Genomic DNA, 71,196 nt, shown 5'->3' on the forward strand with positions numbered 1-71,196 from the left:
GTGGATCAGACTGTTATGACCCACAGGGTTTTCAGTGGATAATTTGTGGAAGTAGATCACCAGGCCTTTCTTCCTAGTCTGTCTTAGTCTAGAAGCTCCTCTGAAACCTGTTCAGTAGCCTAGCAACTCCAAAGCCTCCACCGAGGGACAGGTGTCGGCTGTGCATGAGGTATCTTGGCTGAGGATAGAACCCAGGTCTCCTGCATGGAGGGAGAGAATTCTACCACTGCGCCACAACTGCCTCACGATCACAGCACATAGGATGAACTGAGGTTTTCATGACTATCAGGTGTGAAAAGCAGAGAGACAGGGCACTCTTCCAACAATCGCTTTTTTGTCATAGTGTGAGTTGGTTCCACACAAGATTCATTTTCCCAGAGTGGCGATGCCCTGTGAACCTTCGAATAAAATTGTACCCTCTCCGCTAACTCACATGGAGCAACAAAGTGAGCTGGCACCAGACTCAAGAAGATAAGGGCTCTCTTTGTGGTCGTGTTGCCGGAATTGATCTAAATCCAGGTTTTCTTTTTCTTTTCCAAGCATTTCAGAGTGATAGCCATGGACATTTCGTGTAACAGGCATGGATTGAAAATCCCCTAAGTCAGGGGCTCACAGAGGCAGGGCGACTGTAGGAAAAAGGCAGGGATTGGAGTCTGGGGTCTTGGCACTTCATTTTTTATCCAAAATACAAGGTCCCATCTAGGATTACAAACCTGGGTCTTTAGCCTCCAAAGTCTCAGTCCCTTCCCCATCCACTAATTTTGATATGTTTTTTTTTTTTTCTTTCGCAAGAAATGAGAAAGTACTTCAGAGTTCAGGAAAATAAATACAAGCCGCCCCCCTCCCCACCCTTAACCAGCTGTGTAACCTCCCGGGCTGAGCCTCAGCTTCTACCTCTGTGCAATGGGGCTAAAGCGGCCGCCTCACAGGGCTGTGAGAAAGATTTCCTGAGAAACCACGTAAACACAGTGTGAGGGCAGCGTTTTTACCGAACAGGTGCAGGGGTCAATGTTCTCTTTCTCCCTTCTCTCCCTCTCATTTTCCTTTCCCTTCCAACTGATTTTCCTTCTTTACACGTCTTCTCTCTTTGTCCCTCTCACCCCTGTCTGCCACATTTCACCCCAGGGGTGTCCATGAATCCCTTTGCAAGCAACCATCGAAAGGTCACAGTTCAGGCTCAGCTTGGGGAGTTCTGGGCATAGCCAGCTCCACTCCCTCTTCCTGGGGCTTCCCCAGGGCTGGGCTCCCGCTCTGGGAGGGGCTAAAGTCTCTGGGGGTGCGGAGGCTGGGCAGGTGGGACTTGGAGCCTGTGGAAGAGAAGGGCGGATCAGACGGTAGCTCCCGGGGTTTTGAGGTGGGTTCTGGGGCAGGGAGTGGCGGTTGAGGGGCACCATGTCCATGGAGGCAGCTGCAGTCACGTGGGGAGAGGGATAAAGGGGACATGGCCCTGGTGCACACGGCCTGTGGCAGGTCTGAGTCAAAACACCTAAGGCCGACCCCAGCCGGTCATGCGGAGGGCTGCCCAGTCATCGCCTTATGCTGGCCTGGGTCAGCCAGGCTGGGCGCGGCCAGTCAGCCGTGACTCAGGCCCCAACGGCACTGCCACGCAGAACGGGCAGGGGCACCAGGCACAGGGACGCCCCCTCCCCACCCTGGCCTCGCGTCTCCCTTGGCACACCAGAGACCCTGCCCTACTTGTGTCAGGCACAGGCTGCGCGGACACCCGGGGTTTCTGCACCTGCTGCCCCCAGCCCTTTAGTAGGGGGTGGGGTAGAAGTGGGGGGGCCTCAGGGCCACCCGGCCCTGGACGGGAAGTCAGGTGGGGGGGCGGGGTGAGGAGCCATCTCCAGAGGAGACGTGACAGGAGAGGGAAGCAGAGAGGCCTGGCCCCGAAGACGATGGTGTTCCATTGACGGCCAAGACCCCGTGAGACTCCAGAGGGTCCTGAGCGGCGCAGACCAAGGTAGGCTTCCCTGCAGGGGTGGGAGATGCCAGCCCCTTGGGTTATCCTCAGCAGGGCAAACAGCACTCCCTGTCTCCTGTGTATGGCTGGGTCAGGGGAGGTCTGGGTGGCCCACTCAGCTCTCCAGCCTTCAATATCCCTATCTCCCGGGGTGCCCACACATCTCACGGAGAATGTTGACACAAAATGGGAGAGACTGGCTGTGAAAGTGTTGGGTGGACTTATGAGAGGTTAAAGATCATCAAAGGGCTAAGGGCAGAGAAGAGAGCACAGGACTGGGAGGCCGGAAGAAGACCTGGATTTGAACCCCGGCTTTGTGGGATCTGAGAAGGATCATTCCTCTGGGATTCTTGATTCCTGGATTTCCAAGGGCTCAAATTCCCTTTTCCCAAAGTAGCGAAGGGTTCTTTCCCTCAGATGAAGGCGAGGCAGGCACAGGGTCCTTGTCCCTCAATGGTAGGGGGCTGTGGGGTGGTCCCCTGGCAACTTCTGCTTTGGGAAGAAGGGAGAGTCTTGGCCAGCTGACCTCCCTCCCTTGTGGGAGGCCCTGGGGTGTGTGGTTGGTCAAGGCCATGCCCTCTAAGCTTTTACCCTTGGGCAAGTGCAGGACTTGACCACTCTGCGCCTACTCTACTCTATGAAGTGAGGCTAATTATGAAAGCACCAGTTCACTGGGCCATGGTGGGGGGCTTGGTTCAAATAGCTGAGGGAGGAGCTCGGCTCCAAATTGCCATTAGCGGATCCTGAGGATTGGGGAGGTGTTTGGGGAGGGGGCAAGGAAATCTTTCCCAGGGTCAGTCCATGATCTGGACCCTGAGGCCACCTTGCATGCTGGCAGTGGGCAGGGGTTTTGGCTGCTCAGTGGGAGCTGATGTCCCTGAGTTTGCATGAGTTCCTGTTCTTCCAGCTTCTAACTATGTGACCTCAGGCAGTTTATTTCACCTTTCTGGGCCTCAGTTTATCCATCTGTAAAGTGGGGATCAGAATCCTCGTGTCAAAGGATTCCTGTGAGGACCCATAAATGGTGCTCCGGTGAGCCGGAGGGGGTTCCTGGGGGCCTGAGCTGGGTGGGAAAGGGCAGCGGGGCAAGAGAGGAGAGGTCTCCTTCTCCCAGAGCCAGGCCCCAGCTGGACAGAGGCACACCTCCCCCTGCCCACTTCGCGTCCTCTTGGGGCTCTGTTCTAAGGGCAGGACAGGGCCCCTGAAAGCCCTATTTAGCTGAGCATCCCCTCCCCTTTGGCCAATGCCTCTGCCCAACTCCCATCCAAGCCTCAGACTCCCCATAAACTTCCTCAAACCCCAAATCCCGCCCGCCTGCCTGGCCCTGTGGGAGGCACTGGTGAAGCAAGTCGGCTTGGGACTGACAGGCCGTGGCTGCGGTTCCTGGTGTCCACCGGACAGTGGGGGGCGCTGCTGCCCGCGGTTTGAAGTCACTCTGGGCGTGGGCGAGGCAGGCAGCAAGCCCTGAACACAGCCCGCACCCGCTTGTGCCCAGTTTTCATTTTTCAGGCCTTGGGAATCTGGCTCTTTCCCCACCCACAGTCTACACTTTCCGAGCCTGATAGTATTATCTAGGTCTTGTTTTACAGATGGGGAAACTGAGACTCAGAGAAACTTCTTTCTGGTTTTTTCACATGCAAGTTGGAACTGAAACCAGGGCTCGACTGGGACTGAAGTCCTGTCAAGGTGCACAGTTCACCTGCTACTGCGGTTGTGCCACAAATTTGCTGTGTGGTCTTGGAAAAGTGACTTCCCCTCTCTGGGCCCCATCTGTGTCATTTTAACAGCTAGGATAATAATCTCAATAACAATGGCTCATCTTCAGTGCCTGCCAGGACTTCCCATAGGGTGTTGTTAACCTCACAGATTGACATTGTTCCCCCATTTTACAGAAGTTGAAACTGAGGCCTGAGCAATGAAGTCACCTGCCAGAGGTCACACAGCTCATAAAAGGAAGAGCTCAGGCTGCACCCAAGGTCTGGCTGATTCTAGCCATCCCAAACCCTCACCCCATACTCCACCACACAGCTTCATCTGGTCCAACCTCTTCCCTTTACAAGTGGGGACACAGAGGCCAGATGAAGCCATGAAGGTCTCTAAATTCTGTCCCAAGCTAAACCTGCTCGGGAAGGCTGGTGGACACCCTCCTTTCGGGGGCCTCCCCTGCAGCCAGCCTGCTGGCTAGAGTGGACTCAGGGGAACCTCAGCAGGCGAGGGGCTCGAAGAGACACCAGCTCTCTGGACAGCCCACTGTGACGCCGGGGGCCAGGCGTGGTCCCACTCTGAAAGGGAGGAAGCGGAAATGGGGTCCAGGGGTGGGGCAGGGGTAGGGGCCAGCTGGGCAGGAGATCAGAGCAGGATTGTGTCATGGAGTCGCACAGCTGATAAGCAGCTGGGCGGCCTGGCTCAGTCGGAAGGAGGGTTCCACAGGCAAAGACTTGTCTGTGGGGATTCACACTGGGCCCCCTGCTGCTGGCAAATCCTCCCTAGCTGCCTGGAGCAGGCCTGGGACTCCTGTCTCCTGTTTTAAGGGGGCTGTGGAGAGGTGTAGGGTGGACAACTGGCTCCATCATCTATTATGTGACCTCAAATCATTCAAATCTCTGAGCCTCACTTTCCACATGTGCAAATAAGGATAGGAATGCCTCCCTTGGAGAACGGGCCTAGGATGGAAGGTAATGGGTGTCCCCTATAAGCACTTTGTAGAGGCTCGGGAAGGCTGGGAAGCTCCTGGGAGCTGCAGAGGCCCAAGGTGCAGGGCTAGGTGAGGCAGCTATCATACCTGGGTTGCCCCAAAATGCAGGAGGCCTAGCCCCCTCTGTTCCCATGACCCCCTGGGTTGCTCCCCCTTCCTTGGCCCACCCCTCCCCTAGCGTTAGAATTCACAGCCAGGTACCCCCTCCCTCGGAAGCTCATTCTGTCTTCTCTTCCAGTCCAACCCAAACTGAGTCTTACCCCCTCCATCCTCCCTACCATGCGGAGTGGGACCCTATGCTCTTTCCAACACCCCCACCCACCATCCTCCGTCCCCTCTGGGCACTGAGGGATAGTTTGGAGAGGGGGCCTGGCTATGTTCCTGGCATCATTGCTGGGGCTGAGATGGCCCAAGTGGGGCTTGCCTGGGGGAAGAGGGGAGGAGACGGCCCCAGTTTCAGGCTGAGTGGGTCCTTGCTGCTTCCTGTTCTGTTTATTGCCTCCCAGTTCAGGAAATCATTGAATGAAACATCCTCCCCCCTCCCCCTGGGATTGTTTAATAGGAGCCAAGCTGTGGTCTCTCTCTTTTGGAAAATCCAGTGGGAGAAGGAAGCTGTCAGCTCAGCTCTGACATCAGCTTTGACCCTGTGCCAAAAGTCAGGGTGGCCAGGGCTGGAAGGAGGGGTGTGGGGCGGGGTGGGGAGGAAACCAGCAGCTGTTGGCCCCTGTGACGTGAGCCCCACAGTTCCCAGGGGCGGGGCTGGAGGGTGAGGAGCAGGGTTGTTGGACACACAGGCGGGGACACACTCTTGCACAAACATGGAGCATCACTTGTCTCCATTCACCCCCACTCATGCCCAGAGACCCTCTGCCATGCACAGACACACAGACACAGTCAGACACACTCATGTATCATTCACGCACACGGTCACACACACTCAGTCACACGAAAGGAATCACGCAGCCAGCCAGAGACGTGCGTGCTTGAGTCCTCTCTCAATCTCAGAGACACATGCAGGCAGACAGACTCTCACACACACATGCACACACACGCGTGTGCACACACACACACACACACAGGGCCAGACACAGCAGAACATACCCATGTGCACAGAGATACACACAGGCGCTCAACATACATGCACACACCAGTGCCTGCCCAGACCCACTCATGCCTCCAGGCCCACAAACAGCCCCTCGGAGCTGCCAGACATAGGCCAGGTCCTCTGGGCCGCAGGCTGCGCCAGGTCGGGGTGGGGGCTCTGTGGCCACTTCCAGCTCCCACTCCCTCTGTGAGGGTGAAGGGCCCTGTGGCAATGTAAGGAAAGGCTGTGACTACCCGGGGCCCCACCCATGGGGTGGAGAGCCCAGGGGTCTGAGGCTGTGGGAGGGAGTGGACAACGGGAGGCAGGCTTTGGGAGGCCCTTTGTCACGGCACTGGGTGATGCCAGGCTTCCACCTCCCTCGCCTCCGCCCACTGTGAGCACCTGGCCCGCCCTGGCCCGCCCTGCAGCACCTCAGGCCATTACCCAGAGTGGAAGGAAGTGCGCTGGGTGGAAGTCAGGAGCCCCACACTGCTGACTGCTGAGCGAGCGACCTTGGGCATGCCCCTCTAGGCCTGCTTTCTTCATCAATACCAGTGGCTTACAAGTGCTCTGACCACGGCCAACAGTAAGAAACACATGGCACCTTGCAGCCAGACTGACACAGCCACACCACTGAAAAAAGGGCTTCATGGAACAGTGGGTGCCCTGGCTCTGGCCGATGACTCCCGAGTTTCCTATTCCATTTCCTTTTTTAAAGTGCCTGTGGCAACCCTCTAAATTGAATTCATGACCCATTAAGAGTCAGAGATCCGCAGTTGGAAAACATTGCTTTATACATCTGCCTGCGACTGTCTCAGGCTAGTTAGAGACTCCGAGAGCCTGCAAGAGGCAAAGTGCTCACGTTCATAAAGTGTTGATAGGGCGATGGCAGCTCATTCTACCGATGGAGAAACCGAGGGCAGAACCTGGAGTGGAGTCCAGCCCTACGTAACGTCATGGGCCTTAGAGCCAGGGTTCTGGCTCTGCTGAGGAGCAGGGCTCTGTGGGCTGCTGCTTCCCTTGCAATTTCTATCAGAATCGAAGGAAAAAATGCAACCTCTCTGATTCACCTCCAGGCTTGACTCCTGGCGCACAGCCAGTCGGGAAATGCCAGGGTGATGCTAGGGGCAGTTGACAGGAGGCCAGGGCGGTGTCTGGCTCCTCCTTGGCTCTGATGGGTATAGCGGTCCCTGCCAGAGATTTGACAGGTGAGGGTGGGAAGGGGCAGATGTTAACCCACAGCCTGGCCCCAAGGGGTCCAGGAGACAGCTGAGCTGTCCAGGGCCTCAGGTGGGAAGTACTGGTAGTTTCCCTGCTAAGGCTATGAGGGGCTGCCCACTCCCCCAGGACCTGCAGCCCCTCCTGTGGCCACACCAAGCTCTGGTGTGTTGGACACTTTATCTGTATTTCTCACTTAATGTTGCCACAATAGGCCAGCACTACAGTATCCCCGTTTCCAAAAGGGTTATCAAGGCACAGGAAGAGGGAGTCAGTTCCCCCAGTTGCACAGCTAGTCAGTGGCATGGGCAGGATTTGAACCCATGTTTGCCTGACCTCGGCCTCACTGTCAGCCTAGCTGAATTACAGCCTGGAGCCATGGGCCACAGGGGAAGTCCACAAGACAGCATGGATTGTTCAGTGGTGTGGCTCGTGGAGGTGGGAGGGGCACAGGTGTAGCTACACTCTCATTTCTTAAGTGCTAAATAATGAGATGATTTTGCCTTTTTGGACAAGACACTTAACTGCCAGGGCTGTGCCCAGGAATTTCTGAGCTCAGTGCCTGCCCTGCCTCTCTTGTCTCCTCTGGCCACCTCTCACCAGCCCTGGTCCTGGGCCATACCCAGCCCTCCAACTTCCTCCCCAGGGCCCGTTAGCCTCCTCATGCTCATTTCCCAGGTGGGAACATCCAGGCAAGGGGCTGGACGTGAACTGATGGTGGAGAGTGGATACTGGTTTGGTTTTCAGAGAACTGAGATCTCGGGGGAGGGGAGCTGGCCTGAGCAGTGTTGGGGGGGGCGCCTGGGGCCTGCTCAGTTTCTGGGTCACTGGGCTTGGGGAATTCCCCAGTGCCCAGAGAGCTGCTTACCTGGTGAGTAACTGCCATCTGCCCACACAGGATGCTGGACTGTGAGGGTACCTCCCGCCACCCCCTGTCCATGGCCACGCTGCCCTCTCCCCTGCCTGCCCCAGGGCCAGGAAAGAGACAGACAGACAAGCAGGGGGCCGGCTCCCACCCCCACATCTCCCCCCCGGGTCTGGTGATTCAAAGCCCCCCTTTGCTGAGTTGTGTCTCCTTCCTTCTCAGATGGGGCCTGGGGGTGAATCAGCTCCTGGGGGCGGCAGGCCAGGTCAGCTGCTGGCCTCAGTTCTGGCCTGGGGGTGGGGTGGTCAGGGACCAGGAGGGCAATGGGGAAAGTGCACACATCCCTCACATGACCCTCTTATCTTTCTGGGTGCCCCTGAAGCAGTAGGTGTCTCATTTTCTTCATCAACAAAGGGTTGAGAGGTCCCTCTCCTGCCCAGCTTCCCTCCTCAGCCCTGGGAGTAAACTGTGGGACAAGTTAAATTGTTCCTCTGAGTTGAAGTTTTCTCATCTGTAAAATGGGGAAAACAACCCCTACTCCTTAGAAAGGTCATGAACATCAGTGCTAACGCGGAGAGGGCTGGCTGGGTGTTCAGAACATAGCTGAGCCCTGAGCCCTCATAACAAAGCCAGTATGTAGATAATGTTATTCCCATTTCACAGATGAGGAAACTGAGGCTAGGAGGTGGTCACTTCCTCAAAGTCACCTAACTCTTACCTGGCAGATCCAAACCTCAAACGTAGCTGGCTCTAAGGCTGAAGTCCACTCCTCAAACTGTGAGATCACGCTGCCTCCTCTCCACAAGAGATTGGGGACAGATAGCTTTTGGAAATTGTAAAATGCCTTAAAAAATAGCATCTACTCTAGGTATATCTCTGAGCCAGTGTGTTAAGAGTAAAAATGAGTATCAGGCCCCATCTATGCTCTGGAGGATTGAGGGATAAGACGTTCCCATCAGACCGAGAGCAGGCAGGATGAGGCCACCTCAAGCCAGTCATGGGTGTGGGAGGCCAGGGAGGCTTCCTGGAAGAAGAGGGCCCTCACTCTCCTCCTTTGAAGTCACTGGTCTGCAGGCCAGAGACCTGGTTTCCAGACCTGGCTCTGCTACTAACTCTTCGTGTGCCCCTGGGCAAGTCCCTTCACCTCTCTGAGCCTCAGTTTCCCCACCTGAAAAACAAAACTGCTATGACATTCTAGGAGAGATTTGTGGATGGTAGGTGAGAATCAGCAGAGAAGAAAGGACCAGGTAGACGCATATGCCAAAGTGTATATGAGAGAGAGTTCTTAGGGGCCGAGAAGAGGCCCCAGGCCCAGCCATCATGCTCATTTCCTGGACTGGGGAGATGAGTCCCTGGACGACTCTGTCACCCAGGGGCATCACCCCTAGGCCTCCAACTGGACCTGAGGCAGGTCCAATCCTCACCAGGCCCAATCTGCAGGAGCTGGACAGGCTGGGGATGAAGTCACAGCTGGAAGGGGCCGGGCTGGGGCTGCCACTCCAGGGTGGGGCCTGGGGTCATGACCCCGGAACAGGCAGCCAAGAAGGGAGGATGCCTTCCGTGAGGGAGCTGGGGGAAACACACACAGCAGCATAGAGGGAGGGGAAGAAAACAAGCTCCAGGAGACCAAAGCAGGCTTGGAGCGGGGCCTGGGCGGCCGTTCCCGGGGGTGAAGCCACGTTGCAGGCGGCTCACGGACCCACGGCTCCAAGACCCTGCCTGGCCTTCCTCCAGAGGCCCAGCACAGGGGGCTCCTGGACATGACAGGACAGGGAGGCTGGGCCCGGGGCACCGAGGGGCCCAGAGCACTTGGGGAGCACGGACCAAGTCAGGTACCGTGAGGGGGAGACTGAGGCCCTTGGCGGGACCAGTCAGGGCCGGGTTAAGTGGCCCTAGTTCAGTGTCTTCTAGACGCTGCCCCCGCTTCCTGCTTCCTGTGGGGTGGGGCTGAGATGAAGTGGCTATTGGGGTGGGGGAGTGGATCATAGGGTTGGTGTGGGGTTGTAGGGTCTGGGAGCAGAGGGCAGAGCAAAAGGAACCTGCAGTCCACTAGGAAGAAGGGTGTAGGGAGAGACTGCGGCAAGAAAATCGTGGGATGGGGTGGGGCCTCCCAGAGTCAGAGCCCCTGGTGAAAGAATCAGATGGTGGGCAGGCTGGGGTTGGGGGAGAAGGAGGCTGATAGATGGGGCCACAGTGGGGCTCTGGTCCAATGGGCTTGGGGCCACATCAGGAAAAGTGGGGTGGGATTGGAGGCTGATCTCAAGTTCTGTGTTCCAAATGGTCAGGTCCTGGTGCAGAGAGGATGGGGTGGGGTGGGGTCTGGAAATAGAGGACAAACTGGGGTGTCCTGGGGTATGGGATTGCCTGAGCCAGTCTAGGGTTGGTAGGAGGAGGCCAGGCCTTGGGTGTGCTTCTTGGGGGTACATGCCCATCCCAGTGCAGGTGTGTGGGAGAGGGAGGTGCCAGGTGGGGCCCTCACAGTCCCCCAGGGAAGGATAAGATGGGGGCAGGAAAGAGGAAGGAAGGGGAGGGAGGGCCAGTGTGGGCTTGGCCAGCCTCCTCCTTGCTGGGAGGTGCCACCTGGGACAGGCAGTTTTATCGCCCCACATTGAGGCCCTCCTGTAGGGGGAGTGGGAGGCAGGTCAGGGCGGGTGAGTATGTGTGTGTGTGTGAAAGTCAGGGGAGGGAGCATGGCAGCAGCAGGAGGGCTTGTTCTGGCACAATGAGGGAGATGCAGGAGGAACACATGGCTAGCCCGGTCCAGGATGTGCTAAGAGGCAGGAGCTGGGGCATGGAGTACAGGGGTGGGCAGGCAGGGGGCTAGGGTCAAGAGAAGGGTCTTTCTTTCTGGTCAGGGTCAGGCTGGAAGGTAGCAGTGGGGTGGGGTGCCTGGGGAATGAGATATCTCCTGGGACAGGGGTGTCCCCGGCAGCTTTTGGGAAATCATGTCCCCAGATGTGTGTTGTATGCCCAGAACTGCCCCAAACATTTTATTATTATTGTTAGCATTTAACTGCCTTTAACTGGGGAGGAGGTTCCTGAGTTTTTTTTTACTAACCTAAGGAAACTCTGGTGGCATAGTGGTTAAGAGCTACGGCTGCTAACCAAAAGGTCAGCAGTTCGAATCTACCAGGTGCTCCCTGGAAACTGTATGGGGGGTTCTACTCTGTCCTATGGGGTTGCTATGAGTCGGAATCGACTTGAGGGCAACAGGTTTTTTGGTTTACTAACCTAAAAGTTGGCGGTTTGGTACAGTGGAAGAAAGGCCTGGTGATCTGCTTCCCTGAGATTATAGCCAAGAAAACCCTATGGAGCTCAGTTCTACTCTGAAACACATGGGGTCACCATGAGTCAGCATCGACTCCACAGCAGGTGGCCTAGTTTTTTTGGTTTAATTGGGTACTCGTCTGTTCTCATTCTGCCTGGTCCCCGTCATCCTTCCTGCCCCCCTCACTCTTTGCAAATCTGCCTGACTGTGGTAGTAGGCACCAGAACTCATGATCCTGCCTTAGAGACTCAAGAAGCACTTTTATCAGGGGGCCACCATCAATCATCCTCTGAGGCACATCTGGGAGGTGTCACCATTCCTCAGTTCTCCCCAGCAACCCCTCAGCATCCTGAGGAGGAGACCTGGGTCTTGGCTAAGACCTTGGCTAAGCCTTCCTGGGCCTACGCTCAGGTGTCCCTTTCAGAATGGAAATGCTGGACCACCTTCCATGGAAGGGGGAGATAGGTTGCAAAGAGCCCCAGACACACAAAATCTTCCCAGAAGTCCTCCCAGGCTGTCCCCAAAGAACTAAGTCACAGCAGCCCCCTCCCATCTTCCTGTCCTCCTCCCCAGGCTCACATAGGTACAGTGGTCAGCGGAGCAGATATGCTGATGGAGATCAGGGGCCTGAGCCTAGGGGACCCCTGGGCACCTGCTTTCTTCAGAGCCCCACTCTACTTTGTGGAAATGGGCAGATTGGAGGAGGCCATCTCTGGGGTGGCTTCCAGCGCCCACATTCAGTTCCGCTTTATTACTGTCTAAAGTCCAAGCCAGGCCCCAGCCCCTCTTCCTGGAGCCTCCTTCTCAGCTCAGCCCCAGCCTGCCTCCTCCCCACTGCCCCCCAAAGCCCTTGACCAGGGGCCACAGGTGCGAGTTCCTCCGCTTGCCCAGGTGAGTCAGGGCCATCTGGGGCACCCACTGCCCGTCCACACGGGACCCTGCTGACTCGGCCAGGTTCCCTCCTCTCCCTCCCCATCTTCAAACAACTCTAAGGGCAAGCCACTCAGGAAAACCGCAGGGCGTTTGGTAGAAGACTTCATTATAATTTTATCAATCAAATTCTTAGAAGAGGGAAAAAGTCTGCCCTCCCCACCCTCCCCCCTTACTCTGCCCCCCCCTTCACTCTCACTTTCTTCCATTCATAATTTCCTATGATGCACCTCAAACAACTTCCTGGACGGGGATCCCAGCTAAATATAGCCGTTTCTCTGTCTTACAACACAGGCTCCGGTATATAAATCAGGCAAATTCCCCGTTTGAGCATGAACCTCTGAAAAGTGCCGGCATCTAAGGTCTCCTCCAAGGCCCTCTGCAGTCCAGCCCATAATGAAGGTCTTGGCGGCAGGTAAATCCACTCGCCAGCTCTGGCTTCCGCGCCCACTGAACTCGGCGCTGAACTTGGCACTTGGCTCTAGCGAGCGAGCGAGCGAGCGAACGGGGCACCCACCTACCGCAGACTCCCGGCACTCGGGGCGCCCACTCAGCGCCGGGGAAGTCGCTGCTCCAGGCGGCCGCGGCCGGTGGAGGCGCTGGGTGGCGGCCGGGAGCGGGCGCAGCACATGGTCCGGGCACCGCTGGCCCAGCCGCCCGGCCGGCAGGTTGGCGAGAGGGAGGAGGCCGCTCCAGCCTTCAGCCTTCCCCTCACTCCTCCTGCTGCTCCTCGCTCCACCGCTCTCCCGGAGCAACTCTCTCTCTCTCTGCTTTCTGTCTGATTCACCCTCCCTCTTTCTTTCTTTCCGCTTTCTCTTTTCCAACTGCGTCCCTGGCTGCTTCCTGGGAGGGGAGCAGGGCGCTGAGCAGTTTGCAAACTCCAGCTGGGACGGGAGCAGGTGCTGCATCCATCTACTAGTGCCTGGGAAGTGCATGGTCTGTGCTAGGTGAGATGAGGTGTGGGGACACCCAGCCACCGTGGGGCCTCAGCACTGCCTGGGGATGCTGGGATGAACAGGAGACCTAAAGGAAGTGTATGTAAGTGAGGTTGCCACCAGCCATCCAGTTCCAGCAGGGAGATCCAGGCAGGAGGCTCCTGCCTCACTGGCCTGCTGCCCCCAGCCCCTACTGCCTCCCTTGCCAGCTGGAAAGGGGCCTGAGGGTGAAGGGAGGGAGGATGCCCCAGGGGGAGGGGCGACCCAGGACAGGCCCAGACAGCTCCCAGAACTCCGGTCACGTTTCACTTTCCTTCCTCCCCGCCCACTCTGCTGCCTGCAACCTTTTCCATTTTCTCTTTCCTGGTTTCACTGTTTCCTCTCCCTTCTGAAGGCCCTGGGGGGCTGGGGGCTGTGGGACCCCTGGACTCCCCTGCCCTAACCCAGGACTGGGGCAAGGGGTGGTAGACAAGAGGGTGAGGGCACAGAAGCCAGAGGCTAAATAGAGCTGGGGACAGGGACTTTTGAGTGATTTGGGAATGGATGGGGGCAGAGTTGCAGAATCAGGATGAAAATTGAGGGCCTTAGGTAGGGAAGTATGGAGTCCCTGCATGAGGCAAATGGTTAAGCTCTCGACTACTAGACGAAAGGTTGGAGGTTCGAACCCACCCAGAGGCACCTCGGAAGACAAGCCTGGCTATCTGCTTCTTAAAGGTCGCAGCCATTGAAAACCCTATGGAGTGCAGTTCTACTCTGCACACATGGGTCGCCCTGAGTCGGAATTGACTCTAGGACAACTAACAACAACAATATCAAAGGTAGGGAAGTTGGCCACATTTGGGGAAGGACAGAGATGCAGGAGATGGGAAATTGAGGGGCAATTGGCCTGGGGAGCTAGAATCAGGTGGCAGTTTTGGGATAGAGAAGAGGGTCAGCAAAGGATCTCCCTTCCAGTGGTCCCATGGGAGCCCAGACTGGGAGATCTGCGTCACTGTGGACCATCTCAGGAGATGGGGTGATAGGAAGATAGGGATATAGGGAGATAAGCGCCTTGTATTCCAATAGCACAGGGAATGGTACCCTTAAGTTAGAGAGCCAGGAGGCCGGGGGGCTTTTGCCTTCTTGAGGGAAGGGATTGGATGGTTGGATGTCACCCTAGATCAGGTTCCAATCAGTGGGAACAGCTCGTGCCCTGCAGAGAGATATAAGCAAGTGAGAGAAGCAGGGGTAGTGGGATAGAGATAGAGTGAGACAAAGACAGTAGCCAGAGAGCCGTAGGTGGAGACACAGTGCATCCAGTATCACCTGAGCCTCGAGCTGCCATCCACACCCTCCTGATCGTGACAACTTTCTATCGGCTTCTAGGAATCCTGTCACTGCTGCTTGTTCTGCACTGGAAACATGGGGCAGGGAGCCCCCTTCCCATCACTCCTGACAATGCCACCTGCACCACACGTCACCCATGTCCCAGCAACCTTATGACCCAGATCAGGAATCAACTGCTGCAGCTCAACAGTAGTGCCAGTGCCCTCTTTATTGCCTATGTAAGTTACCCCTCCCACACCGGGGGACTGAGGAAGGAGGGCGTGGGCCTGAGGTGGGAGAAGTGGGCAGAACCCCTGCAGATATCAGTGGAGGCTGCCCTGACCTGAGCTGGAGGTGCTGGCCAGGTAGGAGACCTTTTTAGGCTGGAAGGAAAAAAGGTGAGGTGGCTGGGCCACACCCAGCTTCCCCACATCCTACCCCCAGCCCAGACAGGAATCGACATTCCCTGGGTTAGGTCAGGGTAGTGCTCTGGTGAGAGAGTAAAGGGCCTGGCACTTCAGGTTTTGGGGATTCCCCCACCACGGTGGGGCGAGAGGCAGATGGAGATGCACAAAGGAGGGAAAAGGCAGGGAGGTGGTCAGAGAGATGCTGTTGATAGAGGGTGGATGGTGGGTCTGGGTGAGAGAGATACCCAGGTGGGTGACAGGGCAAGTGTGTGTGGTGCACCTCTGAAGGTGAGGCACCCAGGTTTTCCTTCTTTCCCCTTATGACCATGAGAATTAAAAAACTGAACCAAACCAGTTGTTACTGAGTCGATTCAGACTCACTGTGATCCCATGTGTGTCAGAGTAGAACCCTACTTCATAGGGTTTGCACTGACTGATTTGTATCGCCAGGTCTTTCTTCTGAAGCATCTCTGGGTGGACTTGAACTCCCAACCTATCGGTTAGCTGCTGAACGCATTAACCATTTGTACCACCCAGGGGCTGCTAATACTAATACTAAGTAATAGGAACAATCCTTGCATGCTAGAGGCCTTGATTCTTTACCAAGTGCGTTCACAGCCAGGTATCCATTTGAGTCTCCTGATGATCCTGAGATGCCTACGGGCCACAGAGTTGGGTCTCCATGCCATAGGTGGGGAAACTGAGGCCCAAGAGCTTGCCTTGAGGGTTGGTGGCAGGGCTGCAACACCGATCCCTGCCTCCTTGCTTACCTCCATTCTTCCCTCTGCTCCTCAGTACACCGCCCAGGGCGAGCCGTTCCCCAGCAATGTGGACAAGCTGTGCGGCCCCAATGTGACAGACTTTCCAACCTTCCATGCTGACGGCACAGAGAAGGACAAGCTGGTAGACCTGTACCGCATCATCGCGTACCTTGGCGCCTCCCTGGGCAACATCACACGGGACCAGAAAGCTCTCAACCCCAAAGACCAGAACCTCCACAGCAAGCTGAGCTCGACAGCGGACACCATGCGGGGACTCCTCAGCAATGTGCTCTGCCGCCTGTGCAACAAGTACCACGTGAGCCACGTGGATGTGTCCTATGGCCCTGACACCTCGGGCAAGGATGTCTTCCAGAAGAAAAAGCTGGGCTGCCAGCTCCTGGGGAAGTATAAGCAGGTCATTGCTGAGCTGGTCCAGGCCTTCTAACACGGGATCTTAAAGTGTGCTGTGAACTGAGGGATGGTGGGAGTGGGATCCAGATTTGGGGGGCTCTCACAGTGCGGCAGGGGGTCATTGCTCAGTGTAGGCAGAAGTAGCTGGAAGACCCTGAGGGCTCCCTGCCAGTCTACTTAACTCTGGGGTGGGCTGGGATGAAGCCGAACAGGGTCAAAACTCCCACATGCAGGGCCTCGATATTGTGTCATTTCAAGGTGGTGCCCGTTTTTCTGGAAGATGGCAACCAGGCACCAAGGCGTCAGGCTGGCAAGTGGAATGTGAGTTGGACTTCTGCCCCTGCCTGACCCTTGGTGATGGCTTTAGGCAGTGAGCAAAAGAAGTCATCTCGTAGGGGCACTGACCACAAGGCAAGAGAGCAGGGATTCGGGCAGTTGCCCAACTCCCAGCAGAATGGCATTCAGCATCCTCCCCTTAGGGCAACGTTGGAAGGCGTGGTTGGAATATGAGGTGCTGGGATCCCAGAGGACTCCCTGTCCCTGGAGATGTGGCATATGGAAAGTAGAGAAGGCAGCTCTGGGATGGAATGCTGCACTCTCATGAGAGAGGTTGGAGAACTCAGGCCTAGGGACTGTTGGGTGGAAGGTTCCAGAAGGAAGTCACTGGCATTTAGTATGGGAGAGCCCTTGGGGAGGTGCACTGCCACCTCCCAGCCTGGAAAGGGAGATAGTTCTCCTTCCTCTTCGCTATAGGCATTTCTGCAGACCAAGATGGCTAGGGACCTGGAAGGGGGTTAGTGGAGGTGGGCGGGGCAGGGACAGGTGCAAAGTCAAGTGAGGAGGTTCTGAGACAGACCCAGAGTCTTCCTTCTGAGCAAGGGCCTATAAGGGCGGGAATGGGGTAGTTCAAAGTGGCAGCTCACAGCTGAGGCTATGGAGGCCTGGTGAAGTCACAGGAAGGTACTTGAGGGGTACCAGAGGTGGTCCCTGGTCCCTAGATAAGGGGACAGCAGAACTTGAGGTCAGGGTCTCAGGGGAACCTGGGATCCGAGAGTGCTGAGTGTCTGGCCCAGCATGGTTGTGTATTTATTATAATATCTTATTTATATTAACTTATTGGTGCTTTAAGTGGCAAAGTTAGCTCCCATTTCCTGCTGCCTAGCCAACATTAATAAGATGGCTGTCTACCTAGGAGCCTGGGCCAGGTCTTTTAATAGGGCCTGGCCTGGATATTGAAGATGTTACAAGTGGGAGAATCCTTACGGGTGAAGCTCAGAGAAGGGTTGGTGTAGGAGTGGAGGCACCTGACTCCATCCCACCACCTCAACTGTGCCGGAGTGACCCAGGGTTCAGACTGTAAGCTTAGGCCATTTTGTGAAGTGGCCAGGTACTTTTTGCCAGGGCTGCCATGTTGCTTGACTCTGGGGGGCCTCATTCACACTGTGTTCCCTGGCATCCCTTGGAGTCGTGCAAATGTCTTATTCCCATACTGCTCTAAACTAGCAGTTGAGGGGCCCCGGAACTGTCCTGACCCAGCACCCTCTCCCCAAAGATGCTCCCACACAGTGGGGAGTACCTTCTCTGGTGTCCTAAACACCACTGAAGACACCAGGGCCTAGGTGAGGAGACCTTGGGAAGCTGGAGCAGTGTGGGAACCACTACCTTCTGCTGTGGAGAGGGCAGCCTGAGACCCCCCAGACTCAGACCAGGAAGCTGTGGTCCCCTCTGCCCCACCTACCCCATGCCCCCACCCAGGTCTGGGCTTCGAGACAGGGAACTTGATCCCTTCCTTTGAGCTGAGGGCCAGGCAAGTCTAGAAATGCCCTCCAGTGTGGAAGAGGGAAAGCTGTGGAGAGGTGTGTTTGGGCCTTTTTTCAAACCCCGAGCAGACAGGCAGTGGTCCTAGCAGTTTAGCTGATGTGATTATGATGCTTTGCATTCACTTTGTACCTTTTTCTGTCCTTCTCTGAGCACTTTATCCATGCCTACCTGCTGGCAGGCAGGCAGCAGGCAAGCTGAGAGACTGGGCCCAGGGCCAGAAGTTAAACCTGTCCCCACGGCAAGAGTAGGACACGGAGACTCAGCTCTGAGCTCGGGTCCCACTCACCTGTGTCCCAGATCTCAGCATGCTGCCCTTCCCATCTCTCTGCTCTGTTGGTGGACAGGTTGGGGCTGGCTTACCTTCTCCAAGCTGAGCTACAAGAAAGCCAACCTCATCTAAAGCCAGAGTTGGTGACTCTAGAGCCCAGTGCCAGCTGGGTCACCCATCATCTCATTACCTTGTGGATACACCTGTGCTGGGCACACCTAGGCGGCCTTCCTTCCCTACCTGCACCTGACCCCCTGACTCTCCCACCACCCATGCCCCTTTCACACCAGCCCGGATTCTGCCCCTCGGTCCGCATCCACAGCACTTTTTCCAGAACCAGCCTGGCATATCAAAACCCCCTACCCACAGCATCTTCGAATTATTGAGCCTTTGTGGGAAAAGATAGTTTTTTTTTTTTCCTCATTTTCTTCTGTTGGCATTGACCCAATCCTGGAGTCCTGGGCTGTGTACCTGGACTAGAGGTGATTTTTAAGGAGGAGAGGGGGTCCCTCAGCAGAGGAGGGAGTAGGAAGGTCATTTTGCAGTCTGTCAAGGAGACTTTTATTTGAAAAAAAATTGTTTTTTTTTTTTTTTTTAAATCAAAAAGCACTGCTAGTTTGCTTATCTCTCTTCCTCCTTCCCCTTGTCTCCCTTGGCCTATAGTAGGCCAGCTTCTCCCTGACAGAGGCAGTCCAGCCCTGCTTGGCTGGCCCTCCACAATAGACATAGCGTGTGGGGCTGGGGCCCTGAAATTGAGAGACCTAGTCATTTCCCTTCAGATGGTACAGAGGTTCTGATTTAATTGGTCCTGAGTAGAGCCCATATGTTAGTGTTTTTGTTATAGTTGTTGGTTTTGTTTTTAAAGTCTCTAGTTTATTCTAATGGGAAGCAAGAGTTGAAAGTTACTGAGTTAGGGGAATGTTGTTAGCTGCCATCCAGTTGGCCACTGACTCATGGCCACCCCATGTGTTACGAAGTGGAATTGCTGCAAATGGTTCCTTGGCTACAATCTTTTACGGAAGCAGATCGCCAGGCCTTTCTTCCACAAAGCTGCTGGGTGGGTTCGAACCACCAACCTATGGACTAAGCAGCCCATTGCAGACCACTTGCGCCACTGAGGCTCCTTCAAATGGTACCGATGTTCTTACCTTAGAACCATCTCCAACACACCACCCTACCCCACCTCACCCCCAATCCCAACCCACAGCGCTTGCTCAGTAGACCCACCATGTGGCCTTATCCAGAGATCTTCCCTGTCCTTCCTTTCCAATGGAAAGGATTTCACCTTGGGTGACAAATTCCTATTTGATGAATGTACCCTGTGGGAATGTTTCATAATGACAGATGATTTTATTTATTCAAAGTCATATTTAAAATATTTATTTTTTATATTGAAGAAATACTTTTTTGTTTTTTTAAGAAAAAAAAAAAAGAAATTAATAAAGAATTCTACTCTTGGTTCGCTTTCCAGAGTATATTAATGTGGGAAACGGGGCTGGAGGCCTGGGACTTTCTCTGCCTAAGTGCCCAGCCAAGTGCAGCTCTGCTGGGCAAAGGGCAGGAGCATGGGAAAAGGTACCTCCACCAGGTAACGGTGCTGGTGTGGGCTGGGACAGCGGTGGGCAGAGCTTGGGCACAGGCTGAACCAGCGAGGTAGGTGGTGTCCAGATCATGGGGTGTTGCCAAGGAAAGGACGGTTGCTCAAAAGTTGGGGAATTATTTCACATCTTACAAGTAATCAGCTCCTTTATCACCAGTCCTCACTTAACTCTCAGTAATCCCTTGAGTCATCATCCCCAGTTAACAGAGGGGGAAACTAGGCTCAGAGAGATAAGGTGACCGGCCCAGGGTCACACTGATAGTGTTTAGGACCCGTTAGAGACACCCTCTAGCTCCAAATATCACACTCTTGCCCCTACCTGGAATTCAGAGACATAGAAGAAACCAGCTGCTGAGGCCTCTCTTTTCATGGATAGAGCACTGACCACCACTGACAGCAAAGAGAGCAGCCAAGAATGTGGAGCAGGAAGGTTCAGGGCCCTGGGGCCAGAGTCGGGACTTTTTCACTGGGCTCTTCCAGGTCTGAGCTGCCCTCCTGCAAGGGACACTTCTTCCTACCTCACCTCACCGCATTCCAGTGCAACCTCTTCCCAGCCTCCTGGGATACCCTTCCTTGGGGAAATGAGAGAGGTTGGGACTGGATGGGCACAGATACAGGGGCCCTGGAGTAGCCCCAGATGTCTCACCTGTGCTTTGCCCTGGGGCTGGCTCTAGGTGTCCCCAGCTGTGATCCATTTTGGGGATCTGGGCAGCTTGTTCATTCATGAATGCTTATAAGTGTCAGGTCCTGTGCCCAGGTTCCAAAGACGAACAGAACACAGGAGGTACCTTCTAGAAGCTCATAGGCCAGCAGGGGAGGGTGAGTGTGATAGAAGAGGCACATACAAGGTGGGGAGCCCAGGAGGAAGGAGCTGTGTTCTAGGGGCCAGGAGCGGCGTGGGCTGTGGTCCTCTCTGGTCTCTGTGCAATGAAGGACGGGACCAGAGGCCCTGCAGAGTGTGGTCCACGGACATGCATCATCAAAGTAGAGCTGTGTTTCATAGGGGTTTCTTGTCTGTAATATTAATGAAAGTAGATTGCCAGGCCTCTTCTTCTGACAGACTGCTGGGTGGGTTTGAACCAACAACATGCAAAGGCCAGTCTGGTGGGCTTGAGGTTGAAGTGGGGGAGGGACCACCCAGGCCAGGCCAGGCCAGATCAGCTCCCAGCTCTTCTGTCTTTTTTCACCTAACCTTCCCTCTCCCCTTCCCCCCACCACTCTCCCGCCCAGTTGTCTGTGACATTTTCCCTTTTCTGTTTCCTGGTCGCACCACTTCCTCTCCCTCCCTAAAGCCCTAGGGGTAGGGGATGCCTAGATTCCCCTGGTCCTAACCCAGTCCTGGGGTAAGGGGTGGTAAATGTTGCATTAAAAGTGGGGCTTTTAAGTTTGGGGTCTGCCATGGGTTAGCAGTCTTTGCAGCTCTGTGAGCAAAATCATTGCCTTTACAAATGTTGTCATTTAGAAATTGTGTCCTGTGTGAATGCTACAATGAGTTACTGATATCTGAGAAAGAAGCTGTAAAGCCACCACCAGCAAATCAGCTAACCATTTTCATTGAGATATTCTAGTTTCCACTGAAGTCAAGAGTCCGCTTCCTGATTTCTTTTTTTCATATTTCCCCTGTTACATGACAGACACTAAACATATTTTTAATATCAGTATATATTCACTTTAAGTCCAAAATATAGCTCTACTAACTGCTATTAACTGGTCTACTTAAAATCCAAAAAATCTCTTCCCATCGAGTTGATTCCAACTCACAGTGACTGTCTTAGTTATCTAGTGCTGCTGTAACAGAAATACCACAAGTGAATGGCTTTAACAAACAGACATTTATTCTCTCACAGTCTAGGAGGTTAGACGTTTGAATTTAGGTAGTCAGCTCCAGGGGAAGGCTTTGTCTTTCTCTCTCGGCTCTGGGGGAAGGTCGTTGTTAACAGTCTTGCCTTGCAACTAGGAGTTTCTCAGCACAGGGACACTGGGTCCAAAGGATGTGCTCTGCTCCTGGCTCTCCTTGCTTGGTGGTAGGAGGTCCTTCTCCTCGCTGTTTGCTTCTCTCTTTTATATCTCAAAAGAGATTGACTCAAGATACAACCTAATCCTGCAGATTGTGTCCTGCCTCATTAACATAACTGCTTCTAATCCTGACACATTCACATCATAAAGGTTAGAGTTTATAACACACAGCCTAGTTAGATCGGATCACAAAATGGGGGACAACAATACAATACTGGGAATCACAACCTACCCAAGTTGATACCCATTTTGGGGGGACACAATTCAATCCATAACAGTGACCCTATCGGATAGAGTAGAACTGCCCCGTAGGGTTTCCAAGGCTATAATCTTTCCAGAAGCCAACTGCCACATCTTTCTCCCGCAGAGTGGCTGGGTTCAAACCACCAACCTTTTGATTAGCAGATGAGTGCTTTAACCACTGTGCCACCAGAGTTTATGCAGACCTAATTCTAGACAAAACATTAGCTTTCAAAAGTTTATGATGTCACCACAGCATAAGGAGACTTAAGTGAACCACTTTTATCCCAAGTGCATAAAAAAAACTAAACCAAGTGCATAACCCATCAGTAAATATTATCCAATCTGCGTTATGAACAGGAACAGGCCCTTTTCATCTGCAAAATGGGCTGACTCTTAGGTTTTAACACTTTGTAGCCTTCAGTTAACAACAGATGCTCTAAATATTTGACCTCATTTCAGCAATATTGCCATTTGTCTAGGGAGGCCTTATGCTTCACAGGGGCATGATTTGTTTTTTTTTTTTTAATTTTTATTGTGCTTTAAGTGAAAGTTTACAAATCAAGTCAGTCTCTCACACAAATACTTATATACACCTTGCTACATACTCCCAATTACTCTCGCCCTAATGAGACAGCCCGCTCCCTCCCTCCACTCTCTCTTTTCGTGTCCATTTCGCCAGCTTCTAACCCCCTCTACCCTCTCATCTCCCCTCCAGGCAGGAGATGTCAACATAGTCTCAAGTGTCCACCTGATCCAAGAAGCTCACTCTTCACCAGCATCCCTCTCCAACCCATTGTCCAGTCCAATCCCTGTCTGAAGAGTTGGCTTCGGGAATGGTTCCTGTCCTGGGCCAACAGAAGGTCTGGGGGCCATAACCACAGAGGTCCTTCTAGCCTCAGACCATTAAGTCTGGTCTTTTTATGAGAACTTGAGGTCTGCATCCCACTGTCCCCCTGCTCCTTCGGGGGTTCTCTGTTGTGTTGCCTGGCAGGGCAGTCATCGGTTTTAGCCAGGCACCATCCAGTTCTTCTTGGTCTCAGGCTGATGTAGTCTCTGGTTTATGAGGCCCTTTCTGTCCCTTGGGCTCGTAATTACCTTGTGTTTTTGGTGTTCTTCATTCTCCTTTGATCCAGGTGGGTTGAGACCAATTGATGCATCTTAGATGGCTGCTTGCTAGCGTTTAAGACCCCAGATGCCACTCTCCAAATTGGGATGCAGAATGTTTTCTTAATAGATTTTATTATGCCAATTGACTTAGATGTCCCCTGAAGCTATGGTCCCCAAATGGGGGAGGGGGACATGATTTTACATGGCTCTTTATTTTTGAGGCTACTAGCAAACATTTGCATTTTGAATGACGATAGATTCTTCTGGCGGGACAAATTTCTCTGGTTTCTTATGAATGAGCATAGAATACAGTAGGAGTCTCAAAACCCTCAAGGAATCCTTTACCACAAATATTAAATTCCTTAGTAAACAAACACAAACACGATTGTAGAGTCATCTTCCAGGGCAGAGAGAAGAAAAAGCAAAACAAATCAAATAGAGAAAACCTATAGACGATACTACGGAAGTCAGAAGTCACAATGGTTGCAGGACTAGGAACTCTAGGGGTAAAAGAAACAATGAATTTATTTACTTCTTTAAGATCTTGTACAAATCTATACAGTGGTCAGCCATCTTTATTAAATTTTCCTTCCTTCTTAATGGAAGTATGGGCATATTACAGGGTGAGTGACCCTTCGTCTATTATTTTATTTTTAAATCATTCCTTGATTGTCTAATGCTTTGATAACCAGTTTTATTCCTTCTGATAGAGCTCTCGGCAAAAGATATTGCTTTACACATGGCCATGGCTCATTCGTTTAGTAATCTATATAATCAAACCTGTATCATTATCCCCTAGGGCCCAAAATGATGGTTCTAGCTTGGGGTGCCTTACCAGTGCGGTGTGAGACTGCCACTCTCTGCCATGCTCCATTTCCTTCAAAAGGCACACAGTAGCCAGAACAGCGCCTTTTCCCTGGAGCTTCTCAGACACCCTCTGGAGAACAGAATAGGATAGGCTTTGTGTTGCACAGCAGGCCTCTCCTCAGTGGGTTTAAAGGAGAATCAGGAAAAAGTAAGAAAACATATTTTTCAGTTAGAGGACCCATCTGTATGGACACCGTGGAGTAAAAGGAAGAAGGCTGACCAGGAACACTAACAACCTGTACTGACCAGATACAAAGGGAGACGTTCCCTAGGAAATTGCAGAACAAGCTGTACTACTATCACCAGTTCCCATCTCCAAACCAAAAAACCGAATCTTTTGCCATCGAGTAGATTCTGACTCACAGTGACCTGTAGGACAGAGTAGAACTGCTCCAAGGACCACCTGGTGAATTCGAACTGCCAACCTATTTGTTAGCAACTGTAGCTGTTAACCACTGCACCAGCAGGGTTCCCAACTTCAGGATTCCCTAAATCTGTCTGTGTTGAGCCATTTCTCAAATACTCCCTGGCTGTCTGGACCTTCCTTATTCCTTCATCCTGCAGTTCCTCCATCTTTCGCGGTCACGTTCTACAATCACTCTTCACATGGTCTGACTTTTTTCTTTGATGATGTATGGTTTCCCTTCTCTTGCTAGAAGGAGCCCTGGTGCACAGTGGCTAAGTGTTCAGCTGCTAATCAAAGGGTTGGTGGTTCAAACCTACCATCTGCTTGGTGGGAGAAAGATGTGGCAGTCTGCTTCTGTAAAGGTTTACAGCCTTGGAAACCCTATGGGGTTATTCTACTCTGTCCTATAGGGTCACCATGAATCAGGATTGATTCCACAGCAACGCGTTTTTTTTTCTCTTGCTATCATTTCTTTTCACATATCCTCGTTTCTTTCAATGCTAAGGTATCCCTTCTCTTTTTGTTCCCTGCATAGATTGTCCAGGGTAGTGATTATTCCCTTTAATCAATAATTTTAACTGACCATTTAACACATCAGTTTTTAAAGTTTCTTCATGTCTTCTTTGTTTTGCTCTCTAGACTGTCCTGAAACAGTTTTTATTTTTAGGTGCCGCAGAGTCAGTTCCAACTCTTAGCGACCGCATGTACCACAGAACCAAACACTGCTCAGTCCTGGGCCATCCTCAGAATCATTGTTATGCTTCCACCCATTGTTGCAGCCACTGTGTCAATCTGTCTCGTTGAGGGTCTTCCTCTCTTTTGCTGACCCTCTACTTTACCAAGCATGATGTCCTTCTCCAGGGACTGGTCCCTCCTGATAATAGGTCCAAAGTATGTGAGACAAAAGTCTCACCATCCTTGCTTCTAATGACCATTCCCTCTGTACTTCTCCCAAGACGGATTTGTTTGTTCTTCTGGCAGTTCATGGTACATTCATTATTCTTGGCCAGCACCGTAATTCAAAGGCATCAATTCTTCTTCCGTCTTCCTTATTATTGTCCAACTTTAGGGCAATTGAAGACACCACCGCTTGGGTCAGGTGCACCTTCGTCCTTAAAGTGACGTTTTTGCTTTTCAACACTTTAAAGAGGTCTTTTGAAGCAGATTTGCCCAATGCAATGCACCTTTTTGTTTTTTAAATTTTTATTGTGCTCTAAGTGAAAGTTTACAAATCATCAGTCTCTCATAGAAAAATTGATATACACCTTGCTATATACTCCTAGCTGCTCTCTCGCTAATGAGACAGCACACTTCTTCCCTCTACTCTCTATTTTCATGTCCATTTGGCCAGCTTCTGCCCCCTCTGCCTTCTCATCTCCTCTCCAGACAGGAGCTGCCCACATAGTCTTATGTGTACACTTGATCCAAGAAGCTCACTCTTCACCAGTATCATTTTCTATCCCATAGTCCAGTCCAATCCTTGTCTGAAGAGTTGGCTTTGGGAATGGTTTCTGTCTTGAGCTAACAGAAGGTCTGGGGACCATGACCTCTGGGGTCCTTCCGCAATGCATCTTTTGGTTTCTTGACTACTGCTTCTCTGAGTGTTGATTGTGGATGTAAGTAAAATGAAATCCTTGACAACTTCAATCTTTTCTCCATCTATCATGATGTTACTTATTGGTCCAGCTGTGAGGAATTTTGTTTTCTTTAAAGTGAGGTGTAATCCATACTGAAGGCTGTCATCTTTGATTTCATCAGTAAGCGCTTCAAGTCCACTTCACTTTCAGCAATGAAGGTTGTGTCATCTGCATATCACAGGTTGTTAATGAGTCTTCCTCCAATCCTGAAGCTGTGTTCCTCTTCATATAGTCCAGCTTCTTGAATTATTTGCTCAGCATACGGATTGAATAGGTATGGTGATAGGATACAACCCTGACGCACACTTTTCTGGGTTTTAAACCACACAGTATCCCCTTGGCTGTTGGAATTACTGCCTTTTGGTGTATGTACAGGTTCTTCATGAGGACAATTAAGCGCTCTGGAATTCCCATTCTTCACAATGTTATCCATAATTTGTTATGATCAACACTATTGAATGCCTTTGCGTAGTCAGTAATACACAGGTAAATATCTTTCTGGTGTTCTCTGCTTTCATCCAAGATCCATCTAACATCAGCAATGATATCCCTTGTTCCATGTCCTCTTCTGAATCCAACTTGAATTTTTGGTAGTTCCCTGTCAATGTACTGCTGCAACAGCTTTTGAATGATCATCAGCAAAATTTTACTTGCTTGTGATATTAATGATATCGCTCAATAGTTTCCATATTCTCTTGGATCACCTTTCTTTGGAATGGTTACAAATATGGCTCACTTCCAGTGGATTGGCCAGGTAGCTCTCCTCCTAATTTCTTGGCACAGACAAGTGAGCAACTCCAGTGCTGCATCTGTTTGTTGAAACAACTCAGTGGGTATTCCATCAATTCCTGGAGCCTTGTTTTTCACCAATGCCTTCAGTGGAGCTTGGGCTTTTTCCCTTAGTACCATCGGTTCTTGATCATATGCTACCTCCTGAAATGGTTGAAGGTCGACTAATTCTTTCTGGTACAGTGACTATATATTCTTTCCATCTTCTTTTGATGCTTCCTGTGTCGTTTAATATTTTCCCTGTAAAATCCTTGAATATTGCAACCCAAGGCTTGAATTTTTTCTTCAGTTCTTTCAGCTTGAGAAATGCTGATCATGTTCTTCCCTTTTGGTTTTCTATCTCCAGGTCTTTTCACATTTCATTATACAACTGTACTTTTTCTTTTTGAGCAGCCCTTTGAAATCTTTGTTCAGCTTTTCCTCCTTTTGCTTTAGCTACTCTATGTTCAAGAGGAAATTTCAGAGTCTCTTCTGATACCCATTTTGGTCTTTTCTTTCTTTCCTGTCTTTTTAATGACCTTTTTGCTTTCTTCACATACGATGTCCTTGATATCATTCCACGACTTGTCTGGTTTTTGGTCATTAGTGTTCAGTACGTCACATTTATCCTTGAGATGGTCTCTAAATTCAGGTGGAATATACTCAAAGTAGTACTTTGGCTCTTGCGGACTTGTTCTAATTTTCTTCAGCTTCAGCTTCAACTTGTGTATGAGCAATTGATGGTCTGTTCCGGTCGGTCCCTGGCCTTGTTCTGACTGATGATATTGAGCTTTTCTATAGCCTCTTTCCACAGATGTAGTCGATCTGATTCTTCTGTATTCGATCTGGTGAGGTTCATGTGTATAGGTGCCTTTTATATTGTTGACGAAAGGTATTTGCAGTGAAGAAGTCATCGGTCTTGCAAAGTTCTATTATGTGATCTCAGGCAGCATTTCTCTCACCAAGGCCATATTTTCCAACTACCAATTCTTCTTCTTTGTTTCCAACTTTTGAATTCCAATCACCAGTAATTATCAATGCATCTTGATTACAAGTTTGATCAATTTCAAATTGCAGAAGTTGGTAAAAATCTTCAATTTCTTCATTTTGGTGTTGATGGTTGGTGTGTAAATTTGAATAATAGTTGTATTAAGTGGTCTTCCTTGTAGGCGTATGCGTATTATCCTATCGCTGACAACATTGTACTTCAGGATAGATCTTGAAATGTTCTTTTTGACGATGAACGCAACGCCATTCTTCTTCAATTTGTCGTTACCAGCATAGTAGACCACATGATTGTCAGATACAAAATGGCCTATACCAGTCCATTTCAGCTCACTAATGCCTAGAATATCAGTGTTTATGTGTTCCATTTTATTTTTGACTAATTCCAGTTTACCTAGATTCATATTTCATACATTTCCAGGTTCTTATTATTAATGGATGTTTGCAGCTGTTTCTTCTCATTTTGAGTTGTGCCACATCAGCAAATGAAGGTCCCAAAAGCTTGATTCCATTTACATCATTAAGGTCCATTTTACTTTCAGGAGGTAGCTCTTCTCTAGTCATATTTTGAGTGCCTTCCAATCTGAGGGGCTCATCTTCTGGCACGATATCAGACAACATTCTCTGTTATTCATAAGGTTTTCACTGGCTAATTTTTTCAGAAGTAGACCACCAGGTCCTTCTTCCTAGCCTTTCTTAGTCTGGAAGCTCAGCTGAAACCTATCCACCAAACATGACCCTGCAGATATTTGAAAAACTGGTGGCATAGCTTCCAGCATCACAGCAACACGCAAACCACCCCAATACGACAAGCTGACAGATGCGTGGGATGAAATGGAGTACCTGCTGCTAAGTTTCGAGTAATAGTTTGTCCTTTCTATCCCACCACATTTTCATTAACTACGAATAGATGGCAAGATTGGTGAGACAAGGTGGCTAGGTTTAGAGGACGATTTTGATCTGCCTTTAGATCCATACCAATGAATTTTGAGAAAGACTTAGCATACCACGATGGAAATCAGTGTGGAACGCACCCATCTTCCGGGTACCCTGTTACAACTTCTCTCAGCTCACCTTTGCAGAAAGGCTTCAAGTGTGGCTGTTAGCAACCCCTCTGTGTTACAAGTCCACTTTTTTTTTTTTAATTCCTTGTATACTTTTGGTGAAAGTTTACATAACAAATTAGGTTCCACTTTAACAATTTCTATACATACCGTTCAGTGTCATCGGTTACGTTTTTCACAATGTGTCACAATGCTCATTACTTCCATTCTGGTTGTTCTGTTTCTATTAATCTAGCTTCCCTGACTCCCCTTACTTTTTTGTCTTTGCTTTAGGGTGAATATTGACTGTCTGTTCTCATACGGATGGTTATTTAAAAGAAGCACAGTACACATGGGTGATATGGCTTATTTTATGAGCCAGTCTATTATTTGGCTGAAAGGTGATCTCCGGGAGTGGGTTCAGTTCCAAATTTAAAGGCTATCTCAGGGTGATAGTCTCGGGGGATCCTCTAGTCTCTACTTGTCCAGTAAGTCTGGCTTTTTTTTTTTTTTAAGGAATTTGAGTTTTTTTCTATGTTTTTATTCCATTCTACCTGGGGCTGACCATCTATTGTGTCCCTGTTCAGAATGGTTGTTAGTGGTAGCCAGGTACCATCTAGTTCTTCTGGTCTCAGGATAGATGAGGCCGTGGTTCGTGGAAGCTATTAGTCCTGTAGACTGGTTTCTTCTTTGAATCTTTGGTTTCCTTCTTTCTCTTTTGCTCCAGATGAGTACAGACCAATAGTTGTATAGCAATCCCTCTTGATGGGTGTCCAAAGTCCTTAGCTCTTTCATAGCTGTGGTGGGGGTGGTGGCCAGTCAGCTTCTGTGATGGTTAAGGTTGTGTGTCGACTTGGCTGGGCCATGATTCTCAGTGGTTGGCAGTTATGATGTAGTTTGGCAGTCATATAATGTTGTGATCATTTCCATGATGAGATTTGGTATAATGTGAATACCTCCATGATGGGATCTGCTGTGAGTAGCTGACCAGTTGAAAGGGAGTTTCTTTGCGTGTGTTGCTTGCATTGACTATAAGTGGACATTCTGGCAAGGCTTATGGGCTTTTGCTCACTCTGGATCTTGCAGCTGGCTCCTGTTCATGACTTCTGTTCTTGGGACTTGAGCTAGCAGCTTACCTGTGGTCTTGCCTGCTGATCTAGGGATTTGTTCATGTTTGAAGACTATGACCAACACCCTACTCTCATACCTGCTGACCTTGAGTTCGACAGTCCTTTGACTATGTGAATCAGGAAGAGCTTCTATCCTGACCCATGAACTTGGGACACTCCAGCCTCTACAACTGTGTGAGCCATTTCCTTGATATAAATCTCTGTCTATATAAATTTACAGGCTTTACTTTTTTGCTTCTCTAGAGAACCCAGCCTAAGACAGCTTTCGTTGACCATTATACCCCTTGATGTAGTGATCTTCCAGACTCTGATGTACATGCTCCAAACGTACATGCAGAACACCACGTAGCAGTCAGTGCACACCTTTGTGCATGGGGCTGTAAACTGAGAACATGCCGTGGAGTACTTCTTTGAAGTTCTGGGAAACAGGGAAGAAAGCCTTTAAATAAGTGACACCTGCTGGGGAGAAAGGCCTGTGGATTACCTGGGAGGCATGCATAGCTTCCTGATGACATAAGCTGTACTGGAGATCTAAAAGGGAAGGCCTGACTCTCCTTTCCTGGAAACAAGAAAAATGTAAATTACATGGCACTTTCGGAACCCTGGTGGCAGAGTAGTTAAGAGCTTGGCTGCTAACCAAAAGGTTGGCAGTTCAAATCTACCAGCTGCTCCTTGAAAACTCTGTGGGGCAGTTCTACTTTGTCCTATAGGGGTATCTGTGGATTGCAATCGGGTTTTCTGTTTCCTTTTCCATGTTGATATTCATCATTTAAGACCTTGATTGTTCACCTTTTTTCAAGTGACTAGTGCAGCTACTTTCCATCTTGTTCATATGGCGGCATAGTCTTTTACTCAAGTTCTCAGTTATTACAAGATTTTGTCTCTTTATCATATATGCTTTCCTACGCATATGTGAATGGTAAAGGACTCTTTGAGGTGCAATCTGAGCCAAGACATGGAGGGGATGAAATTGAGAGACCTAGGTAGGGGAGTGGCTACTTTTAGGGAAGGTCAGAGATGGAGGAGATGGGATGGTACGTATTGGGGGCAGTTGGCCTGGTAAACCATAAACACGTGGCAGATTTGGGGGGAAGAAGAGGGTCACAAAAGGACCCCTGCCTCCCAGCTGAGGTTCCCACGGAAGCCCAGATTTGGATTGCTTTGGGGAGTCGAATGTAAAACAATGGTTAGGAATTTAAGTCATCCTGAAGATGGGGAAATAGGGGTCTCCCATTCCTTTGAAGCAAACATTTCCCCCTGGGCTGGGGAGTGGTAACCTCAAGCAAGGAGCTGGGTGGCTTTTGCCTTCTTGAGGGAAAGGATTGGATGTTTGGATGTCATCCTAGACCAAGCTTCCAATCCGAGGGAGTAGCTCGAGTCCTGCCCCCTTACCGCTTCTTTTAAGGCAGGAGAGAGCAAGGGGGCTTTAACAAGGTGGAGAGAAGCAGGGTAGGTAGAATTTGAGTTGCAGAGAAGCCAGGAGTCCCAGGGAGTTGAAGTGCATCCAGTGTGACCTGAAAGCTTAAACTGCGATCCCCACCACCCTGACCATGGAGCTTTTCTCTTGGTTTCCAGGAGTCTTGCTGCTGCTTGTTCTGCACCAGGAACATGGGGCAAGGAGCCTTGATACCGTCACTCCTAGCAAGGTGACCTACACCACATGTCACACATGTCCTGGCAACCTCACGACCCAGATCAGGAACAAACTGAAACAGCTCAACGGTAGTGCTGACGGCCTCCTAACTCTCTATGTAAGATATTCCTTCCCTTCCCTAGGGACAGAGGAAGGAGGGGATGGGCCTGGGTTGGCAGGAGTGGGGGAATTCCTGCAAACATCAGTAGAGGCTGCAGGGAACTGGGCTAGAGAAGGGGGCTGGCCAGGGAAGCTGGAAGCAGAGAAGTTTGTGCGGTTAAACCGCACCCTACCCACAGCTCCGACTGGAATCGACTATCACAGGGTTAGGTCGGGGCAGGGCTCTGGTGTGAATGGCACTTCAGGTTCTGGGATTCCTCCACCAAGTGGAGCAAGAGGCAGATGGAGATACACAAAGGAGGGAAAATGGGAGGAGGTGTTCTGAGAGGTGCCATTGAGAGAGACTGGTGGGCGGTGGGTGCCTGGGTTGAGGGAGATGCCCAGATGGGTAAAAGGGCAAGTGAGAGGGACCCTGGTTTTCTTTCTTTCTCTGTATGATCATGACAGCTAAAAATGAAACATAATCCGTTGTTGCCAGTTGATTCTGACTCGTGGCAATTCCACGTGTGTCAGAGTAGAACTGTACTCCATAGCCTTTGTAATGGCTGATTTTTTGCAAGTAGATCACCCAGCCTTTTTCTTGAGGTGCCTCTGGGTGGACTAGAACCTCCAATCTTTCAATTAGCAGCCTAGGGTGTTAACAATTTGCACCACCCAGGGACTCCTAACACTAAGTAACAGTAACAATCGTTGCATGGTAAAGGCCTTGATTCTTTACCAAGTGTATTCACACCCAGATGTCCATCTGTCTCTCATGACGATTCTGAGATGCCTACAGGGTACAGAGTTGGGTCCTCATGGCATAGGAGGGGAAACTAAGGCCCAAGAGCTTGTTGTAAGGGTGGGAAACAGGGCTGGAACAAGGATTGCTGCCTCCTTGTTGACCTCTCCTCTGCCCTTTGCTCCTCAGTGCATCGCCCAAGGGGAGCCGTTCCCCAGTGAAGTGGACAAGATGTGTGGCAGTGGCTTGACAGACTTCCCACCCTTCAATGCTCATGGCAGGAAGGAGGCCATGATGAAAGAGCTGTACTGCATCGTCACGTACCTAACTACCTCCCTGGGCAACATCACACGGGACCAGAAGTCCCTCAACCCGCAAGACCGGAACCTCCATGGACAGCTAGACTTCGTGGCAACCATTATGCAGCAGCTCCAGAGCAACGTGCTCTGCCTCCTGTACAAGGACAAAGTGGACCACGTGGGGGAATGCTACGGGCCCAACACCTTGGGCAAAACCTTCTTCCAGAAGAAGCGGCTGGGCTGTCAGGTCCTGTTTAAGTACAAGCAGGTCATCACTGAGCTGTATCAGGCCTTCTAGGAGCAGGATCTTGAAGTGTGCTGTGTGGATTAAGGGATCTTGGGAGTGGGATCTAGAGGTGGTGAGCACTCACAGTGTTGCAGAAGGTCATTAAATCCAAGTAGGATTGCTAGCACATTCTGCAGGCCTCCACTCCAGGGAGGTCTGGAAGGTAGCTTTACAAGGTCAAAACTTCCACAGGCAGGGCTTTGATGCCCCACCAAGTAGAAGGTGGCACTCTTTCCTCTGGAAGATGGCAGCCAGGCACCCAGGTGTCTGATTGGCAAGAGGAGAGTGAAGTGGGGGTAGAAGTCAGCTCAACATACGGGCAGTAAGAAAACAAGTTGTCTCTGGGGGCACTGAACATGGGACAAGAGAGCAGGAGTCAGGCCAATTGCCCAGCACCCAGCAGATTGACCTTCTCTAAGCTGAGCTACAAGAAAGACAAACTTGTCTGAAAGCCAGAATTGGTGATTCCAGAGCCTGGTGCCAGTTGGTTCTCTCATCATCTCATCACCTTGTGGAAACTCCTGTGCTGGGCACACCTGGGTGGCCTTCCTTTTCGACACATCCCTGATTCCCCAACTCTCCCACCATCCTTCCACACCAGCCCCGATTTTGCCCCTCTGTACCAATTTAAGGTTCACTTTCTAGAATCAGTCACCCCCTATGCACAATAAATTCCTGAATTATTGAGTCTTCGTATGAAAAAGTGTTGTGTTTGTGTTTGTGGGGGGATGGGTGTAAGGCTGTTCTTTTTCTGATTTTCTTCTGCTTTCGTTGACCCACTCCTGGCATCTGGGTCATGTGCCTGGGCAAGAGGCGATTTTAAGGAGAAGCAGGGGGCCCACAGCACAGCATTTGATGTCTATCAAGAGAGGAGTACTGGAGACCTTATATGTTACCAAAAATAAAAATGTAAACAAAATAGCACTGCCGTGCCCACAATAAGACTAGGATATAGAGACTCATGGGTCAGCTCTGAGCTCCTGAACCACACTCGCCTTTGTCATAGTTTGCTTTTCTCTCTTCCTCCTCCTCTCCTGCCTCCTTCCCCTCGACTCCTTTGGACCTTATGGTGGCAGCTTCTCCCCTGACAGAGGCAGTCCAGCCCTGTTTGGCTCGCCCTCCACAATAGACATAGCATGTGGGCTTGGAGCCCTGGAATTGGGAGAGGTAGTCATTTCCCTCCAAAGGTACTGAGGTTCTTATCTTAGAACCATCTCCAATCCCCACTCCCTGCCCCCTAATTCCCATGCATACTGCTTGCTCAGTGGGAACCACCATATGGTCTTGTCCTTTGATGTTCCCTGTTCTCCCTTTCCATTGGAAAGGACTTTGCTTTGGGTGACAAATTCCTGTTGGTTGAATATACCTGGAGGAATGTTTCATATTGACAGATGATTTTTATGTCTTCAATGTCATATTTAAAATATTTGTTTTTTAAACCTAAGGAATACTCTCGATTTTTTTTTTTTCTGATTCGGGTGAAAGTTTACATAGCAAATTAGCTTCTCATTAAACGGTTAATGCACGAATTGTTTTGCGACATTGGTTTCCAACCCTGCAACACGTCAACAGTCTGTCCTTCTCCACCCCAGTTTCCCTGTTTCCATTCGTCCAGTTTTCCTGTCCCTTCCTGTCTTCTTGTCTTTGCTTTTGGACTGGTGTGCCCATTAGTCTTGTATATATGATTAAACTATGAAATGCGGCCTTCATGTTTGTTATTGTTGGCCCTATAGACCTGTCTAAGGGTGAACTTCAGGAATGACTTCAGTACTGAGTTAAAAGGGGCAGTACTCTCAGGGTTTCTCCAGTCTCTGTCAGACCAGCAAGCCTGGTCTTTTGTGTGTGCGTGTGTGTGTGTGTGTGTGTGTGTTTCTGAATTTTGCTCTACATTTTTCTCCTGCTCTGTTGCTTTGCCCGGGACACTCTATTGTGATCCCTGCCACAGCAATCAGAGAATTTAATAAATTTTGGCATACTCTTGGCATTGGCATACTCTCTTGGCATACTTTCCAAACTATATTGATGTGGGAGACAGGGCTCGAAGGCTGCCTGACCACCCAGCCGAGTTGGACTCTGCTCGGCAAAGGGCAGGAGGATGGTAAGGGGAGCCTCCAGTGGGTGAGGGAGCTGGCAGGGGCTGGGGCAGGGGTGAGTGAAGCGTGGGCACAGGGAGAACCAGGGAGGTGGCTGGTATCCGGATAGTGAGGTGTTGCCAAGGAATGGGATGGGTACTCAAACCTGGGGGGATTATTTGACATCTTACACCTAGTCAGCTCGTTAATCACCAGTCCTCTCATACCAAACCCTTGAGTCATCATTCTTTTTTACCAGAGGGGGAAACTAGGCTCAGGGAGATGAGACGACTTGCCCAGGGTCACACTGGCAGTGTTTAGGGCCCGTTAGAGACATCCCTTTAGCTTCAAACCTCACACTCTTTTCCCTACCTACCTGGAATTCAGAGACGTAGAAGAAACCAGCTGCTGAGGCCTCTCTTTTCATGAATGGAGCACTGACCACCACTGACAGCAAAGAGAGCAGCCAAGAATGTGGTGCAGGAAGGTTCAGGGCCCTGGGGCCAGAGTTGGGACTTTTTCACTGGGCTCTTCCAGGTCTGAGCTGCCCTCCTGCAAGGGACACTTCCTCCTGCCTCACCTCACCCCACTCCAGTGCAACCTCTTCCCAGCCTCCTGGGATATCCTTCCTTGGGGAAATGAGAGAGGTTGGGACTGGATGGGCACAGATACAGGGGCCCTGGAGTAGCCCCAAATGTCTCCCCTGTTCTTTGCTCTGGAGCTGGCTCTAGGTGTCCCCAGCTGTGATCCGTTTTGGGGATCTGGGCAGCTTTTCTGAGTCACCTACCTGTTCGTTCATGAATGCTTATAAGTGTCAGGTCCTGTGCCCAGGTTCCAAAGATGAACAGGACACAGGAAGTGCCTTCCAGAAGCTCATAGGCCAGCAGGGGAGGGTGAGTGTGATGGGAGGCACACACACAAGGTGGGGAGGCCCAGGAGGAGGGAGCTGTGTTCTAGGGGCCAGGAGCGGCATGGGCTGTAGTCCTCTCTGGTCTCTGTGCAATGAAGGACAGGACCAGAGGCCCTGCAGAGTGTGGTCCATGGACATGCATCATCAAAGTAGAACTGTGTTTCGTAGGGGTTTCTTGTCTGTAATTTCAATGAAAGTAGATTGCCAGGTCTCTTCTTCTGGCAGACTACCGGGTGGGGGTTTGAACCAGCAACGTGCAAAGGCCAGTCTGATAGGCCTAAGGGTGAAGTGGGAGAGGGGGCAACCCCAGCCAGGCCAGATCAGCTCCCAGCTCTTCTGTCTCCTTTCACCTTCCCTCCACCCCCCACCCCCTCCTCCACCCCAGTTATCTGTGACATTTTTCCCTTTTCTCTTTCCTGGTTGCAGGGTTTCCTCTCCGTCCCTAAGGCCCTAGGGGTGGGGGACTCCTAGATTCCCCCTGCCCAACCCAGGGCCTGGGGCAAGGGGTGGTAAATGCTGGGGAAATGTCACTAAAGATGAAATCTGTTCCCAACCCAGAAAGCCTCTCCACAGAAATAGAAGAGAAAGACCAGTTTGATTAGTGAATAAGCATTAAACCTGAAGGCAATTTATTACTGGCAATCAGCAAAAGAGATTGCAGAGACAGAAAGAAATCTTATCCTTTATATACTTGAGTAGATACACTCATTACATCCATGTTTAAGACAAAATTGCTAATTTTCTAATATCTCTATGGCAGGAGACCTGAAGTTATGCTGATCTCCTTCCAGCAAACTGGGAGGCAGGGGTGTAAGCTTCTTTGATGATCACATTTTAGAAGAGATGGCTCCCAGGTCCTTGAGGAAACTCCTTGACTTACATACTTTTCAGAAAGACGAAGAGTTTACAATTACAGTGCAGCCTGTGAGAGCTGGATCTTAAAGGGCCCCTCTTGTTTTTCAGAGTATGGCAAGGTTCTACCTTTGACAGGGTGCAGCCCTCACTTTTCTATCGCTTTCTATTTAGTGGAAAATATTTGTGTTTTCCTTCTCTGACAGTTTGCTGTCTTACACAGGTTCTTGTGTTTTACTGTACAAGTTATCTAAAGTTAACTAAAAAAAAAAAAAGTATGAAGGGAGCCTCTTTCCTGATCTTCAATGGGAAGAATTAAAACCTCTTTTTTCAATTTGAAATAATACTTTTCCCTGTGTGTCACTATAAAATAGGAACATTACAAGTTTTTAAGGATCTTTTTTCAGGCAAACCATAGAAGAATAGATGCCTAAGAATTATGGGGTTAGCGAAGAATATCGAATGTACCATGGACCGCCAGAAGAACAAACAAATCTGTCTCGGAAGAACTACAGCCAGAATGCTCCTTAGAAGCGAGGGTAGAGAGACTTGTCTCACATATTTTGGACATGTTATCAGGAGGGACCAGTACCTGGAGAAGGACATCATGCTTTGTAAAGTAGAGAATCAGTGAGAGAGAAGAAGACCCTCAACAAGATGGATTGACACAGTGGTTGCAATGATGGGGTCAAGCATAACAATGATTGTGAGGATGGTGTAGGACCGGCCAGTGTTTCCTTCTGCTGTACATAGGGCTGCTATGAGTTGGAACGACTTGACAACACCTAGTGACACCTAACAACCGACTTGACAATACCTAGCAACAACTTTTTAACTACTTCTATTGCTGTTTCTACCTTTCCCTGGGTATCTTGCAGTTGTATAAATATTTAGCAAATACATACTAAATTGTAAAGCAAAGCAATTGTCAGAATTACAAGATGAGTTAAAGATTTCAGTACAATTTTGTCTTGGGGAATAACTTTTAATTATCATACCAATGATGAACGCTTAAGCCAGATTTTTTGTGTGTGTGTGTTTTATGTGAAAGTTTACAGCTCAAGTTAATTTCCCATACAAAAGTGTCACTGGGTTTTTACTCGGCATGACTTGTATTGGCAAATAAATTAGAGACCGAGGTGGGAGAGCAGGAAAGGCACTTTTATTTCGTTGTACAAGGAAATGGAGTCAGTCGGAGCTACTACTGCCAAGATTGCTTGCCAAGGGCAGGCAGGCGGGTTACTTTTAAAGGGGTTTACAAGTAGGGAGTTCATACAAGCTATGTCAGCAACATTCTTAATCCTGCTACACAGGCGTAATGGAGTTTACATATAACCTCCAAGCACAAGCAGGGTTCTAATGCAAAGCCGAAGCGGGGGAGTCCTGCAAAGGAAACTATTTTTCAGTACAACCCTGTAGGGGAGGAAGCCAGGTAAAGAATACAGCACTGTGGGTGCTCTGTGTCACTCCTCCCATTTCTTTTTGGACATTGGTCATTCAAAACCAGTGTCCTTTTCCGACTATAGCCTGGCTTGGAATTGTTTGGCATATTTTCGGGGAGGGGCAAATATTGGACCTAGGCCTTTCACTGTGGCCACTGACCGCTTGTTGGTTTATAACTGACTATTTACTAAATATTAAAAGAAAAAGAGTGGCTTTTATGCCTTGTTTATGTGAATGTCTCCCTAAAAGATTCTTTTTTTTTTTTTTCAGATTGTCTTAGCTATTGTCTTTATGCCTCAGGGACCAGTTGATGTGTCTTTACGAGTCTTTGTTAGTCTAGCTCCAACTGGGTCACATCTTTTAAAAAAAAAATTTTATTGTGCTTTAAGTGAAAGTTTACAAATCAAGTCAGTCTCTCACACAAGAACTTATATACACCTTGCTACATACTCCCAATTACTCTCGCCCTAATGAGACAGCCCGCTCCCTCCCTCCACTCTCTCTTTTCGTGTCCATTTCGCCAGCTTCTAACCCCCTCTACCCTCTCATCTCCCCTCCAGGAAGGAGATGTCAACATAGTCTCAAGTGTCCACCTGATCCAAGAAGCTCACTCCTCACCAGCATCCCTCTCCAACCCATTGTCCAGTCCAATCCCTGTCTGAAGAGTTGGCTTCGGGAATGGTTCCTGTCCTGGGCCAACAGAAGGTCTGGGGGCCATGACCACAGAGGTCCTTCGAGTCTCAGTCAGACCATTAAGTCTGGTCTTTTTACGATAATTTGAGATCTGCATCCCACTGCCCTCCTGCTCCCTCAGGGGTTCTCTGTTGTGTTCCTTGTCAGGGCAGTCATCGGTTGTAGCCAGGCACCATCTAATTCTTCTGGTCTCAGGCTGATGTAGCCTCTGGTTTATGAGGCCCTTTCTGTCTCTTGGGCTCGTAACTACCCTGTGTCCTTGGTGTTCTTCATTCTCCCTTGATCCAGGTGGGTTGAGACCAACTGATGCATCTTAGATGGCCGCTTGCTAGTGTTTAAGACCCCAGATGCCTCTTTCCAAGGTGGGATGCAGAATGTTTTCTTAATAGATTTTATTATGCCAATTGACTTAGATGTCCCCTGAAACCATGGTCCCCAAACCCCTGCCCCTGCTGTGCTGGCCTTCCAAGCATTCAGTTTATTCAGGAAACTTCTTTGTTTTTGGTTTAGTCAAGTTGTGCTGACCTCACCTGTATTGTGTTATCTTTCCCGTCACCTAAAGTAGTTAGTGAATACCCCTCTCTCACCCTCCCTCCCTTCCCCCTCTCGTAACCATCAAAGAGTATTTTCTTCTCTGTTTAAACTATTTCTCGAGTTCTTATAATAGTGATCTCATACAACATTTGTCCTTTTGCAACTGACTAATTTCACTCAGCATAATGCTTTCTAGGTTTCTCCATGTTATGAAATGTTTCACCGATTCCTCACTGTTCCTTATCGGTGTGTACTATTCCATTGTGTGAATATACCACAATTTATTTATCCATTCATCTGTTGATGGGCACCTTGGTTGCTTCCGTCTTTTTGCTATTGTAAACAGTGCTGCAATGAACATGGGTGTGCATATATCTGTTCATGTAAAGGCTCTTATTTCTCTAGGATATATTCCAAGGAGTGGGATTGCTGGATTGTATGGTAGTTCTATTTCTAGCTTTTTAAGGCAGCGCCAAATCAATTTCCAAAGAGGCTGTATCATTTTATATTCCCACCAGCAGTGTATAAGTGTTCCAATCTCTCCACAGCCTCTCCAACATTTATTGTTTTGTGTTTTTTGGATTAATGCCAGCCTTGTTGGACTGAGATGAAATCCCATTGTAGTTTTGATTTGCATATTTCTCTAATAGCTAATTATCGTGAGCATTTCCTCACATATCTGTTAGCTACCTGAATGTCTTCTTTAGTGAAGTGTCTCTTCATATCTTTTGCCCATTTTTTAATTGGGTTATTTGTCTTTTTGCAGTTGAGTTTTTGCAGTACCATGTAGATTTTTAGAGAACAGGTGCTGATCAGAAACGTTATAGCTAAAAACCTTTTCCCAGTCTGTAGGTAGTCTTTTTACTCTTTTGGTGAAGTCTTTGGATGAACATAGGTGTTTGATTTTTAGGAGCTCCCAGTTATCTAGTTTGTCTTCTGCATTGTTGGTAATGTTTTATATACTGTTTATGCCATGTATTAGGGCTCCTAATGTTGTCCCTATTTTTTCTTCCATAATCTTTATCGTTTTAGATTTTATATTTAGGCCTTTGATCTATTTTGAGCTTGTTTTTGTGCCCGGAGTGAGGTATGGGTCTTTTTTCATTTTTTTTGCAGATGGATATCCAGTTATGCCAGCACCATTTGTTAAAAAGACTGTTTTTTTCCCATTTAACTGTTTTTGGGGCCTTTGTCAAATATTAACTGCTCATATGTGGATGGATTCATGTCTAGATTCTCGATTCTGTTCCATTGGTCCATGTATCTGTTGTTGTACCAGTACCAGGCTGTTTTGACTACTGTGGTGGTATAACAGGTTCTAAAATCAGGTAGAGTAAGGCCTCCCACTTTGTTCTTCTTTTTCAGTAATGCTTTACTCATCCAGGGCCTCTTTCCCTTCCATGTGTAGTTGATGATTTGTTTCTCCATCTCTTTAGAGAATGTCTTTGGAATTTGGGTCAGAATTACATTAAAGGTATAGATCATTTTTGGTAGAATAGACATTTTTATAATGTTAAGTCTTCTTATCCATGAGCAAGGTATGTTTTTCCACTTATGTAGGTCTCTTTTGGTTTCTTGCAGTAGTGTCTTGTAGTTTTCTTTGTATAGGTCTTTTACGTCTCTGGTAAGATTTATTCCTAAGTGTTTTATCTTCTTGGGTGCTGCTGTAAATGGCGTTGATTTGGTGATTTCCTCTTCGAAGTTCTCTTTGTTGGCACAGAGGAATCCAAGTGATTTTTGTATGTTTATCTTGTATCCCAATACTCTGCGGAACTCTTCTATTAGTTTCAGTAGTTTTCTTGAGCATCCCTTAGGGTTTTCTGTGCATAAGATCATGTCATCTGCAAATGGAGATAATTTTACTTCTTCCTTGCCAATCTGGATGCCCTTCCTTTCTTTATCTAGCCTAGTTGCTCTGGCTAGGACCTCCAGCACAATGTTGAATAAGAGTGGTGATGAAGTGCATCCTTGTCTGGTTCCCAGTCTTAAGGGGGATGTTTTCAGGCTCTCTCCATTTGGGATGATGTTGGCTGTTGGCTTTGTATAAATGCGCTTTATTATATTGAGGAATTTTCCTTCTATTCCTATTTTGCTGAGAGTTTTTATCATGAATGTGTGTTAAACTTTGTCAAATGCCTTTTCTACATCAATTGATAAAATCATGTGATTCTTGTCTTTTGTTTTATTTATGTGATGGATTACATTAATTGTTTTTCTAATGTTGAACCATCCCTGAATACGTGGTATGAATCCCACTTGATCATGGTGAATTATTTTTTTGATATGCTGTTGAATTCTACTGGCTAGAATTTTGTTGAGGATTTTTGCATTAAAGTTCATGAGGGATAGAGGTCTATAATTTTCTTTTCTAGTGGTGTCTTTACCTGGTTTTGGTATCAAGGAGATGGTGGCTTCATAGAATGAGTTTGGTAGTATTCTGTCCTCTTCTATGCTCTGAAATACCTTTAGTAGTACTGGTGTTAACTCTTCGTTGAATGTTTGGTAAAACTGCAGTGAAGCCGTCAGGGCTAGGGCTTTTTTTTATTGGGAGTTTTTTGATTACCTTTTCAATCTCTTCTTTTGTTATGGGTCTATTTAGTTGTTCTACCTCTGTTTGTGTTAGTTTAGGTAAGTAGTGTGTTTCTAGGAACTCATCCATTTCTTCTAGGTTTTCAAATTTGTTAGAGTAGAATTTTTCATAGTAATCTGATTCTTTTAATTGTACTTGGGTCTGTTGTAATATCACCCATCTCATTTCTTATTTATTTCCCTCCTCTCCTGTTTTTCTTTTGTCAGTTTGGCCAATGGTTTATCAAAATTTTGTTGATTTTTTCAAAGAACAAACTTCTGGTCTTGTTAATTCTTTCAATTGTTTTTCTGTTTTCTTTTTTTTATTTCACTTAGTTCAGCTCTAATTTTTATTATTTGTTTTCTTCTGGTGTCTGAGGGTTTCTTTTTTTGCTCTCTTTCTATTTGTTCAAGTTGTAGGGATAATTCTTTGATTTTGGCCCTTTCTTCTTTTTGTATGTGTGCATTTTTTGATATAAATTGACCTCTGAGCACTGCTTTCGCTGTGTCCCCAAGGTTCTGAGAGGAAGTGTTTTCATTCTCATTGGATTCTATGAATTTTTTTATTCCATCCTTAATGTCTTCTATAATCCAGTCTTTTTTGAGCATGGTGTTGTTCAGTTTCCAAGTGTATGATTTCTTTTCCCTGCTTTTTCTGTTATTGATTTCCACTTTTATGGACTTACGGTCAGAGAAGATGCTTTGTAATATTTCAATGTTTTGGATTCTGCTAAGCCTTGCTTTATGGCCTAATATGTGGTCTATTCTAGAGAATGTTCCATGTGCACTGGAAAAGAAAGTATACTTGGTTGCTGTTGGGTGGAGTGTTCTGTATATGTCTATGAGGTCAAGTTGGTTGATTGTGGCATTTAGATCTTCTGTGTCTTTATTGAGCTTCTTTCAGGGTGTTCTGTCCTTCACCGAAAGTGGTGTGTTGAAGTCTCCTACTGTTATTGTGGAGCTGTCTATCTCACTTTTCAATGCTGATAGAGTTTGTTTTATGTACCTTGCAGCCCTGTCATTAGGTGCATAAATATTTAATATGGTTATATCTTCTTGGTCTCTTGTCCCTTTAATCATTATGTAGTGTCCTTCCTTATTCTTTATGATGGATTTAACTTTAAAGTCTATTTTGTCAGAAATTAATATTGCCTGTCCTGCTCTTTTTAGATTGTTTTTTGTTTGATGTATTTTTTTTTCTATCCTTTGAGTTTTTGTTTGTGTCTCTAAGTCTAAGGTGTGTCGCTTGTAGGCAGCATACAGTCGGATCTTGTTTTTTAATCCATTATCCCACTCTCTGTCTCTTTATTGGTGCATTTAGTCCATTTACATTCAGCGTAGTTATGAATAGGTATGAATTTACTGCTATCATTTTCATGTCTTTTTTTGTGTGCTGTTGACAGTTTCATTTTCCCACTTAATTTTTTGTGCTGAGTATATTATCTTTATATACTGCCCTTTCCTCATATTTGTTGCTGTTGATTTTGTTTCTGCTGAGTCTTTATTTTTTTCTTGTGTTTTATTTTGAAGAAGAGGTTAGTTTGTCTCCTTTGTGGTTACCTTATTATTTACCCCAATTTTTCTAAATTTAAAATTAACTTTTATTTCTTTGTATTGCCATATCTTCCTCTGCATATGGAAGATCTATGATTACATTTCTTAGTCCCTCTTTATTGTTTTAATGTTGTCTTCTTTTATATAATAACATTGCTGTTACCCTGTTTTAAGCTTTTTTTTTTTAATTTGCTTTTTTTTTTTTTTTTATATCCCTGTCTGGGTTGACTTCTGATTGCTCTGGCCAGTGTTCTAGTCTTGCGTTGATACCTGATATTATTGATTTTCTAACCAAAGAACTCCCTTTAGTATTTCTTGTAGTTTTCATTTGGTTTTTACAAATTCCCTAAACTTCTGTTTATCTGGAAATGTCCTAATTTCATCTTCATATTTAAGAGACAGTTTTGCTGAATATATGATTCTTGGTTGGCAATTTTTTTCTTCAGTTTTTTAAATAAGTCATCCCATTGCCATCTTGCCTGCATCGTTTCTGCTGAGTAGTCCAAGCTTATTCTTATTGGCTCTCCTTTGTAGGTGACTTTTCATTTATCCATAGCTGCTCTTAAAATTCTCTCTTTATCTTTGGTTTTGGCAAGTTTGATTATAATATGTCTTGGTAATTTTCTTCTTAACATCTACTTTATGTGGAGTTCGTTGAGCATCTTGGATAGACATGCTCTCATCTTTCGTGATATCAGGGAAGTTTTCCGCAAACAAATCTTCAAGAATTCTGTCTGTATTTTCTGTTATCCCTCTCTGTTCTGGTACTCCAATCACTTGTAGGTTATTTCTCTTGATAGAGTCTCACATGATTCTTAAGATTTCTTCATTTTTTAAAATTCTTTTATTTGATTTCTCTTTAAATATATTAGTGCCAAGTGATTTATCTTCAAGTTCAGAAATTCTGGCTTCTACTTGCTCAATTCTGGTCCTCTGACTTTCTATTGAGTTGTCTGCTTCTGTGATTTTATTGTTAATCTTTTGAATTTCTGGTTGCTGTCTGTCTATGGGTTTTTCCAGCTTATTCCATTTTTCATTATGTTCCCGAATAATTTTTCTAATTTCTTCAATTGCTTTATCTGTGTGTTCCTTGGCTTGTTCTGCGTATTGCCTCATTTCCTTCCTGATGTCTTGAAGGGTTCTGTATATTAATCTTTTGTATTCTGCATCTGTAATTCCAGAAATGCACTTTCATCTAGAAGATCCCTGGATTCTTTGTTTTGAGAGCTTGTTGAAACAATCACGGTCTGTTTCTTTATGTGACTTGATATTGACTGTTGTCTCCAAACCACCTATAAGTTATTGTATTAGCTTATGCTTGCTTACTGTGTCATATTGTCTCGCTTTGTTTTGTTTTGATATGCCCAAATGGGTTGCTTGAGTGAGCTAGATTGATTATTTTCACCTTTAGAGCTCTAACGTCCTGTCCCCAGATGGCTAGAGCTGTTATCAGGTATGTCAGTCTAGGAGTCCACTCAGTTTTCTTGTATGAATTCAGCTCAGGTTTCCAGGTAGCTGATATCAAGTGTGTGGTACAGGCTCTGTCCTACAGTCTTAGAGGGGCAGGGGTGATTGGTGTATATACTGGTATCTGATTGCAGCAGGGGGTCGCGCTCTGAACAAGGCAGGGGGCTGAGAACCAGCCCCTGAGTGTCTCTGAGGAAAGTGCTTCCCTGTTCCCTAGAGTGTGCAGGTGGGTGGGTCCTGCAGACAGACCATGGGCACCTAATGCTTTTGGTTGTAAGGAATGGGAGGTACCAGTAATCCTTGGAGCCCTGTTGTGGGTGGCTGGGTGACCTGGTGGAGCTACCAGTCCATAGGCTCTTGATGTGGGTAGGTGAGGACCCTGTTTAATAGGCAAAGCAATGTCAAACATCAAACACCCACCTCCCCGCTGCACAGCTGAAACAGTTGAAGTCTGCCAACAAGGGTCTATTCTCCTTGAAATAGGCCCACACAGGTCCATACAGAGGGGAAAGGTGCTCTAAGTCCACAGACCGTTCATGCCTGGACAGGAGCCGCTTCTGTCCTGAGTTCCCCCTGTTAGTGGAGCTGGCAAATTATCTTTTCCTCCAATTGCAAGTTTTTTCCTTTTCCAACGCCGGGAGGCAGCTCTAGGCACTCAACAGTGCCTATCTCAGGCCCAGGGAATTCAGCCGCTGAAGCTGGCTTGAGCGTGGGGGGAACGCAGTAAAATATATGCAAGCACTTAGCTTTTGCCGAGGGCGCCGTTCTTCTCTGGTTCCAGAGGTGTGAGTAGGCTGTGTGGCTGGCTGCTTCTCCCTGAGGAAACTGTGGCCCAATGCTAGTACCAGCCCAGTGCCGCCGATCTGGGAATGGTGCCTGAGGGCTCCCTGTGATTCAGGTCTGCTAAGTCCTCTCTGTTTCTGAACCGTCTCTTCCTCCACCTGCCCCTCTATTCGTTTTCTAAGCTTGCCTTTGATGTTCAGGGCTCCTAGCTCGTCATAAATATACTCGTTTCACTTGTTTTTTTTTTGTTTTTGTTGTAGAGATGGCTCGCCGGAAGCATCTGTCTATTCTGCCATCTTGGCTCCACCTCCCGGCTGGGTCACATCTTTTATGCTCAAGGACTGGGAATCATGGCTCCAATATTATCTCTTAAATCATTCTTTTCTTTTGATCAGAGATTGGAGATATTAATACCTGGACTTGGCTGGGCCCTTAGATGGTGGCCATGGCAGACTCATTAAACTCACAGTGGTGGTTTTCCATCTGATACCATCTGGTTCTTCACCAGGATCTCAAGAGTCATGTAAATTGCATTGCTGAAGTAAGCACACTCAATGTACATCAACATTTTAGCCCAAGGCCTTCTTTTGACAATCAAAAATATGTTTTATTATGTTTTTAATACTATCAGGATGCAGACTAAGAACATTACTATCCCTTGCAGTAGCGATCTGGCCCATGTACTTACTCCTGTTGGTAATCAACCAAATAAATTTGGTGTTCATAAGGGTGTTACATTGTGTAACCCAGTAGCTTGCTGTCCATTCTGTGTATATCCTGTTCTACTTGATCTGTGTTATTTATCCAAATACAAAAAGAGATATTTGCTACAGCACAGACTACACATTCCTGGGCTAATAAAAAAAAAAAACTAAGGCTATTTTGTTATCTCATGTCACCTTGGCTAATGAGGTCAGAGATTACCATTGTGTTTTTATCTCATTAGCAACTTTGTCTGTTATTTGTGCCATAATGATTGATAAATTTCTTAAATATTTCTCCAACTTAACTATACCATATCTAGGAATTAAAGCTACCGACCATACCCTTAGTGTTGGACCAATAGGTTTCTTTTTGACTCTCTTTTTATAGTGTATAACAATTTAACATTACCTTTTCAGTATTTACTAGTATCATTACTATCTAAAGGTAATCTTAAAATTCTCAAAGTGCATTCACCAGGATTCTAGACAAGAGATAGCTCATGTAAACTCGCTGTCAGTTGGAAAGGGATCATTTATTTATTTATATTTTTATAGTTGGATCCACCACACACAAAGTTTGTCTAGTGGAAACAGAAGGTACAGAAAAATCACATGTGACAACCAGATTTTCATTAGAGAATATGTGATTAACAAGATGGTACAGGATGGACTTCTCCTGTTGGAGGTCTTCAGTTAATCTGTTTAAAACATACTAAATGTTCTTCTCGAGGGCAAGTTGTCCCCCCTTGGTCTACCTGTTAACGGTCATGGGTCACTTTCTCAGAAGCAGTAGTGTCACAAAACTGTTTTTATGAGAGAAGAACTTCTAATTCGAGAGTTACAATATCTAAACCCATTAGTTAAATAATTTAGGAGAAAGGAAGATATGTAGAAGTAGAACCTTAAAACATCAGCAATATGCCCACATAAAACCCATAGTTTCCTTTCATTTTCTCAGTCTTATGTAGTTAATTTCTGTTCCACGTGATTCTGGATCAGCCACAGTCTGTGCTTCTGCATAGGATTTCTGGAAATTTTATTCAGTCTAGTCACAGTCCTTTTTGCAAGTCCAATATAATCCATCTTCTTGTTGAGATAGTTTGGTCAAATGTTCTCAGCAAATTGACTAAAACTTAGCTGCAGATAACAAAACTTAATATGGCCATGATTAACTTATAAAAATAATACTCTTATAGTGGGAAAGATCTGATAGAAATTAATCATGAGCATAAAGTAAAGGCCAAATAAAATCAGTTAAACATTTACATAAAAATATCTCTAAACATAAACTTTAACCATATTTTTAAGAGCTTCAGTTTCTGGGTTCAGATATAATACCCAATAATCCTGAGACATAACACCATATAGCCAGGATATACCAAAAATATACCAAGATTATCAAATCTCTAAATACCTGAGTAGTAATAAAAACGAGAGAGAGAGAGAAAAAAACTTCACAGGTAAATGATGTGAATTCCCCAATCAAATCATTGGCTTTGATAAAGTTGTGACCAAGTTAGCAATTAAGAAATAATAATAAAATTATGACATAATATTATGTGTTTGCTGTGTAATATTAGGCAAAAACACAGGAGGAATACTAACATATAAATCTTAACTCAAAGAGAATCAGGTGTTTTTTCTTGATTTTGAAAACACTTTCTAAGTAATTTATTAAAGAAAACTTTTTGGCACTTTTCCTTTATAAAAAATTTTTTTTGTGGCTTTCCATTAACTTTCAGAGGTGTCAGCTTATTATAGATCACAGTGAAACAATACTTAAGTTACTTAACCAAAGATTTTAAAGTAAAAACCTTAGCTTTTTTTTTTTTTTCTAAAAGCCACATGGCTTGGTTTTCAGCTCAGGAATTTTATTCTAATGGCAGGCCAAACCACTGCCTTCAGAGCAGATTACACAAAGTATAAATTAACCCTTCAACTCAGAAATCAAAGAAAATTCAGTTATTTAACAGCAAGAAACCCAATTCTTTGTTTTATATTTTATTTGATGTTAAAGCTCCTAAAAATCTCATAAATTAAACCATTAGACTTTAGTCAGGCGGATAAAACTATTGGCCATATCAAATAAATTTCTTTTTAATAAACCTCTTAAATGTTGTCTTTGTTGCATACCTCTTATAGTGCATCCCGTTAAATGGCAAAAATGGACATGCTCATTAGCAGACCCAATATATATAAAATATATATATATACACACATATTCTTTCTCTTGTGGAATAAAAAGCAAAAGTATATAAGCTTAAATTATGACAAATATTGGTTAACTCAATTTAACATCAATAAAAAAACATCAATAAGTTACCTAAAAGGTCTTAGAAATTATTTTAAGCCTGTATACCATAAAGCATAACCATTGTTGAAAGAAAGTCTATTGAAACATCCTAAATTTTTATTCAACTTTTGCTATTTCCCATGTTTTCCCAATGTAATTTTAGCCCTTAAAAATTTTATCAACTGGCTTTGGAAATCACAAAGTCCTTGCTCAAGTGACCAATTCATTGATATGGATGTAACCTTAAAGTGTCTGGCTAGGGTTGGAAACGTTTTCCCAGGCCATTTCAGGTGTGTCTCATTGTGATTTCTATATGAACTTGGAGACTGGGGGCTGAGGAACACTGATGTTGTCCCACCCTTTCTATTTTTTGACTCATGGTAGAAGACAAGGTTAGGCCATTCTGATTTACATATATTTAAACCGATCTAGGCACTTTGAAAGGCTATCTACTCAGTAAATATTAAAGCTCTTTAGCAATTTTGTAAATGAATCCATCAATACTTGGCTATTGAGACTGGGAAATGGGGTGGGGGGGTATCCCAATTCATTTACATATGTTTAAAATGATCTAGGCATTTTGAAAAGCAAAAGATAACTAATCTCTTTCTTATTTTTCTCTTGGAAAGCAGTTTTGCTTTCTCTTTATTACAACCTTTTATCTAACCAGTGAATACCAAAGCCCTTTAGAATTTGTTTTTTCTAAGCTTGCTTCCTTTTTCATACTCGAACTGTTGGTTTTACTTTAAGACAAAATTATTCTTTTTCTTTAAATAAAATGCATTTCATATAATATCTAGCTTAAGTTACTTAGAAAGGCTTTGCCTTTATGATTGGTTTAAACATAAAGTTTTTCAATATAGCTACTAAAAATCTAAATCATAAGACAGACACAAGACACAGTTTTTCTTGGACAAGGAAAGAACTGAAGTTCTAAGACAGCCTTACAAAAAAACAGCAACTCTCAGCCATAGCCTTCAACCTGATACAAGACAGAAATTTAGACACAATGTTCTAGAACAGAAGCAAGCTCTCAGGACAAAAGAAGACAGAAAGATCACATAAACTCAGGGAACAATACCACACAAAACAAGGATATGGGAATTCTAGTTTCTTAAAGTGTGTACAGCAATTTTCGGTAAGGTCAACTCAATTCGATGGAAATAACAGGTTTTAGATAAAACTTATCAACTTGCGACAGCATCAGATGGGGGAATAGTATTGTGATTCTTTGTTGAGAAACTCTATTATACAGGTATGGAGCTACCACTTCTCCCTGCAAATTTGGCAAAACAGTTCTTCTCTATTTTCCAGGTTTTCTCTGAGCTACAAAAAGAAACTTAACGAGGAACACTGCAGGGTTTGGACAGTGTTTTGCTGAGACCAATGTATGCCTTCATTGTGCAAGAGTTTGCTTGTGGGTGGCAGGCAGCCTAGTGCTCTAGCCTGTCTTTGTGACCACCGTTCCTGTCACAGGAGTCTTTAACTCTAGCGATGAGCACTGGTGACCAACTTAATGGCTTTTACTGGTCCACCCATGCCCAAATTTTTCAGCTTATAGTGGCTCAGAGCTCTTTGAAAATACAATTACCTCTTTAATGTTTCAACCCCCTGAATCCAGACCTAAACTGTAGTTCACCAAGAGTTACTAGGTCCTCTTCTTAAAGGATCAAGCAAAAACCTAAGATTCTCCTTAATCAAATAACAGACTTTTCAAACAAATATGCCAATCAAAACTTGAGAAAACATGAGGAAAAGAACAAAAACAACAAGGAAAAGCTTGTTTTCCAAGAGCACTCACCCCATTGGTGTTGGAGGGAGGTGGAGTTCAAAGAAGATAGGACGTTTCTTTTAGCCGGCTTCTGCCCCACGGTCCAGGTCTCCTCAAGGTCAACCAGATTTGTGGTTTTAGAATCCCTGAAGCAACTCACTCTCGTAGGGTGAAAACACCATAAAGTTTAGTAAAGCAAAAAGAAAGGGTTTATTCAGCATATATTTAAAGAGGCAAAAGTAAGAAAGGGACAAGCATGCTGCCAGAGCCATGTCTGTCTGAGTTTCTGTTCCCAGTTTTTAATGATGCACCTTAGTGGGCCACATTTCAGGATCCCTTGAACGTTTCGCATTTTCTAGATGAACACACTTACACACTCACACAACCTAATTCAGTGCACGAACTTAAGAGGTTCCTGAGCCTTTTATGCCCTCAGCAGTCAATTCCTCCCACTTCTTGGGACTCTTCTAAGGCCTTACCTAGGAATTACCCTGTTACTTACCAAATAACCTCAGATTCCTAATGCCCTCAACAGTCCATTCCTCCCACTTCTTGAAACTCTTCTGAGGCCTTATCTAGGCACTTATCAAACAACTCAGGTGCATTTCATATTTCTCACAGAGCCATCACTGGGTCCCAGGGGTGATTGGCTTTCAGAGCTGTTCCAAGGTCTCCAGCAGAAATCTCCTGGTGGTGCCAGGCATCGGGGCCATTCTGTTTTCTGATCCACCTCAGAAACCGAGCAGATGGCTCCTGGCTGGCTCACCAGAAATATTACTGGGAGGAAACGCCAGGTTCTTACTTGGCATGACCCGTATTGGCCAATAAATAAGACACTGAGGCGGGAGAAGAGGAAAGGCATCTTTATTTCATTGTACAAGGAAATGGAGTCAGTCAGAGCTACTGCTGCCAAGACTGCTGGCCAAGGGTGGGCAGGCAAGTTACTTTTAAAGGGCTTTACAAGTAGGGAGTTGATACAAGTTATGTCAGCAACATTCTTAATCACACTACGCATGTGCAATTGGGTTTACATATAACCTCTAAGCAAAAGCAGGATTCAAATGCAAAGCTGAGGAGAGGGGAGCCCAGCAAAAGAAATGATTTTGCAATACAACACAGTACGGGAGGAAGCCAGGTAAAGAATATAGCACTGTGGGGATTCTATATCAAAAATTTGTGCACATATTGTTATGTGACCCTAGTTGCAATCCCCACAATGTGACAGCACACTCCCACCCTCCCCCCACCGGCTTTATTGTGACCATTCAGCCAGCTCCTATTCCTTTCTGCCTTCTCATCCTGCCTCTGGACAGGAGCCACCCATTTAGTCTCATGTATCTATTTGAACTAAGAAGCACATTCTTCATGAGTATTATTTTATGTTTTATAGTCCAGTCTAACCTTTGTCTAAAGAGTTGGCTTCAGGAATGGTTTTAGTGCTGAGTTAACAGAGAATCCGGGGGCCATGACTTCTAGGGTTCTTTTAGTCTCAGTCATACTATTAAGCCTTGTCTTTTTACGTGAATTTGAGTTCTGCACCACACTCTTCTCCTGCTCCGTCACGGACACTCTGTTGTGTTCCCTGTCAGGGTGGTCCTGGTGGTAGCCAGGTACCATCTAGTTCTTCTGGTCTCAGGCTCATGGAATCTCTGGGTTATGTAGTCTTTTTGTCTCTCGGGCTAATATTCGCCTCGTGTCTTTGGTGTTCTTGGTTCTTCTTTGCTCCAGGTGGGTTGGAACTAATTGATGCATCTTAGATGGCCACTCACAATCTTTTAAGACCTCAGATGCCACTCACCAAAGTGGGATGCAGAACATTTTCTTAATAAACTTTGTTATGCCAATTGACCTAGGTGTTCCCCCAAAACCATGGTCACCAGACCTCCGCCTCTGCTACTCTGTCTCTTGAAGTGTTTAGTTGTGTTCAGGAAACTTTTGGTTTAGTCCACTGGTGCCGACTCCCCCTGTATTGTGTTTTGTCCTTAACTTCACCTAAGATAATTCTTACCTACGATCCAGTTAGTGAATTCCCCTTTCTTTTCCTCATCACCCTTGAAACCATCAAAGAATGTTTTCTTCTTAAACCAGATCCTTTATTGTTGTAGTTGTTAGGTACCACAGAGTCAGTTCTGACTCAGAGCAACCTTATATTCAACAAGACAAAACACTGCCCGGTCCTGTACCATCCTCATAATTGTTTTTATGCTTGCGCCTATTGCTGCAGCCACTGTGTCAATCCATCTTGTTGAGGGTCTTCCTCTTTTTCGATGACTCTGCTTTACCAAGCATGATGTCCTTCTCCAGGGACTGATCCTTCTTGATAACACACCCAAAGTATGTGAGATGTAGTCTCTCCATCCTTGCTTCTAAGGAGCATTCTGGTTGTACTTCTTCCAAGACAGGTTTGTTCGTTCTTTTGGCAGTCCATGGTATATTCATTATTCTTCACCAACACCACAATTCAAAGGCGTCAATGCTTCGGTCTTCCTTATTTGCATGCATATAAGGCTATTAAAATACCATGGCTTGGGTCAGGTGCACCTTAGTCTTCAAGCTGACTTCTTTGCTTTTCAACTCTTTGAAGAGGTCTTTTGCAGCAGATTTGCCCAATGCAATACATCTTTTTATTTTTCGACTGCTGCTTTCAGGGGTGTTAATTGTGGATCCAAGTAAAATGAGATTTTAATTTTTTTTTATTTATTGTGCTTTAAATGAAAGTTTACACATCAAGTTAGACTTTCACAGAAAAACTTATACACAACATGCTATGTACTCCTAGCTGCTCTTGCCCTAATGAGACAGCGCACTCCTCCTCTCCACCCTGTATTCCCCGTGTCCATTCAGCCAGCTCCTGTGCCCCTCTGCCTTCTCATCTCCCCTTCAGACAGGAGCTGCCCACATAGTCTCATGTGTCTACTTGAGCCAAGAAGCTCACTCCTCATCTGTGTCATTTTCTGTCTTATACCCCAGCCCAATCCCTGTTTGAAGAGTTGGCTTTGGGAATGGTTCCCGTCTTGGGCTAACGGAGGGCCCAGGGTCTCTCTAGTCTCAGTCAGACCATTAAGTCTGGTATTTTTACGAGAATCTGAGGTCTGCAGCCCACCGTTCTCCCGCTCCATCAGGGATAAAATGAGATTAATGACAGTGATGAACAAAAAATTTTTTTTAATCACAAATTTATTTTACAAACTGTTGTGGCAGCTTGTGCTTTCATATAATTGCCTGTCTTATTTTATACGGAATTCCATTTGATCTGAATTGACCAAAGGAGTAGTTTAACTCTGGAGCCAAAGAATCTAAATTTTTAGAGAGAGTTTCTCTTGCAAGGCCTAAGGAATTTTACCTGAGTTTTAGTTAGTCACATAAGTAAAACATTTGCATGATAATCTAGGCTTTTAAGTACTTTGGCTTTGTTAAAAATATACTCACATATTAGCTTAAAAGAGTAACAGGCTATTTGATTGCTCTGTGATTTAATAAACATTTTACAAATTGGGGAAACACTCCCTCTGGCAAGAGAAAACTTTACCAGAGAATGGAGAATTCAAGGAGGCTTAAATAACTTTTGCTTAGAGAATACAGGTTTCAGTGGTTATGATGTACTTAATGGCTACTAAAAAAAAAAAAAAAATTTTTTTTTTTTTTAAGTAACATTAAAAAGATAACCTCAGTCCTAAGGGAGACCGCTATAAATCTAAATTAAAGGAGTCTGAGTCTTTCTCTTTTAATCACAGGTTAGTGGTCTTATTACCGCCTGCTCTTTGGAACAGAAGAGAAAAATTGATCAGCCACTTTGGTTAAGAGAGAAAAAAAACTCTGACTCATTCATTTTGGATCAGGAGTTTTTAAGTTCGTGGATAAGAAAACAACAATAAAAAACCTAACCCATTGCTGTCTAATCAATTCTGACCCATAGCGATCCTATAGGACAGAGTAGAGCTGCTCCAAGGAACGGCTGGTGGATTTAAATGGCCAGTCTTTTGGTTAGCAACCATACTTCCCCATAGCTCACCATAGCTCACCATAGCACCACTGTGCTATCAGGGCGATAAAAGTCCTCTTGAAATAAAAGTAAGATATCTATTTTTAATATAAATTTGATTCCACAGTTTCACCTTTCCCAGAAAAATATTTTCCAATAGCTGACTTGATTTGTAAACTTCTGCTTAAAGCACAATAAAAATTAAAAAAAAAAGAGATTGGTTCAAGACACAATCCAATCTTGTAGATTGAGTTCTGCCTCATTAACATGACTGCTACATATCCCGTCTTATCAACACCATAGAGTTAGGATTTACAATACATAGGATTATCACTTCAGATGATAAAATGATGGACGATCACACAATACGGGGAATCACGACCTAGCCAAATTGATACACGTGTTTTTGGGGACACAATTCAATCCATGACAGCTAGTTAGTCATGGTATCCCTAGGAGTGAAATAGATCAGAAATATACTATTTACTTGATTTGTACAAATGGTCAAGTGAATGGCAGTCTAACTCGAATAGGCAGAATAGACAGTCATGGCCCCTAAATCAATTCCCAGACTTGAGCCAGTTTACAACCCCTTGAATGAAGGGGAGACTGAGTCCCCTAGAGAAAGGACCCTGCTACAGTGCCAAAAGTTTATGCTGTTACTCTTTCTCCCAGCCTTCCCAAAGTGACTGTTCATTGGGAAAAAGGAAATTATCAGACTTTTCAGGGATTACTGGATACTGGCCCTGAACTGACACTAATTCCAGGAGACCCAGAACATCACTGTGGCCCACCAGACAGCCCACTGTGGCAGGCGAAGGTCAGGCTATTAAAGGAGTCTTAGCTAAGGTTCAGCTCATAGTGGGTCCAGTGGATCCCCGAACTCACTCTGTAGTAATTTCCTGAGTTTCAGAATGCATAATTGGAATAGATATACTCAGCAACTGGCAGAACCCCCACATTGGATCCCTGAGAAGTAGAGTAAGGACTATTATGATAGGAAAAGCCAAGTGGAAGCCATTAGAATTGATCCAACCTAAGAAAATATTAAACCAAATGCAATATTGTCTTCCTAGAAGGACTGCAGATATTAGTGCCACCATAAAGGAGTTGAATGATGCAAGGGTGGTTATTCCCACTACATCCCCAATCACCTCATCTATTTGTCCTGTGCAAAAAACAGATGGATCTTGGAGAATGACAGTGGATTATTGAAAACTTAACCACGTGGTGACTCCAATTGCAGCTGCTGTTCTAGATGTAGTTTAATTGTTTGAGCAAATTAATACATCTCCTAGTACCTGGTTGCAGCTATTGACCTGGCTAATGCCTTTTTCTCCATACCTGTTTCAAAGGGCCACCAGAAACAGTTTGCCTGCAGCTGGCAAGGCTGGCAATATACCTTCACTCTCTTACCTCTAGGTATATCAACTCTCTAGCCCTATGTCATAATGTAGTCTACAGGGAACTTGATAGCCTTTCCATTCCACAAAACATCACCCTGTTCCATTACACTGATGACATTGTGCTGATTGGACCTAGTAAGGAAAAAGTGTCAATGAATCTGAACTTATTGGTAAAACATTTGCGTGCTAGAGGGTGGGAAGTTAATCCCACGAAAATTCAGGCACCTTCTACCTCAGTGAAATTTCTAGGTGTCCAGTGGTGTGGGGCATGTAGAGATATTCCTACTAAAGTGAAGGATACGTTATTGCATCTGGTCCCTCCCACAACTGAAAGGCAGCACAGTGCCTGGTGGGCCTTTTTGGATTTTGGAGGCAACATATTCTTCATTTGGGTGTGCTACTCTGGCCTATTTATTGTGTCTAGAAAAGCTGCTAGTCTTGAACAGAACAAGAGAAGGCTCTGCAACAGGTTCAGGCTGCTATGCAAGCCACTCTGCCACTTTGGCCATTTGATCCAGCTGATTCAGTGGTGCTTGAAATGCAAGTGGCAGATAGAGATGCTGCTTGGGGTCTTCGACAGGCCCCTGTTGGTGAATCATAGTGCAGACCCTTAGGATTTTGGGGCAAAGCCTTGCCATCCTCTGCAGATAACTACTCTCCTTTTTTTTTTTTTTTTAATTAACTTTTATTGAGCTTCAAGTGAACGTATACAAATCAAGTCAGACTGTCACATATAAGTTTATATACATCTTACTCCGTACACCCACTTGCTCTCCCCCTAATGAGTCAGCCCTTCCAGTCTCTCCTTTCGTGACATTTTTGCCAGCTTCCAACTCTCTCTATCCTTCCATCCCCCCTCCAGACAGGAGATGCCAACACAGTCTCAAGCGTCCGCCTGGTATAATTAGCTTGCTCTTCATCAGCATCTCTCTCCTACCCACTGTCCAGTCCCTTTCATGTCTGATGAGTTGTCTTCGGGGATGGTTCCTGTCCTGTGCCAACAAAGGTTTGGGGACCATGACCACCGGGATTCCTCTAGTCTCAGTCAGACCATTAAGTATGGTCTTTTTATGAGAATTTGGGGTCTGCATCCCACTGATCTCCTGCTCCCTCAGGGGTTCTCTGTTGGTGCTCCCTGTCAGAGCAGTCATTGATTGTGGCCGGGCACCAACTAGTTCTTCTGGCCTCAGGATGATGTAGGTCTCTGGTTCATGTGGCCCTTTCTGTCTCTTGGGCTCTTAGTTATCGTGTGACCTTGGTGTTCTTCATTCTCCTTTGATCCAGGTGGGTTGAGACCAATTGATGCATCTTAGATGGCTGCTTGTTAGCATTTAAGACCCCAGACGCCACATTTCAAAGTGGGATGCAGAATGTTTTCATAATAGAATTATTTTGCCATTTGACTTAGAAGTCCCCTTAAACCATGGTCCCCAAACCCCCGCCCTTGCTCCGCTGACCTTTGAAGCATTCATTTTATCCCGGAAACTTCTTTGCTTTTGGTCCAGTCCAATTGAGCTGACCTTCCATGTATTGAGTGTTGTCCTTCCCTTCACCTAAAGCAGTTCTTATCCACTAATTAATCAATAAAAAACCCTCTCCCTCCCTCCCTCCTTCCCCCCCTCGTAACCACAAAAGTATGTGTTCTTCTCAGTTTATACTATTTCTCAAGATCTTATAATAGTGGTCTTATACAATATTTGTCCTTTTGCCTCTGACTAATTTCGCTCAGCATACTGCCTTCCAGGTTCCTCCATGTTATGAAATGTTTCACAGATTTGTTACTGTTCTTTATCGATGCGTAGTATTCCATTGTGTGAATATACCACAATTTATTTACCCATTCATCCGTTGATGGACACCTTGGTTGCTTCCAGCTTTTTGCTATTGTAGACAGTTGCAATAAACATGGGTGTACATATATCTGTTTGTGTGAAGGCTCTTGTTTCTCTAGGGTATATTCCGAGGAGTGGGATTTCTGGGTTGTATGGTAGTTCTATTTCTAACTGTTTAAGATAACGCCAGATAGATTTCCAAAGTGGTTGTACCATTTTACATTCCCACCAGCAGTGTATAAGAGTTCCAATCTCTCCGCAGCCTCTCCAACATTTATTATTTTGTGTTTTTTGGATTAATGCCAGCCTTGTTGGAGTGAGATGGAATCTCATCGTGGTTTTAATTTGCATTTCTCTAATGGCTAATGATCGAGAGCATTTTCTCATGTATCTGTTAGCTGCCTGAATATCTTCTTTAGTGAAGTGTGTGTTCATATCCTTTGCCCACTTCTTGATTGGGTTGTTTTTGTGGTTGAGTTTTGACAGAATCATATAGATTTTAGAGATCAGGCGCTGGTCGGAGATGTCATAGCTGAAAATTCTTTCCCAGTCTGTAGGTGGTCTTTTTACTCTTTTGGTGAAGTCTTTAGATGAGCATAGGTGTTTGATTTTTAGGAGCTCCCAGTTACCCGGTTTCTCTTCGTCATTTTTGGTAAAGTTTTGTATTCTGTTTCTGCCTTGTATTAGGGCTCCTAAGGTTGTCCCTATTTTTTCTTCCATGATCTTTATCGTTTTAGTCTTTATGTTTAGGTCTTTGATCCACTTGGAGTCAGTTTTTGTGCTTGGTGTGAGGTATGTGTCCTGTGTCATTTTTTTGCAAATGGATATCCAGTTATGCCAGCACCATTTGTTAAAAAGACTATCTTTTCCCCAATTAACTGACACTGGGCCTTTGTCAAATATCAGCTGCTCATACGTGGATGGATTTATATCTGGGTTCTCAATTCTGTTCCAGTGGTCTATGTGCCTGTTGTTGTACCAATACCAGGCTGTTTTGACTACTGTGGCTGTATAATAGGTTCTGACATCAGGTAGAGTGAGGACTCCCACTTTCTTCTTCTTTTTCAGTAATGCTTTGCTTATCCATGGCTTCTTTCCCTTCCATATGAAGTTGGTGATTTGTTTCTCTATCAGCTTAAAAAATGACATTGGAATTTGGATCGGAAGTGCATTGTATGTATAGATGGCTTTTGGTAGAATAGACATTTTTACTATGTTTAGTCTTCCTATCCATGAGCAAGGTATGTTTTTCCACTTACGTATGTCCTTTTTAATTTCTTGTAGTAGAACTTTGTAGTTTTCTTTGTATAGGTCTTTTACATCCTTGGTAAGATTTATTCCTAAGTATTTTATCTTCTTGGGGGCTACTGTGAATGGTATTGATTTGGTTATTTCCTCTTCGATGTTCTTTTTGTTGATGTAGAGGAATCCAAGTGATTTTTGTATGTTTATCTTATAACCTGAGACTCTGCCAAACTCTTCTATTAGTTTCAGTAGTTTTCTGGAGGATTCCTTAGGGTTTTCTGTGTATAAGATCATGTCATCTGCAAATAGAGATAATTTGACTTCCTCCTTGCCAATCCGGATGCCCTTTATTTCTTTGTCTAGCCTAATTGCTCTGGCTAGGACTTCTAGCACAATGTTGAATAAGAGTGGTGATAAAGGGCATCCTTGTCTGGTTCCCGTTCTCAAGGGAAATGCTTTCAGGTTCTCTCCATTTAGAGTGATGTTGGCTGTTGGCTTTGCATAGATGCCCCTTATTATGTTGAGGAATTTTCCTTCAATTCCTATTTTGGTAAGAGTTTTTATCATGAATAGGTGTTGGACTTTATCAAATGCCTTTTCTGCATCAATTGATAAGATCATGTGGTTTTTGTCTTTTGTTTTATTTATATGGTGGATTACATTAATGGTTTTTCTAATATTAAACCAGCCTTGCATACCTGGTATAAATCCCACTTGATCGTGGTGAATTATTTTTTTGATATGTTGTTGAATTCTATTGGCTAGAATTTTGTTGAGGATTTTTGCATCTATGTTCATGAGGGATATAGGTCTGTAATTTTCTTTTTTTGTAGTGTCTTTACCTGGTTTGGTATCAGGGAGATGGTGGCTTTATAGAATGAGTTGGGTAGTATTCCGTCATTTTCTATGCTTTGAAATACCTTTAGTAGTAGTGGTGTTAACTCTTCTCTGAAAGTTTGATAGAACTCTGCAGTGAAGCCGTCCGGGCCAGGGCTTTTTTTTTGTTGGGAGTTTTTTGATTACCGTTTCAATCTCTTTTTTTGTTATGGGTCTATTTAGTTGTCGTACTTCTGAATGTGTTAGTTTAGGTAGGTAGTGTTTTTCCAGGAATTCATCCATTTCTTCTAGGTTTGCAAATTTGTTAGAGTACAATTTTTCGTAATAATCTGATACGATTCTTTTAATTTCAGTTGGGTCTGCTATGATGTGGCCTTCCTAGTTTCTGATTCAGGTTATTTGTTTCCTTTCCTGTATTTCTTTAGTCAGTCTAGCCAATGGTTTATCAATTTTGTTAATTTTTTCAAAGAACCAGCTTTTGGCTTTGTTAATTCTTTCAATTGTTTTTCTGTTCTCTAACTCATTTAGTTCAGCTCTAATTTTTATTATATGTTTTCTTCTGGTGCCTGATGGATTCTTTTGTTGCTCACTTTCTATTTGTTCAAGTTGTAGGGACAGTTGTCTGATTTTGGCTCTTTCTTCTTTTTGTATGTGTGCATTTATCGATATAAATTGGCCTCTGAGCACTGCTTTTGCTGTGTCCCAGAGGTTTTGATAGGAAGTATTTTCATTCTCGTTGCATTCTATGAATTTCCTTATTCCCTCCTTGATGTCTTCTATAACCCAGTCTTTTTTCAGGAGGGTATTGTTCATTTTCCAAGTATTTGATTTCTTTTCCCTAGTTTTTCTGTTATTGATTTCTAGTTTTATTGCCTTGTGGTCTGAGAAGATGCTTTGTAATATTTTGATGTTTTGGATTCTGCAAAGTTTTGTTTTATGACCTAATATGTGGTCTATTCTAGAGAATGTTCCATGTGAGCTAGAAAAAAAAGTATACTTTGCAGCGGTTGGGTGGAGAGTTCTGTATAAGTCAATGAGGTCAAGTTGGTTGATTGTTGTAAGTAGGTCTTCCGTGTCTCTACTGAGCTTCTTACTGGATGTCCTGTCCTTCTCCGAAAGTGGTGTGTTGAAGTCTCCTATTATAATTGTGGAGGTGTCTATCTCACTTTTCAGTTCTGTTAAAATTTGATTTATGTATCTTGCAGCCCTGTCATTGGGTGCATAAATATTTAATATGGTTATGTCTTCCTGATCAATTGTCTCTTATCTTTTATCCTTTGTGGTGTATTTAAGTCTAAAGTCTATTTTGTCAGAAATTAAAAAAAAAATTGCTACTCCCCTTCTTTTTTGCTTATTGTTTGCTTGATATATTTTTTTCCATCCTTTGAGTTTTAGTTTGTTTGTGTCTCTAAGTCTAAGGTGTGTCTCTTGTAGGCAGCATATAGACGGATCGTATTTCTTTATCCAGTCCAAGACTCTCTGTCCCTTTATTGGTGCATTTAGTCCATTTACATTCAGCGTAATTATAGATAAATAAGTGTTTAGTGTTGTCATTTTGATACCTTTTTATGTGTGTTGTTGACCATTTCATTTTTCCACTTACTTTTTTGTGCTGAGACGTTTTTCTTAGTAAATTGTGAGATCCTCATTTTCGTAGTGTTTGACTTTATGTTTGTTGAGTCGTTACGTTTTTCTTGGCTTTTATCTTGAGTTATGGAGTTGTTATACCTCTTTGTGGTTACCTTAATATTTACCCCTATTTTTCTAAGTAAAAACCTAACTTGTATTGTTCTATATCGCCTTGTATCACTCTCCATATGGCAGTTCTATGCCACCTGTATTTAGTCCCTCTTTTTGATTATTGTGATCTTTTACATATTGACTTCCATGATTCCCTGTTATGAGCTTTTTTTTTTTAATTAATCTTAGTTTGTTTTTGTGATTTCCCTATTTGAGTTGATATCAGGATGTTCTGTTTTGTGACCTTGTGTTGTGCTGGTATCTGATATTATTGGTTTTCTGACCAAACAATTTCCTTTAGTATTTCTTGTAGCTTTGGTTTGGTTTTTGCAAATTCTCTAAGCTTGTGTTTATCTGTAAATATCTTAATTTCGCCTTCATATTTCAGAGAGAGTTTTGCTGGATATATGATCCTTGGCTGGCAGTTTTTCTCCTTCAGTGCTCTGTATATGTCATCCCATTGCCTTCTTGCCTGCTTGGTTTCTGCTGAGTAGTCTGAACTTATTCTTAGTGATTCTCCCTTGAAGGAGACCTTTCTTTTCTCCCCGGCTGCTTTTAAAATCTTCTCTTTATCTTTGGTTTTGGCAAGTTTGATGATAATATGTCTTGGTGTTTTTCTTTTTGGATCAATCTTAAATGGGGTTTGATGAGCATCTTGGATAGATATCCTTTCGTCTTTCATGATGTCAGGGAAGTTTTCTGTCAGCAGATCTTCAACTATTTTCTCTGTGTTTTCTGTCCTCCCTCCCTGTTCTGGGACTCCAATCACATGCAAGTTATCTTTCTTGATAGAGTCCCACATGATTCTTAGGGTTTCTTCATTTTTTTTAATTCTTTTATCTGATTTTTTTTCCACCTATGTTGGTGTTAATTCCCTGGTCCTCCAGATTGCTCATTCTAATTGCTCGAGTCTGCTCCTCTGACTTCCTATTGCGTTGTCTAATTTTGTAATTTTATTGTTAATCTTTTGGATTTCTACATGCTGTCTCTCTATGAATTGTTGCAACTTATTAATTTTTCCACTATGTTCTGGAATAATCTTTTTGAGTTCTTCAACTGTTTTATCAGTGTGTTCCTTGGCTTTTTCTGCAGTTTGCCTTATTTCATTTCTGATGTCTTGAAGCATTCTGTAAATTAGTTTTTTGTATTCTGTATCTGATAATTCCAGGATTGTATCTTCATTTGGGAAAGATTTTGATTCTTTTTTTTGGGGGGTTGTAGAAGTTGTCATGATCTGCTTCTTTATGTGGTTTGATATTGACTGCTGTCTCCGAGCCATCACTAAGATATAAAAAAAAAAAAAGATACAGTAGTGGTTTATTCTGTAATTGCTCGCTGAGTCGTATCTTGTTTTGTTTTCTTTCAATATACGTGGATGGGCTACTAGATTGTGCTGTCTTGTTTGTTGTAGCCCTTGACTTACTTATGACCTATTACCAGCTGGTTTGGGCTGTTGCCAGATATATATGCCTGAGTCTATTCACTATTCTTGAGTAGAGTCAGATTTTGGGTCATCAGGTGTGTGCTGCACTCTAACACCTATCCACCTTGAGAAGTAGTGGTGATAGTTGTGTGCACCAGATTCTATTAGCAGCTGGGGTTCACCCTCCAGGGGGGCAGGATGCTGACAGGGTTCCCCCAAGTGTCAGTGAGGTAGGTGTGTCTCTATTCCTATAGCACCTTGGTGGGAGGGCACTGCAGCTGTACCTTAGGCCCCCAGTGCAAGTACCTCTACTGATTGGTAGATGTCACCCTCCTTAGACCCCTAAGGCAAGAGGCTAGGTGGTCTTGGGGGAGCTTCAGCCCTCAATTCCCTGTTGTGGGTCAGTTAGGGCTCTGTTGAATAAGCAGAGATATCAGACCTTGGAAACTTGTTTTTCCAGAAAATCAGCTAAAAAAAAATGCAGTCAGATCCCTATCAGAACTGCCTTTGGATTATAACCGCTACCTTGTTCCCTGTAAGGATGAAAGTCCGAGATTTGGATCATATATTCTTGGCTGTAGCTGGTTCTGTGTTTTAAGTCCAATTAGGGATGGATTTTTGGTCCCTGGGTTTTTTGTGGTTCCTTCTCTCAGGCTGAAAGAATAGGTTAGGAAAAGACCAAAAAAAAAAGGGGGGGGGGGAAGCAAAGCCGCCGCGGAGCGGGAGCCGTTCTCCCTCTGGCTCAGGAAATTCCAATGTTAATGAAGCCACCTGGGAAGGGTGGGGGAGGGTTCAGAGAAATAGGAGAGTAGCACCTCGGAATATAGCTAAAGTTGCTTTTCTTGCTTGGAATGACTATTTTATCTGAGATTCCCGAGGGGCGTGTTGCCTATGTGTGCTGGCCGTGTGGAGATTGCCCCCGAGGGTCTGGCCTGCTGAAGCCGCGTTCAGATCCTCCGCTGCCCGTCCAATGCCCAGCGTCAAGGTTCCCCTGCTGGGACGCTGCTCTCCCAGCTCCAAAATCAGTCGCTGCCTCCTGGGGACTTCTCGTCCCGCTAGCCGCGTCACCGTGCCACCCCTGCGGACTGGCTGGGCCCCCTCCCGGGGTTAGTTCAGGGGAGTAGGGCTGCGCCCCGTGCTTGCGCCTTGACAGCGTCCAGTCAAAAGCCCGGCGCCAAGGTTCCCTGGCTGGGACGCTGCACTCCCGGCTCCAAAACCAGTCACTGCCTCCCAGGGACTTCTCCCACCAGCCGCGTTGCCACACCGCCCGTGCGGACTGGCTGGGCCCCCTCCTGGGGTGAGTTCAGTGGGGTAGGGCTGCGCCCCTTGTTTGCTCCGTCAGCTCCCCTGGGCCCAGACCTAAGCCGGGCGCCAAGGTTACCTGACTTGGACGCTGGCTCCAGGCTCCAAAAACAGTCGCTGCCTTCCCGTATTTGTTCTTTCTCCATCTCTAAATCTGTGTTTGTTGTTCAGGGTTCGTAGATTGTTATGCATGTGATCGATTCACTTGTTTTTCCGAGTCTTTGTCGCAAGAGGGATCGGAGTTAGCATCTACCTAGTCTGCCATCTTGGCCCCGCCTCCAACTACTCTGCTTTTGAGAAACAGTTTTTGGCTTGTTACTGGGCCTTAGTAGAGACTGAACACTTAACAAGTTCCCATGTGCCCTGAGCTGCCCACCATGAACTAAGTGTTTCCTGACCCAAAGAGTCATAAAATCGGATGTGTACAGCAATACTCCATCATTAAAGGGAAGTGGTACATATGAGATCGTCCCAAGCAGGACCTGAAGGCACAAGTAAGTTACATGAGGAAGTGGTCCAAATGCCCGTGGCCTCCACTCCTGTCACACTACCTTCCATATCCCATTCTGCATCTATGGCCTCATGGGAAGTTCCTTATGATCAGTTGACTGAGGAAGAGAAAACTCATGCCTGGTTTACAGATGGTTCTAAGTGATATGCAGGTACCACTCACAAGTGGACAGCAGGAGCACTACAGCCCCTTTCTGGGACCTCCTGGAAGGACAATGGTGAATGGATATCCTTCCAATGGGCAGAACTTTGAGCAGTGCACTTGGTTGTTCACTTTTCTTGGAAGGAGAAAGGACCAGATGTGGGATAGCATACTGATTTATGGGCTGTGGCCAATGGTTTGGCTGAATGTCAGGGACTTGGAAGGAACCTGATTGGAAAATTGGTGACAAGTTGGATATGGGGAAGAGGTATGTGGATAGATCTCTCTGAATGGGCCAAAGAAGTGAAGATATTTGTGTCTCATGTGAACACTCACCAAAGGGTGACCTCAGCAGAGGAGGATTTTAACAATCAATTGAATAGAATGATGTGCTGTGTGGAATCAGTCATCCTCTTTCCCTAGCCATTCCTGTCATTACATGATGGGTTCATGAACAAAATGACTATGGTGGTAAGGATGGAGGTTATGCATGGGCTCAGCAACATGGACTTCCACTCACTAAGGCTGACTTGCCTACAGCCACTGCTGAGCGCCCAATCTGCCAGCAGCAGAGACTAACACTGAGTCCCCGGTTGGGCTCCATTCCTTGAGGTGATCAGCCAGCAACCTGGTGGCAGGTTGACTGCACTGGACCACTTCCATCATGGAAAGTGAATCTTTTTGTTCTTACTGAAATAGACACTTGCTCTGGATATGGATTTTCCTTCCCTGCACACAATGCTTCTGCCAAAATTACCATTCATGGACTTCCAGACTGCCTAATTCACCACCATTGTATCCCACACAGCATTGCCTCAGATCAAGGGACTCACTTCATAGAAAATGAAGTATGGCAATGGGCAGCAATGGGCCCATGCTCATAGAATTCACTGGTCGTACCATGTTCCCCATCATCCTGAAGCTGCTGGCTTGATAGAACAACAGAAAGGCCTTCTAAAGACACAATTTTGGTGCCAGCACCTGGTAGTGTTGGGGCAATGTTCTCCAGGAGGCTATATATGCTCTAAACCAGCATCCAATATATGGTGTTGTTTCTCCCATGGTCCAAATTCATGAGTCCAGGAATCAAGGGGTGGAAATGGGAGTGGCACCACTCAGTATTACTAGTGACCCACTCACAAAATTTTGGCTTATGCTCTGAAGGTCTAGAGGTCTTAGTTCTTAAGGAAGGAATGCTCCCACCAGGAGACACAACAATGATTCCATTGAACTGGAAGTTAAGAATGCCACCTGGTCACTTTGGGCTTCTGAAGCCTCTGGATCAACAGGCAAAGAAGGGAATTACCATGTTGGCTGGTGTGACTCATCCTGATTATCAAGAGGAAATTGGATTGATATTCCATAATGGAAGTAAAGTATGTCCAGAATATAGGAGATCCCATAAGACATCTGTGATTAAAGTTAATGGAAAACTACAGCAACTCAATTCAAATATGACCACTAATGACTACTAATGGCCGAGACACTTCAGGAATGAAGTTTTGAGTAATCCCACCAGGCAAAGAATCACAACCAGCTAAGGTGCTTGTGTAAAGGGAATACAGAATGGTTGGTGGAAGCTACGATCATGTGACCTGTTGCAGAAATGAGGACTGTAATATTTATGAGTATTTCTTCCTTGTATGTGTGCATCAAATATTTTTGTTTTCTTCATTTATAAAGGAAACCCTGGTGGCATAGTGGTTAAATGCTACTGCTGCTAGCAAAAGGGTTGGCAGTTTGAATCCGCCAGGCTCTCCTTGGAAACTCTATGGGGCAGTTCTACTCCTATAGGGTCGCTATGAGTCGGAATCGACTCAACGGCACTGGGTTTTATTTTGGTTGGTCATTTATAAAATATAAGACATAAACAGGGCTAGTGCATTTTTGGTTGTACACGTGTTAGTTGTATCTTGTTAGGCACAAGTATCACTTTATAATTGTACCAGGTTGAAAAGGGGTGAAATGTGAAGGTTTGGATTTTATGTCAACTGGCCTGGGCCATGATTCTCAGTGGTTTGGGAGTTATGATACAGTTTAGAAGCTATGTAATGATGTAATCACTTTCATGATGAGATGTCATATAATGTAATCACATCCGTGATGAGATTTGTTATGAGCAGCCAATCAGTTGAAAGGGAGTTTCCTAGGGAATGTGGCCTGCATCCAATATTGGTGGACTTTCTGGCAAAGCTCATTGGCTTTTCCTCACTCTGCATCCTGTAGCTGGCTCCTGTTCATCTGAACTCTGGTTCTTGGGATTTGAGCTTACCCACCGAACTTGGGATACATCAGCCTCTGCAGCGTTGAGCCAGAGGCCTGCTGCCTGACTAAGTCCCACAGACTTGGACCCACAGACTTGGACTTTCCAGGATCTACAACCACTTGAGCCATTTCCTTGATATAAATCTCTCTCTCTATATACTTATACGTTTCAATGGTTTTGCTTCTCTAGAGAGCCCAGCCTAAGACAGTCATTAAAAAGACAGTAAAGAAAGAAAAGACAAAAACGGATGTCAGAAGAGACTCTGAAACTTGCTCTTGAATGTAGAGTAGCTAAAGCAAATGGAAGAAATGATGAAGTACAAAAGCTGAACAGAAGATTTCAAAGAGTGGCTTGAGAAGACAAAGTAAAGTATTATAATGAAATGTGCAAATACCTGGAGTTAGAGAACCAAAAGTGAAGAACACCTTGGCATTTCTCAAGCTATAAGAACTGAAGAAAAAATACAAGCCTCAAGTTGCAACACTGAAGAATTCTATAGGCAAAATATTGAATGACACAAAAAGCATCCAAAGAAGATGGAAAAAATACAGAGCCACTGTACCAAAAAGAATTTGATGGCATTCAACCATTTCAGGAGGTAGCATATGATAAAGAACTAATAGCATTGAAGGAAGAAGTCCAAGCTGCACTGAAGGAACTTGTGAAAAACAAGGCTCCAGGAATTGAATGAATACCAACTGAGATATTTCCGCAAATGAATGCAATGCTTGAATGCAACTTGTCTATGCCAAGAAATTTGGAAGACAGCTACCTGGCCAACCAACTGGAAGCAATCCATATTTGTACCCATTCCAAAGAAAGGTGATCCAAGAGAATGTGGAAATTATCTAAAATATCATTAATTTCATGCACAAGGAAAATTTTGCTGAAGATAATTAAAAAACATTTGCATCAGTAGGTCAACAGGGAACTGCCAGAATTAGAAGAGCACATGGAAGGAGGGATATCATTGCTAATGTCAGATGGATCTTGGCTGAAAGCAGGGAATATCAGAAAGATATTTACCTGTGTTTTATTGATTATGCAAAATATTCTACTGTATGGATCATAGCCAATTATGGATACCATTGCAAAGAATGGAAATTCCAGAACAGAACACTTAATCGTGCTCATGTGGAACCTGTACATAGACCAAGAGGCAGTGCTTTTAACAGAACAAGGGGATGCCGAGTGTTTTAAAATCAGGAAAAGCGTGCATCTGGCTTGTATCCTATGACCATACTTATTCAACCTGTATTTTGAGCAAATAGCTGAGAAGCTGCACTAATTGAAGAAGAACACGGCATCAGCATTGGGGGAAGACTTATTAATAACCTGCCATACGCAGATGTTACAACCTTGTTTGCTGGAAGCGAAGAGTACATGAAGCACTTATTGATGAAGATCAAAGACTGTAGTCTTCAGTATGAATTACAGCTCAACATAAATAAAACAAAAATCCTCACAATTGGACCAACAAATAACACCATGATAAATAGAGAAAATATTGAAGTTGTCAAAGATTTCATTTTACTTGGATCCACAGTCAACGCCCTTGGAAGCAGCAGTCAAGAAATCAAAGGATGTATTGCACTGGGCAAATCTGCCAAGAAGGTCTCTTTAAAGTGTTAAAAAGCAAAGATGTCACTTTGAGGACTAAGGTGCACCTGACCTAAACCAAAAAACCAAACCCAATACCATCAAGTTAATTCCACCTCATAGTGACTCTATAGGACAGAGGAGAACTTTCCCATAGGGTTTCCAAGAAGTGGCTGGTAGATTTGAACTGCCGACGTTTGCTTAGCAGCCTGAACTCTTAACCATGGTATTTTCAGTTGCCTCATATGTGTATGAAAGCTGGACAATGAATAAGTAAGACCAAGGAAGAATTGATATCTTTGAATTATAGTGTGGTGAAGAATATTGAATATACTATGGATTACCAGAAGAATGTACATATCTGTCTTGTAAGAAGTACAGCCAGAATGTTACTTAGAAGTGAGGATGGCGAGATTGTCTCACATACTTTGGACATTTTATCAGAAGGGACCAGTCCCTGGAGAAGGACATTATGCTTGGTAAAGTAGAGGGTCTACAAAAAAGAGGAAGGCCCTCAACAGGATGGGTTGACACAGTGGCTTTGACAATGGCTCAAGCATAGCAACAATTGTGAGGATGGCCAGGACTTGGCAGTGTTTCATTTTGTTGTACAAAGGTTTGCCAGGGGTCAGAACTGACTGGATGGCATCTAACAACATAGGAGAATTACCTGAAGTTACATTTATGTACTTTTTAGAAAGACAAAGAATTTATAATTATAAATAAGCTATCTAAAATAAAATCTAGAGAAAACAATGGAGGAGGGTAGCCCCTTTCCTTATTTTAATCTGTGGGATTTACCCATTTATCTTGCATTAGGAGTTGTCCTTACATATGTGTCTTAGTTATCTAGTGCTGCTGTAACAGAAATATCACAAGTGGATGGCTTTAACAGAGAGATATTATTTTCCCCATGGTAAAGTAGGCTAGAAGTCCAAATTCAGGGTGTCAGCGCCAGAGGAAGGCTTTCTCTTTGTGTAGGCTCTGGAAGACGGTCCTTCTCATCAATCTTCCCCTGGACTAGGAACTTCTCTTCACAGGAACCATGAGTCCAAAGGACACGCTCTGCTCCCAGCACTGCTTTCTTGGTGGCATGAGATCCCCCTCTGTCTCTGCTTGCTTTTCTCTTTCATATTCCAAAAGAAACTGGCTCAAGACACAATCCAATCTTGTAGATTGAGTCTTGCCTCATTAACATAACTGCCACCTATCCCACCTCATTAACGTCATAGAGGTAGGATTTACAAAACATGGGAAAATCACATCAATCACAAAATGAAGGTGAACCACGCAGTACTGGGAATCATGACCTAAACAAGTTGACACATAATTTGGGAGGGCATGATTCAATTCACAACGATATGGAACACGATTATGAGAGGACTCAGTGAAATAACTAACAGAACATGGCTTGAGATCCCTTTCCTTTAAAGGGAAAGATCTCATGCTTGCCAGCAGAGGTCCCTCAAATTTTTAACAAGGCTAGCGATAAAGCTCTAGACCATTGCATCCTGATAGACAGTGGAATTTTAGCTAATGAATTTTTTTTTTTAAGTTCAATTCGTCCTCTCTACCTGCCTGGAGGACTGATGGTGATAGGGTGTTTCATAGCTGAGAAACAGTTTCAGTTCTCCTGGAATCCAGGTTTCTGGGGCCCATGGAGTTGGGGTGACCCACCCAGGCCATTGTCCTTGAGATCTTCTTTTGAACCTTGAGAAAACTGGTTTCCTAAAGTTATATTTAAGCAGCTTAGTGGAGACCGTTTTGCCTTAAGCATTGGGCTGCTATGAAGCATGACCTATATGTGTAGTCAGTTTCAAAAAACAGAAATTCCAGAGTCGAAGTGGAAGCTGTGTTTTAAGGTAAATTGTTTATTACAGAAACCCTGTTCTTCAGCCTTTTTCCATGGCAGTGTTGCTAAAAGGGGTGTAATCTAGTGTCAGAAATTGCCTAACTTCAGGAGGGATAAGAATTACCAGGATTAGCACAAAGCTGGTCAGACATACCTCCACTCCCTGACTTTTTCACCATTTCTGACACCAACCATCCACCCCACAGCTCTCTCTTCTTCTCTGCTGGATTCAATAATTCGTTTCAGTGGCTACACAGAACTCACAGACCATGCTCATAGTTATATGTTTTATTAGGGAAGTAACAGGCTACAGCTCAGGATCAGGGTCACTTTGGAAGTAAGAAGATAGAATTCGGTAGACAGGATATACTTTGTCAATAAGGACAGCTTCCAACCAAGACAGCTCTCAGCCTGTTCTGGGCTGTGTCCGAGGGCAGGCCCTTTTTGACCGTGCCCAAAGACAGGAGGCCCTTCTTTGGGCCACACGCCAGCTGATGGCACTTCTCTTGGCCTCTGCTCTTCTCAGGCATATGTTACAGTACTTTAGCTCTACTAGCAAGCCACCTGCCTGAAGGTGCTCAGCTCTCTCTTTCTCTAAGGGAAG

General features: G+C 45.7%; 2 protein-coding genes across 2 annotated transcripts; both read left to right on the top strand.

The window, feature by feature from the left end:
• The first annotated feature begins 12,307 nt into the window (after nucleotides 1–12,307).
• Nucleotides 12,308–22,412, top strand: LOC100659089 (LIF interleukin 6 family cytokine). Its single transcript, XM_003419067.4, has 3 exons — nucleotides 12,308–12,438; nucleotides 14,324–14,502; nucleotides 15,466–22,412. Exons 1-3 carry the CDS (start codon nucleotides 12,420–12,422, stop codon nucleotides 15,874–15,876), a joined length of 609 nt encoding a protein of 202 aa, XP_003419115.1. The 5' UTR covers nucleotides 12,308–12,419; the 3' UTR covers nucleotides 15,877–22,412.
• An 8,038-nt stretch (nucleotides 22,413–30,450) lies between these two features.
• On the top strand, nucleotides 30,451–33,870 carry LOC100660906 (leukemia inhibitory factor-like). The gene is made up of 2 exons (XM_010598746.3): nucleotides 30,451–31,504; nucleotides 32,417–33,870. Exons 1-2 carry the CDS (start codon nucleotides 31,304–31,306, stop codon nucleotides 32,822–32,824), a joined length of 609 nt encoding a protein of 202 aa, XP_010597048.1. The 5' UTR covers nucleotides 30,451–31,303; the 3' UTR covers nucleotides 32,825–33,870.
• The last annotated feature ends 37,326 nt before the right edge of the window (nucleotides 33,871–71,196 follow it).

This window comes from Loxodonta africana, chromosome 19 (genome assembly GCF_030014295.1).
Source record: "Loxodonta africana isolate mLoxAfr1 chromosome 19, mLoxAfr1.hap2, whole genome shotgun sequence".
NCBI classification, from domain to species: Eukaryota; Metazoa; Chordata; class Mammalia; order Proboscidea; family Elephantidae; genus Loxodonta; species Loxodonta africana.

Coding starts and splice junctions, on each gene's coding strand:
- LOC100659089 (XM_003419067.4), top strand. Junction 14,503..15,465: donor GTGCCCTCTTTATTGCCTAT/GTAAGTTACCCC, acceptor TCTGCTCCTCAG/TACACCGCCCAGGGCGAGCC.
- LOC100660906 (XM_010598746.3), top strand. CDS start 31,304: ATGGAGCTTTTCTCTTGGTTTCCAGGAGTCTTGCTGCTGCTTGTTCTG. Junction 31,505..32,416: donor ACGGCCTCCTAACTCTCTAT/GTAAGATATTCC, acceptor TTTGCTCCTCAG/TGCATCGCCCAAGGGGAGCC.